Raw genomic sequence first — 72,089 nt, forward strand, 5'->3', positions numbered from 1 at the left:
GCATCCAATTACACATTGGGGGTTGTCCTTGCTCAAAAGATTGATAAGTTGCCTCGGGTGATCTACTACATTTCCAGAACTTTGGATGCTGCTCAAGCAAATTACACTACCACAGAGAAGGAGCTATTAGCGATAGTTTTTGCTCTTGAGAAATTTCGTTCCTATTTACTTAGTACTCGTGTTATTGTTTATACTGACCATGCAGCTCTAAATTACCTGTTGAAGAAGGCTGAGTCAAAGCCTAGATTGATCAGGTGGATGCTTTGGCTCCAAGAGTTTGATTTGAAGATCCGTGATCAAAGTGGTACATAGAAGCTCGTGGCTGACCACCTGAGTAGGTTTGAGCGTGCGTCTGAGGACTCACCCATTCGGTATGATTTTCCGGATGACCACTTGTACATTCTGTATAGTATTTCTGATTCCTTCCCCACTCCTTGGTTTGATAATATTGTGAATTATTTGGTTGCTTCTATTTTTCCTCCCTTAGCATCTAAAGCTCAAAATGATAAAATTAAGAGCGATGCTAAACATTATATTTGGGATGACCCCTATTTGTGGAAGTTGTGCAGTGACCAGGTTATTAGGAGATGCATTCCAGGCCATGAGATTGACTCGGTCCTGTAATTTTGTCATTCTTCAGCACCAGGTGGCCATCTTGGCATACAGAGGACAACTCGCAAGGTGCTTGACTACGGTTTCTATTGGCCCACCATCTTCAAGGACGCGTGGAGAATTTGTAGCACTTGTGAGCCTTTTCAGAGAGCAGGTGGCTCACTTTCATGGAGACAGCAAATGCCTAAACAACCCATGTTATTCTGTGAGGTGTTTGATGCCTGGGGTATAAATTTTATGGGGCCTTTCCCTGTCTCTTTTGGTTTTGTTTATATTCTCCGTGCTGTTGATTATGTTTCAAAATGGGTGAAAGCCAAACCAACCAGAACTAACAATGCTAAGGTTGTTGTGGATTTTGTTAGATATAATCTGTTTTGCAGGTTTGGAGTCCCTAGAGCCATCGTTAGTGATCAAGGCACCCATTTTTGTAACAGATCCATGTATGCCTTGCTCAGAAAGTATGAGGTCGTGCACAAAATTTCCACACCTTACCACCCCTAAACTAATGGGCAGTCAAAGATTTCAAACTGGGAGATAAAAAGGATCTTGGAGAAGATTGTGCAGCCGAACAGAAAGGATTGGATCACCAGGCTGGATGATGCTCTTTGGGAGCATAGGACTGCCTACAAAGCACCCATAGGAATGTCTCCTTATCAGGTTTTCTTTGGCAAGGCATGTCATCTTCCTGTAGAGATAGAGCACAAAGTCTACTGGGTTGTAAAGACCTGCAACTTCTCAGGCGAGAGGAAATGAAGTTGCAACTAAGTGAGCTAGATGAGATCCGTTTGGAAGCCTATGAGAATTCCAAATTCTACAAGGATAACACCAATAAGTTCCATGACAACTTGATAGCTAAGAAGGACTTCGTTGTTGGATAGAAAGTTCTATTGTATAACTCTAGGCTCGAACTCATGAGTGGTAAGTTGAGGTCAAAGTGGATTGGTCCTTTAGTGGTGGCTAATGTTTTTCCTTATGATAAAATTGAGATCAAAAGTGAATCCACAGATAAGAGCTTCAAAGTCAATGGACACCGGCTGAAACCATTCCTCACAAATCCCTCCTTAGTGGATGTAGTGGTGGAGGAGACCTTCTTACTTCACCTTACTTCTCTTCCGCCATGACTTAGGGAGTTTTCTTTTTCTGTCTCCTTCTTTACTTTTATTGTACTTGTCCACATTTATTGATTGTTTTGATTGCTCTTGATCTTATGATTGTGCTACATTGAGGACAATGTGTTGTTTAAGTGTGTGTGGGGGGGGGGGGGGGAGATTGTTCTTTAATTTTATTGGGTTTTCTAGTTTAATTTTGTTAGGTTCTAGGTTAATTTTGTTATTTTGGTTTTATGTTTTGTGTACAACATTGCATGTTTCTCTTTGAATTATAGGTTATATACTGGTAATGAGTAATTGTTTTTGAAATAGGAGTTTCTTGGCATTTTGTGAATTGAAATCCTTGTTTTTCTCTACATGTCAAGTTAGTTTTCAAAGTTCAAATTGAAAGTGATAGATTTACCCTTGGTGAGAATTTGAGCCATCATCATCTATTTTATTCGGTGTGTTTTGCCCCATTGATTGCTTGTACAATAGCCTTCGCTTGACTCTTGTTGATACTTCTTGCTTCATTTGCATGTTGGGAGATGATTTAGGCATTTTGTTCTTATAAGCCTCTAGCCAAATGAGCCTACCTTGAATTAATTCCTTTGATAGCCCCTTTGAGCCTATGTTCCCTTTCTTTGTTTTGAAGCTCATTACAAGCCTTAAGTGAAAAACCATGATCTCACCCTACCCTTAAGGAATTTTGGAGCTTTGGAATTGTTTTGGGAATAAGTGTGTGGGGGGGGGGGGGGTATGTTTCATTGGATGATATATTTTTGTTGGCCATGCTTGATGATGTATTTTGGCCATGCTTCATGTATATACATATATTGCCTAATTGTTGCTTTATTTTTTCAAATGCTTTCAATTGCTACTGTTCACGTTAAAAAAAACAAAACAAAAAAAACGAAAAAAAAAAACAGAAAAAGAATGAAGTTGAATAAATGAGGTCTTGGTTTGAAGACTTGGATTTGTTTGAGGACTTGGTTGATTTTGTTTTGGGTATACTTTTTATGCTTAATTTTTAATTTTGCTTTTGGGGTTTACTAATTTTTCTTAGTTCCCACTTATTCCCCATTGCTCCTCTATTCCTTTGGGTTTTAGCTACTTATCCCATACTTTCCTCTACCTAGTCCTTGGCCCCATTACAACCTTAAAAGACCTTTTGATCCTCATGTGTATGTGTTTGGCGAGTTTGGTTGTCAATTTTAGAGTTTTGCCAAGTCTATGTGGTGTTTGTTTTTCATGGGTGCTTTGAGAGTAAACAGTAGCCTAGACACTTGAGAGATAGAGAGCATATCTTGTGAGGCTTTATCACTTTTCATTCAATTCTTGAGCTGATTGACTATCTTGCCATGTTTGAGATGCTTGGATGATTTTCATGACTGTCTTGATTCTTTAACTCTCTACGTGTTGGATGTTGCCTATTCCTTTCATTCCTTGAGATTCATTGAGAAATATGTAATTGTTTTTGTGTTTGTTTGTTTCTCTTTAATGTCTATGGATTTGTTCCTCGCTTTGCTTTTTAATTTTGCCTAGGAGTGCAAAAGGCTAAGTGTAGGGGGATTTGATGTGTCATTATTTTCTCCTATTTCTTAACCCTTTTTGTCACCATTTTAATTACTAATTAGCCACAGCAATAAAATTCGTCTTCTGCTTCAATATGCAATTTTGTTTTCTTCTTCCAATTGCAATTTCGTTTTCTACTGATTAATGGAAGGCTAAGTCTCCAGCGTTGTTTTCTCTTGAGGATCAAGCACAACTCTCTTTGAGGTTTTGTTATTACTATTGAATTCTAATCAGTTTTTCCTCTTCACCAATTGCTCTGTATTTGTTGCTATTAATCCATGCATGCTTAGTGCTTGATTAATTGTCTCTGTGCTTCATTTACGTTCATGCTTAATGATTAGTTTTGTTCATGATCAATTGGTGTATGTGTTGCTTAATCACATAATGACAAATTTATGTTAATTTTCGCTTAGTAATTTAATTTAGGGTTGGATTTAGTGGTTGAACTGATTAAGGATAAATTCTCGTAACCTAGGATAAGAGACTTGCTTGTGAATCAAGGGGAAATAACATGTTTTAATTCTATTATTTTCTAATTAAAATTTGCTAGCTGTTTAAATTACAAAAACAAATAACCCCCCCCCCCCCAATTCGTTACTGTTTTATTACTATCTGTTATGAACGTTTGGTTGACCATTGTTCGTTGGGAGATGACCTAGGATCACTTCCTAGATACTGCATTTTTAATGTTTATTTGATTCGGGTATGGCCTCGACCAGACATGAATGTGGGGTACCTCATCTCCCACCAGATCTCCCTTATTGCTCAGGATGACACATCCAGACTTGGATTCTCTGCCTTGATTATAGCTTTATGTAAGGCTAGGGGAGTTCAGTCTGACTTAAGATCCTTGGAGAGCCTAAGTCCTACCATTAATTTGGCATACATTAAGAAGAACTGTTGGAATCTTGTTGATCCAATAGTAACTTTCAGAGGACCCAGGAAGGCCAGAGGTAAGAGATCTGAGGCCCCTTCCACTTCAGCATCATCAAAGGCACCAGTACCTTCTTCTTCTACACTTCCTCCCTCTTCCTCCACAGAGATCCTAGTGATTCCTCCAGCACCTTTAGAGATTCCACTTCCAGCTCCAATATCTACAGGTCCAGTAGATTTTATTTTCACTCCTCAAATGCTACACTCCATGCTTCAAAGCATCCATAGGGGGCAGTCCATCATCATGCAGAGCCTTCAGGGCTTGGGCTTGCCCTTCATTATGAACATGGAGGAGTTTGATGCTCAGGTGTCCTGGCCAGGAGACCAGCCTTCTTCCTCTGGAGGGGGTGGGGCCTCCACAGCCCAGGAGCCTGTGACTGAGGAGCCTCCAGCAGCAGCAGCAGCAACAAAGGATGAGGATGAGCTCACTCCTCCTAAGCCTTTTGATTTTGATGTAGGTACACATACGACTCAGGAGGAGGAGGCTACTCCATAGCAGATTCTAGAGCTATCTCCAGCCCCTGCGTATGCACCTGATGATGCCACACCAGTGGTGGAGCCTGAGCAGACTATTCAAGATTCTTTAGCAGCTCCAACACTGGATCTTAATGAAGACCAGCCATAGGAGGAGCAGGACGTTTAAATTTTTTGCATTATGAACACTTTAGTTTAATTTTTTGCACTGGGTAAGGATTGAAATGATCAAAGAAAATAGTATATACACATTGTTTCTGTTTTCTGTGTTAAAAAAAAATTGTAAGTACAAATAAAGTTAATAAGTGTGTATGCTATAATTTCAGGTGTGAAAGCTAAGTGCCTAAGAAAAAGGGCAAGTTTGGGGAAGGAATGAATGAAAAAGTGAAGGTTATTCTATGGATGAATGCTCTCCTAGAACCTAAGCTTTTGAATCCTAGAAAAACCATGAATTGTTGGCAGCCTAACCCCATTACAAGCCTAGAAAGTCCTTCGGATTCACTTTTGTATGATAGGAGATGAAATGCAAAGGTTGAAACTTGTGTTGGTTGTTTAAGATGGAATAAGCCTAAACACTTGAGTTTGAGTGATACAATGACTGTGAGGTTTTGGTTGATGATCCTTCCTTGATTTCTGTCATGCTTACTAGCTTATTTCAGCTGTGACTCTTATACTTGTGCTCTTATCTTTGAAAAACTTCATGCTTGTGAGAAGTAATTGATTTAAGCATTCCATGATATTCAATTCATATGGTTGATATCCTTGATGAATCAAACACCATTTTATTTTGATTGGCCACTGTCTTTGTCACTTGAGGGCAAGTGAATTGTTCTTTCTTTGCTTGAGGACAAGCAAAACTGTAAATTTGGGGGATTTTGTTAGTCGCTTTATACGAATAACTTTTGTATAGAAATCATTTTCCAAAACTTGTATAGTTCCCCAAATTATGGTTATTTTGTAGTGATTTTTGTAAATAAATATTGTTTTATGGATAAAGTTGTCTCTAGAATATGTCCAATAGATTTAATGATGAAATATATGCAATTTCAGGTGAAAAAGAGGCTAAGTCATGAAGTGCCAAAAGTGACAGTTGAGCTTAGCTCAATGTTAGTCAGTGAAAACGACTAACTTTTGTGTATAAAACTTGTATAAATTGTATCAAACTCTCCCAATTTGTGGTTATTTTGTAATGTTATAAGTATTTTTTGTTAAGTATAGGTAATAAATACTTAGTATTTTCATTTTGTGTGTTTAATAATCATTTTCTCTCAATTTCAGGTTAATTAGGAAAGCTTTGGAAAAGGCTATTTTCACCTTCTCGCTAAGCCAATCTACAGGCTTAGCGAGCATCCACTAAGCGCAACACTCCTGGGCTAAGAGTGAGGAAGAATCCAGAAGCAGATGAGTTGTATAGGTTCGATAAGTGCACCGCTTCATCTCTCTAAGCGCACCGCTTTAGTTCATCTGCTAAGCGAGAAAGACGCGCTAAGCCAAAAATCACTAACGTGCACTAAGCGGTCCATACGTGCGCAAAGCGCACGAGCACAAACAAGGCCACCTATTTAAGCCTGAAATCAAATTTTGAGAAGGGAGTTTGGACTGGGATTCATAGCTTTGCATGTCTAGGGTTTCTAGAGAGAGAAAGGTCCAAGTTCCAGAGAGTTTTGAGAGATTTTACTGTGTGAAGATCTGCAAAGACCAGAGCTTGAAGCAAGAGCCGGTTTGAGAGCTTGAGATGAGTTTGTGAGTGATTGTGAGATCCTAGAGGTGAAGGAGACATCCTCACTACTTGTATTTTTGCAATCTTTCATCTTGTTCTTCTCTTTGTTGTTAAGAAGGCACACGATCAAGGTTGGGAACAGGAGTTAAGTCCTTATAATCAATATGAAGAAGAAAGAACTCCTAATCTTGAAAGTGTGTTTGAAGAATTCATGGCATACCATGCTAGCTCAAAAGCTAATCAAAATTCAATGAAAAATCATGAAATTCATTTTGGTAAGAACTACTCAATAGAAAACTTTCAAGGGGGACAAGAGTTACAACCTTACTATCAAAATGAAGCAGAAAGAGGTTCCAATATGGATAAACTATTGATGCAATTCATGGAAACAACTAAATCAACTCAACGAGCACTCCAAAGTGTAGAAATCCAGGTTGGTGAGCTGTCAGAAGCAGTGACTCAATTTATGTCTAGACGAGAAAAATCCTTTGTAGAGGCTGAAGTTCAAGAGAAAGGCCCTGTAAAAAAGCATGTGTCAAGAGAAAAAGATGAGGAACAAGCACAACAACCATGGGAGAAGTACTCAACAGTAGAAAACCAACAAGAAAATATTCTCCAAAGCAATAACCTTCCTCATCAACTGGTTGATAAGAAAGGAAGGCGAGGAGAGCATGAGGAAACCTTAAGTGCCATTCTTTCTTAAATAACTAACACCTTTCTTGAAATGATTTGGAATGTCCTTCCAGATTATATGAAGTTTATGGAATTTCTAGCTAAAAGGCAAAACTTCAAGGAAGATGTGTTCTTTGTGACTTTCATGCCACCTTGAAGGTATTAAGCTATCTGTCAAGCAAATGACGTTAAAGAAGCGCTTCCTGGGAGGCAACCCAATTTTAAATTATGTTATCTTGGTTTTTTTTTATGCATTTAAATCATTTGGAACTTGCTATATAATTTGTAAATAGGAGTATATCAGCCAATCTTTGAATACTTAACATAAGGGTTTCAATTTCAAGGAAAAAGGACTGAAAAATAACTCAAAAAAATATTTTCTGGAAAAGAAAATAGTTTTTTCGCTAAGCGCATGTCTGTTCATGCGCTAAGCTGCGAGTCTCAAGCGCTTAGCACCCAACCCTTGCATCTGAGGTTGATTTGGTCCGCTAAGCTGGTCAAGGTTGAGCTAAGCTAACCTCAATTCGATCTAAATTTAGCTAAGCTTCAGCCTAATCGCTAAGCGACAGCTTATCCATGGCTAAGCGTGACCTATTGTCGCCAAGCGCAAATCCTTACGACCTTAATTGAGGTCCATGACGCTAAGCGCCAGTCATGGCAGCTAAGTGAGATTCATTGCGGCAATGTGAGCACTAAGAAAGTCCATCTCAGCTAAGCGCATGCTCCTCTATACTTAAGATGTATCATTTTAGCTGAGCTGGCCAGAGCTAGGCCTAGTGAGAGTTGCAGCTTTTCTAATCTATAGACCTCACTAAGCAGACTCACCCTCATGCTAAGCCAAGTCTCTGTTAAAAAAAATAATAAAAAAAAGATTTTGAATTTGAAACGTCGGCTAAGCGCATGGGTCTGCTAAGCGAGCCTTATTGAGAAATCAAACATCTCTCTTGCTTGCTTAGCGCAGCGGTCCGCTAAGCGAAGGTATCGAAAAACTGCTTAAGTGAGTGTAACAGTAGTTACACTCACATTAGCCAGATTCCAAAAACTTTGTCTCTGCATTCTCTCCCCCCAAAAATTTGCACATTTTGCGTCTGTGCATTCTTTGTGCATTTTTGACTTTGAAACATCACTCATACACCATCCAAGTAAGTTCCTTGATTCTTTTTCTCTTTTTCGTGAATTAACTTTAGGGTAGAAGACATCAACTGTAGCTTTAGATTTTTAGGGTTTTTATGTTTTGTATAATTAGTTTAAGATTAGGGCTATACATGCTTGTATACTGAATTGAGTATGACGCACACATTGCATGTCTGATATGCCTTTTAGAGGCTTGATAAATGCGAGAAAACGAACTACGCTTTCTGTGTTTTCTGGAAAACGCGATGAACTCGCTAAGCGAGCATGCTGCGCTAAGCGAGTTCATCAATACTCATTGTATGTAAGCGTTATCTGAAGAACTCGCTAAGTGCGCTTACCGCGCTAAGCGAGTTCATCCTTTGAGGATGAACACTCATCCTCTTGCTGTACTACATGTGGCTAAGCGAGGCTGAATCGCTAAGCCCAGGTAACTTAATCAATTTTTTCGTTGATAGCCGAGCGCTGAGCCGAGCTTTCCTGAGCCAAGCACAATTGGTTGCGACATCCGCTGAGCTAAGCGAGCTTCACTCGCTAAGCTCCCAACACTTAGTGAAATTTTTGAAGAGTTGGTGCCGCTAAGCGTAGCCTTCAAGGAGCTTAGCGCAAATCCTTGCGGCACATGTTCAGCTTAGCGGGCGCTTTCCTGCTAAGCCAATTTTGCAGAGTCTAAAAATTCTGAAACTTTTGCTAAGCGGCTCCACATGTCGCTAAGCGATAGTGTTTTTTTTACAAGGCCAGCTAAGCGGACCACATCTCGCTAAGCAGCCAGTGCCTTTTTTCAGTTTATAAAATTTGAATAACTGTGTCCTGATCAAATGTTTGATTCCTTTGTCTGCAGATGTCTTCCAGAAAAAGAAAGAGCATTGGTGCAAGGCCCACAACTCAATATGACACAAGAAGATTCCACTCCTTCGAGGCCTGGACCAGATACACAGACAATGTGCTAGGAAGACATATACTAGTTGAGAGGAAGGTAGAAATATAACATACGGAGTTTGATGAGTTCAAGGTTGAATTGGAGAGGCGTAACTTCCATAAGCGCCTCACCAATTTTGCTGGCAGCAGCATCGACCTTGCCCTAGTGAAGGAATTCTACGCCAACCTCTACAGTCCCGAGGGGCCTTCCCCAAAACAAGTCAAAATCCAAGGCCACTTGATAAAAATTGATGCAGACAGCCTCAACACCTTCCTAGAGACACCTGTGGTACTGGCTGAGGGAGAATCCTTACCCGCTTACTGCAGATACTGCCTGCAGGATGCCCACTGATATTAGAGAGATTGAGGTTGCTTTGTGTATACCTGGCCGAGGGTTTGTTTTAAATGCTGAAGGCCATCCTGGGAAGATCCTCAGGAAAGATCTGACCACTCTTGCTCAGGTTTGGAGTGTTCTCTCATACTCCATCCTGGCTCCGACTTCCCACACCTTGGATTTGACTATAGATAAAGCTAGATTAATCTTTGGCCTAGTCTCTCTGCTGGACATGAATGTAGGAGCTCTCATCTCTGGACAGATCACATCTATGGCCCAATCTAACTCCTCTAGACTTGGGTTCCTTGCTCTTATCACAACTCTATGTAGGTCTAGAGGGATTGCTTTTGACAGCCTAGTCTTCGAACGCTTGAGCCCGGTCATTAACTTAGCCTATATCAGGAAAAACTATTGGAACCTTAATGATCTGATAGTTTCTATTAGAGGGGCTAGGAGAGCGAGGGCAAGGCCAGCTGAGCTTCCTTCCACATCTACAGCTCCTCCTCCAGCACGTACCTCAGCAGCTCCTTCTACCCCTTCTTCTGCAGACTTTCAACATCTTGAAGCCATGGTTTAAAGCATACATTAGGGGCAGATAGTTTTATTACAAAGTTTATAGCTGGTAGCACCTCCAGACTTTATCCCTTTTGTTGAACAGTTTAATGAATGGGTAGCCTGGCCTGGGACTCAGCCTCCCCTTCACAGGGAAGACGAAGGTCTCACTGCTCAAGTACCACAGCAGAGGGAGGATGAGTCATCCGAGACTTCCACTTCATATCCCCTGATCAGAAGGAAGAGGGTAGTTGAAACACAAGAAGTTGCAGCCACGTCTGAGAAATCTCTTGATGCCACTTCTGAGCCTTCAGAACCAATGGCGGATATGGCTTCAATTCAGCAGGCAGCAGACCCCTCCACTCATGAGGATCAAACCACATCAGTCCTATCTCCGAACACCTCTCCTCCAACTACCCCTGTGCTTCGCTTAATAGATGAGGAGGATGGTCAGATACAGGACAATCAGGACAAGTCACAGGAATTTTAATTCCTGATGATACCTTTTGCTTTTTGATTTATTATTATTATAATTTTGATTTTCGTACAATATTTCCTTTATGTCTGCATATACTACTAGTTTTATTTATGGGTAATTAGTTTGCTCATCTTGAAGCATTTTGAACAGTTAGACTTGTTTTTGATGACATGACAGTGAAACACTTTTATCTTTTTGTGGAACATGGTTGTATGCTTTTATTTTGAATTGAGTGCATGACTGTGATGGAGTTTGTGTTTCCTTTCATGAGTTTGAGCAAGTGTGTATGTTAGACAAAGAAAGAACAAGAATGTGAACTTGCAATTAGAATTGTTAGTCAGTAGATAGATTGATTGAGAAAGTAAAGCTTGAACCAAAACCGGTGAGAGTATGACCTTACTCTGTGAGTTAACGACTAGCTGTGAGTGATAATCTTTGCATAAATCTTTGAATTTTAGAATGAAATGTATAAATGAGGACATGATGAAGGCCATGATTGTACATACACAAGCTCTTTTGACCAAACAACTTACCTTGAATGATAATTGCTTCCCTTGCTCCCTTTTTGAGCTGAATGATATTGTAAAAAATTTGAACCCTGAACTTAAATAATTATCTCCTGATACCTTGTTTATATTTTAGGAGAGCATATGGTTAAAGGCAAATTTAATCTAAATTTAAGGGAGGAAATTCAATTAGAATGAAAAGAAAAAGGTTAAGCATCAGCACACACAACAAATAAGTTCTATGTTAAAAAAAAGAAAGAAAAGAATAAATTGTGTTGTACAATAAGGTCAAAAGCAACTTGAAAGGAAAAGATAGTGAGAAAGCTACTTGTATAATACAAGACCATTGGGATAAGTCAAGGATTTGTGTTTCTTATAATCTAAGCCTTTGAATCCTAGAAAAACCAATGAATTTTTGTAGCCAAGCCTCACTACAAACCTGAGAAAGTCCTTCTGATTCTGTTTATACATTTCTAACTTTATGGCATGAGATGAAATTCAAAGATTGGACCTCCTGCTAGTTGTTATTAATGAATAGCTTAAACACTTGTGCATGAGTGAAACTGTAGCCGTGAGACTGTGGTTTAAGCTACTTTCCTTGATATTTGTCTTATGCCTAACTCCATCTATTTGTTCAGGTTATATTTCATTCTTTTCTTTGGATAACTGCATACCTTGTGAAACACAAGTGATGAGGGCATTTTACTCCATTCTCTTATCATGCAATCAGTAACTTTGTAGCATACACCTCTGTACATAGTCATTGCATGTCATTGTCACTTGAGGACAAGTGAGTTGTTCTCTTTTTGCTTGAGGACAAGCAAAACTGTAAATTTGGGGGAGTTGTTAGTCGGTGAAAATGACTAACTTTTGTGTATAAAACTTGTATAAATTGTATCGAACTCTCCCAATTTATGGTTATTTTGTAATGTTATAAGTATTTTCTGTTAAGTATTGGTAATAAATACTTAGTATTTTCATTTTGTGTGTTTAATAATCATTTTCTCTCAATTTCAGGTTAATTAGACAAGCTTTGGAAAAGGTTGCTTTCACCTTCTCGCTAAGCCAATCTGCTGGCTTAGCGAGCATCCACTAAGTGCAACACTCCTGGGCTAAGCGAGAGGAAGAATCTAGAAGATGATGAGTTGTACAGGTTTGCTAAGTGCACCGCTTCATCTCTCTAAGTGCACCGCTTCAGTTCATCCGCTAAGCGAGAAAGGCGCGCTAAGCCAAAAATCACTAATGTGCGCTAAGCGGTCCATACATGCGCAAAGCGCACGAGCACAAACAATGCCATCTATTTAAGCCTAAAATCTAATTTTGAGAAGGGAGTTTGGACTGGCATTCAGAGCTTTGCATGTCTAGGGTTTCTAGAGAGAGAAAGGTCAAAGTTCCAGAGAGTTTTGAGAGATTTTGTTGTGTGAAGATCTGCAAAGACTAGAGCTTGAAGCAAGAGCCGGTTTGAGAGCTTGAGATGAGTTTGTGAGTGATTGTGAGATCCTAGAGGTGAAGGAGACATCCTCACTACTTATATTTTGGCAATCTTCCATCTTGTTCTTCTCTTTGTTGTTAAGAAGGCTTCCTGGTATGGAAAGCTAAATCCTCTATTGGATCTTCCCTATAGATACCTGATGTAAATATATTTCTATCTATTTAATGATGTTTTGTGTGTTCTCTGTGCTATCTGCTTTTCATTCCAGTATGCCTTTACCTTGATCACGTAGATGTATGCTTTGTTAGGGTCATTCAACAGTGGAAACTGATCTGACTCTAAAGTCCTTGATAGTGCAGGGCTGAGTTGTCGTGCTTTCACGAGGAATCGAGATACGATAAGTTAGTTGAGTATATGTCTTAATGCGGTCCTGGTTGAGTTTAGTCTTACAAGAGGAATCTGTGGATGATGCTTGATCAGGATTAGGCTAAACTATCATGAGGAATCGGGGTTTAGTATTTCAAGAGACGCCATAAGAACACATGAGCATTGTTAGATAGAAAATATCTTTTGAGCATCAGGCACCTATTGGGAAGACCAACGTGTTCTCTACTGGTTTTTACACATCATTTCTCTCGCGTGATTTTCTTTCTTTTTGCAGAGATAGTTTATACACTTGTCCATATTCACACTTACTTTTACACAATAGACGCCTATTTGCTGAAATAGCTTACCAAATAACACAAGTTCCCCGAGTGTTCGATACTCGAATCTTACCGTTTTATACTACTTGTGCGATCCGGTGCACTTGCCGGAAGCTGAACACTCAGCAGTTGGGCTAAGCGCACATCCACCGCTAAGCGCAGCTTCAACGTGCTTAATGCGACAGAAGAATCTAGCAAGGCATCAATATCAAGGCCGCGTGCTAAGCGCAACATGTGTTTTCAGCCAGGCTCAGCCCACGACTGACACTAAGCCCGAATCCACTTACCCGCGCTAAGCAGGAGGGTGGCGCTAAGCGCAACGTCGTGAATTTAGAGCCTATTTAAAGTATATTTTGTGCAGAATTAGGGTAGGCAGATGATTGGCACAGATTCCACAGCAGCCACAGTGCCTATTTAGGGAAAAGAGCTCTAGAGGCAGTAAGAAGATCAGCTTTTGCAGAGATACCCAAGTTTTGTAAGCTTATTATTGTTAGGGTTTCTTCTGTAATGGTTGGCTGAACACCCTAGTTGGGGATTTCTAATGAACAGCTGATGTAAATACATAATATCTAATTGATTATGTTTTCTATGTTCAATGCTTCCTTCAATGCTTGATGTTTGTATGCTTTTGGTCTGATCACCCATTTGTGTGCACAGTTAGGTGACTTTAGCATTGGGAAATGTACTGTTGCCTTAGAACTTGATTGAAGCAGGATTAAAACTTAGTTTTAGATGAGGGATTTGCGGGTTAAGTTTTGGTTTTAATTATGCTGTTACAATAATGCAATTTAGTTTAGGCCTAGTCTTACATGAGGGATCTGCGGACGAAGCTTAGGCTAAATTAGGCTAAACTTTCGTAAGCTACTTGAGCTGAATCTAGTCTTACATAAGGGATCTGCATACAAAACTCAGTTTAAGTTAGTCTAAACCTAAGAGGGTTGTCTAAATCGGGCTTAGTCATAAATTCGGGATATGCGGATGAAGCTTGGATTAATTCGTCCTGACGAGGGATCGAAGGTTTAGTAATTTAGGCTACAACATAGAACACAAGAGCACTATCGATTAGAGAAATATATTTCTATGCATCAGCTTGTTTGTAACAGCATAGCGTTGTCACTATTATTTACCTTGCATTTTATAGTTTTTAGCATAAAAGTTTAGTTTAAATTCTATTTGAAATTATCAATCATACATGTTCTCTCAACAATGCTTCATTTCTGAACTTAATTAAGGCAAACATTAGTTCCCTGTGTTCGATACTCGAATTCATCCATTTTAATTTTAAATACTTGACGATCCGGTGCGCTTTTGGGTAATCCGGATTTCCCTTAAATATATTCGAACGAAGAAAAAGTGGAACAAAAAGTAACCGCAGGGGAAGTCCAACAAGGTTCACCATACTAGTGGACTTTGTCATCATGGTTATCAAAGAAGATGTCATTGTCTCTTTAGTTCTAGGAAGACCATTCATGAATACTGCTAATGTCAACATCAGTGTTGCAGAGGACAAATGCACTTTACAAGTGGATGACGAGGATATCACATTTGATGTGCATGAAGCAATGAAGCACCCTAAGGATAAATGATCTTGCTTCAAGGTGGATATGATTGATGAATTATTAGACGAACAAACTCCACAAATCGTAACACCAACACCATTAGAGCTTCCTTTAACCAACATCGTGGAAGATCTTACACTAGAGCATAATGAAGAGTTAATGGAATGCATCCAACACCTAGATTCCTCAAAAGAAGTGTAAGAAAATAAAATAGAAGATTTAAGAACCTTGATTAAATAAAAACCTATCTTGGAATTAAGTCCCTTGCCTCTTCACCTTAAATATGTCTTTTTAGAGGGCAAGGATGGGAAACCAGCCACCATTAGTAGCATATTGCACAAATAGGAAGAAAAAAGACTAGTGGAGGTACTAAAGAAGCACAAGCAAGCCTTAGGATGGCAAATCTCCAACCTCAAAGGAATAGTCCAATCCATCTGCTTCCACAACATAAACCTTGAAAAGGACTTCAAACCAATAACACAACCACACAAAAGACTCAACCTGGTGATGAAAGAGAAAGTCTGAAAAGAAGTATTGAAGCTTCTTGAAGCTAGAATAATATATGTCTTTTTTATAGTTCATGGGTAATCCCCGTGCAAGTAGTCCCCAAAAAGGGTGGAATAACAGTGATAAAGAATGACAAGAATTAAATGAGTCCTACAAGGATCGTGACCGTTTGGAGAATGTGTATCGATTATCACCTTCTCAACTAGGCAACAAGGAAAGACCATTTTCATCTTCCCTTCATAGATCAAATGTTTGAGAGGTTAGTCGGTCAAGCCTTCTATTGCTTTCTGAATGGATACTTGGTGTATAATGAAATTCTTGTTAATCTGGAGGATCAGGAGAAAACAACCTTCACTTGCCCATTTGGAATTTTTGCCTATCGGAGAATGCCCTTTGGACTATGCAATACACCAACCACATTCCAAAGGTGTATTAATGCCATCTTTTCTGACATGGTAGAAAAATGCAGAGGTATTTATGGATGATTTCAATGTATTTGGAGATTCATTCACATCATGTCTCATCAACTTGGAAAGAGTCCTAAAAAGATGCATTGAAAAGAACCTTGTGCTTAATTGGCAAAGATCGCACTTCATGGTAACCAACGGTATACTGCCCAGGCATAAAATTTCAACAAGAGGTATTGAAGTAGATCAAGCCAACATAGAAGTAATTGAAAAGCTCCCACCACCTCGAGACGTGAAGGGAGTAAGAAGCTTTTTGGGGCACACTGGTTTCTATAGAAAGTTCATAAGATTTCTCAAAGATTTCCGAACCCCTCAATAATTTACTTGTCAAAGAGAACTCATTCCACTTCAATGAAGAATTCCTTCAAGCTTTCAACCTCTTGAAAAAGAAGCTAGTAATCACACCAGTTATAGTGGCTCCCAATTGGGGGAAATAATTTCAATTAATGTGTGATGCTAGTGACTATGCGTTAGGAACAGTATTAGGACAAAAGACGAATGGAAGATTTCATGTTATCTACTATGCCAGCAAAGTGCTAAATGGAACCCAAATCAACTACGTAACAATAGAGAAGGAGATGCTAGTAGTAGTTTATGCCCTTGAAAAGTTTCAAGCATATCTTACAGGATCAAAGATCATTGTGCACACCGACCACTCAACTATAAAATATCTACTCACCAAAGCGGATTCCAAGCCAACATTAATTAGATGGGTCCTTCTACTACAAGGGTTTGATCTAGAGATCTGAGACAAAAATGGGTGTGACAACCTAGTAGTCGATCATCTATCGAGATTGGTTAATGAAGAAGTCACCAAGAAATAAAAAGAGATCGAAGAAGAATTCCCAGGCGAGACACTCATGGCAATAAGCTTCAAGGATGTGGACTACCCTTGGTCTGCTGACATAGCAAAGTTTAAGGCCATGGAACAACTACTACAAGGTATGAAATTCCATGAGAGAAAAAGGTTCTTCCAAGAAGCCACTAGGTATGTTTGGGATGACCCTATTCTTTTTTGTATTTGTTTTGACAGTTTGTTAAGGCGATGTGTAACAAAGGAAGAACAAGCTAGCATACTTTGGCATTGCCATAACTCACCATGAGGAGGCCACTTTAACTGAGAAAGAACAACTGCAAAGATCCTTCAAGAAAGATTATATTGGCCTACATTCTTCAAAGATGCTTATAACCATGCACGATCATGCGGCAGCTGTCAACGAACCAGAACATATCTAGATGACATGAAATGCCATTACAGAACATGCAAAAGGTAGAAGTCTTTGATTGTTGGGGAATTTATTTTGTTGGTCCCTTACCATCCTCACGTGGCATCGAATATAACTTGGTAGCAGTAGACTATGTCTTAAAGTAGATGGAAGTATGGAGGTACACAATTTTGTAATGCTCAACTCTCAAAAGTCCTCCAACACTATGATGTTCGACACGAAGTAGCATCACCCTATCATCTGCAAACAAATGTACAAGTTGAAGTTTCAAATAGAGAGATCAAGAGGATACTAGAAAAGACCGTAGCTACTTCATGGAAGGATTGGCTGTAAAGCTTGATGATTGCCTATGGGCATATAGAACAACCTTCAAAACACCCATTGGCCTCTCCCCATTTCGAATGGTGTACGGAAAATCATGACACCTACTAGTGGAGTTAGAAATAAAAGCTCATTGGGCCATGAAGTTCCTAAACTTAGACTCTACAACATCAGGAGAGAAAAGGAAGGTACAACTACAAGAACTTGAAGAAATGCACCTCAATGCATATGAATCATCCAAACTCTACAAAGAAAGAACTAAGAGGTACCATGACTAAAAGATCCTTCATAGAGAATTCAGGCCCAGACAACAAGTATTACTCTACAACTCAAGATTAAAGTTATTTCATAGAAAATTAAAATCGAGATGGAGTGATCCCTTTACTGTCAAAGACGTTAAGCCTTATGGAGATATAGAGATAAAGGACCAATCCAAAGACCGCAACTGGTTGGTTAATGGCCAAAGATTGAAGATCTACCTTGGTGGAGAAGTCCCACAACACACAATAGTCATCAAGCTCAAAGATCCTAAGAGCGACACCAAACATCAAGCTAGTGATGTTAAAGAAACGTTTACTAGAAGGCAATCTAGCTTTCTAACTCTTACATTTTAGATCATATTCATTTAGAATAGTTTTTAGCTTTCAATTAAGAGTTCAATAAATAAATAAAAATAAAAAATTTATCACTCAACAGCATAGCACTAAGTTGCATTTTTGAGTTTTGTTCATCATGTGTAGCCTTCTTAACACCCAACTCGTTTGGAGGACCACGTACTCATTGTCCATAGAGGTAGCGAGGCTACATTGGAAAATAGGAGATGTTGAGGGCTCTTCAGCCCTAAGTGAACCCTTCTCTACCCCTCTCTTTTTCTTTTTGTTAATTTCGCTTTATTAGTTTAGTTGTTTGGTATATGTATGGTAGTTTAGGAATATGTTTATTATTAGGAAGATAAGGAAACACAAGTGAATAAGAAGCATCACCATTTTCTTGCAAACTCACCATAAAATAATACAAATTTTTTCATGTTGAGAAAAACTTTTATTTCACTCACAGTAGAATTTGACCGAATCTCTTGTAGATTGATTGTAATTGTATGCATTGAAATGATCAAGGCCATGTTTTCATGTTTGGCCAAAAGCCAAAAAGCCTACCCTACATTGTTCATCCCTAACCTTGAAATTTATATGTTTATATATCCACTACTACCCTTAACTTAAAGGATAGGAGAGCATAGGTCTAGGGATTGGAAAAAGTTTTAAGTTTAGAGTGGCAATGTACCCCTTAAAGGGAACAAAATAAAGGGTACCAACAAGCTATTATGTGAAAAAAGGTTGAAATTATTATCCTCATTCTCTCTTGTATAGTATTGAAAAAGGAAAAATCTGAAAAATAGAAAAATAAAGAGAAACAATAGAGAAGCAAAGTAAAGAAAAAATCAAAATTGAGGACAAGGCAAAGTATGTATGAAATTGAAAATCTAGGATGCCAAGGATTGGTAGGAAGTGAATGAAATTAAACGAATACACTAATGTTTTCCTTCCTCTAAGTTACTTTGAAATATCTAGAAAAACCAATACTCCTTCTTAACTAATTCTCGTTACAAGCCAATAAAGTCCTTAGTGACCTCTGCTTGCCTTTGATGTATTGATTAACTTGAGATGAAAGTCAAAGTTGAACTGTGGTGTTCTAAGATGTGAATTGAGTGAATCACTTACCCAAGATAAATCATGAGCTTAAGAGCGAAACACTTTATGAGAGGACAAGTTACTATGTGACTAGATTTGTAATGCCACTCTTGTTGCATGTTTTGAACTTTGCAAACGATTTGGTTGAGTCAAAAAGTTGAATGTGGGCACCATAATTAGACGATTGAAGCATATAATCAAATAAATCATTGAATAAAAAGGGGGAATGAAAGAGAAGTGTGTTTGTAACTTATCATTGTGAATCTTTGCTCTTATTATTAGTATAGTTTTGTTTTAAATTTTTAATGGTCAATTTTGTTTTTAGTTTAGTCATGCCTTGGACAAGCAAGGTTCTAAGTTTGGAGTGTTGATAAACATCAAATTTACCGTATTTTCATATGTTATTTAAGACGTTTATTTGATATTGTAGTATACTTTAGGCTACTCGAGCCAGCTCAAACAGAGGAGAAGATGAAATTTTACAGAAGATATCTCACTTAAGCTAAGAGCACCATCCACTAGGAAATAAGCCATGGAAGAAGGAGTTTCCCACCAAGAATGTGCCTTGGATAAGAAGCTTGAAGAGGATACTTAAATGGAGGAAAAGAAAGAGAGAAAGGAGGAGCACAAAATTGAAGGAATAAAAGAGGGAGAGAAGTGGAACTTTGAAGTGTGTCTCATAAGACTTTCATTCATGAAAGTTACAACAAGTGTTACAGACGTTATAGCCTAGGTAGCTTCTTGAGAAACATCCTTGAGAATCTTCCTTGAGAAGCTTTCTTGAGAAACTTCCTTGAGAAATTTCTTTGAGAAGCTTCCTTGATAAGCTAGAGCTTAACTACACACACCCCTCTAATAACTAAGCTCACCTCCTTGAGAAACTTTCTTGAAAAGCTTCCTTGAGAAGATTCCTAGAGAAGCTAGAGCTTAGCTACACACACCTCTCTAATAACTAAGCTCACCTCCTTGAAATGAGAAGCTAGAGCTTAGCTTTTTGTATCAAGTGACCACAGAATAATTAAGAAGAGGGGGTTGAATTAATTATTCCTAAACCTTTACTAATTAAAAAATTACTCTTCTAAGGCTTTTACTAAGTTGTTAAGAAAATAAGGAGTAGAAGATAAACTTAACCGAAAGTAAAAGCAGAAATTAAATGCACAGCGGAAATTAAAAGAGTAGGGAAGAAGGAAACAAACACACAAAAGTTTTTATACTGTTTTGGAAACAACTCGTGCCTACATCCAGTCCCCAAGCGACCTGCAGTCCTTGAGATTTCTTTCAACCTTGTAAAAATCCTTTTACAAGCAAAGATCCACAAGGGATGTACCCTCCCTTGTTCTCTTTGAACCTAGTGGATGTACCCTCCACTAGAACTAATCCACAAGAGATGTACCCTCTCTTATTCTCAGTCAAACCCAAGTAGATGTACCCTCTACTTGTACCACAAAGGATGTACCCTTCAATGTGTTAAGACAAAGATCTCAGACGGTTAAACCTTTGATACTTTGTGAATGGGGATACAAAAGAATTCTCAGGCGGTTAGTCCTTTGAAGTCTTTTGTATAAGGAAAAGGGAAGAATCAAAAGAATTCTCAGACTGTGTCGTTTTGAATTCTTTGACAAGGGAGAAGGGAGACACAAAAGAATTCAGGTGGTTAGTTCTTTGTTCTTTTGGAAAAGGGAGAAGAGAGACACAAAAAGAATTCAGGCGGTTAGTCCTTGACGAATTCTTTTTGGCAAAGGGAGAAGAGATGAAAAGAATGAATAGCACAAGTTTTCAATGTTTAGAAAACCAGAAAACTTTGGAAAGCTTTTGGCACAAAAGGAAGAAGAAGAAGTTCAAAGAGATTCAAGGCTTGTAAAGGATTGTATTGGATTCGTTGCTTAAAATGCAAAAAAAAGTCTTGCTTTTATAGACTCTTCATGTCTGGTCAAGAGAACCATTTAGAAGAGTTATGACTTTTAGAAAAAAAACTTAAAACCAATTTGAAAAAGTCAAAAACCATTTGAAGAGTTACATCTTTTGATTTATTCAGAAACAATCACTGGTAATCGATTACCAAATCAGTGTAATCGATTACACAAATTTTTTATGTGACAGGATGTCACTCTTCACATTTGAATTTGAATTTCAACGTTCAAAGGCGCTGGTAATCGATTACCAAAACATTGTAATCGATTACAGCTTTTTGAAATCAATTGGAACGTTGTAAATTCATTTGAAAACTTTTTCAAAAACATTTTGCTACTGGTAATCGATTACAACAATCTGGTAATCGATTACCAGAGTAAAAACTCTTTGGTAAACATGTTTTGAGAAAAATCCATGTGCTACTCAGTTTTTGAAAAAACCTTTTCATACTTATCTTGACTAAGTCTTCTCTTGATTCTTGAATCTTGAGTCTTGAATCTTGATGTTGATTCTTGGAAGCTTGAACCTTGAATCTTGATTCTTGATTCTTGATTCTTGATTCTTGAAATTAACTTTCCTCTTGAACCTTGAAGTGTTCTTGATTCAATCTTGAACATCTTAAACATCTTGAACTCTTTCTTTGATTGACCTTTGAGCTTTTTGTCATCACCTTTGTTATCATCAAAACATCTTTGAATCAATCTTGATTCATCATGAAACTTTTCTTGTACAAGCTACACACCCCCTACAATAGCTAAGCTCACCCCCAAGCCAAAATACATGAAAATACAAAAGTCCCTACTACAAAGACTACTCAAATGCCCTGAAATACAAGGCTAAAATCCTATATTACTAGAATGGCCAAAATACAAGCCCAAAAAGAAGAAAAAACCTATTCTAATATTTACAAAGAATAGTGGACCCAACCTTGGCCCATGGGCTCAAAAAATCTACCCTTAGGTTCATGAGATCCCTAGGGCCTTCTTTAGCATCTCTAGCCTAATCCTCTTGGAGTCTTCTATCCAATACCCTTGGGGGGTAGGATTGCATCATCCCCTCCACCTTGAAAAGGATTTGACCTCAAATCCCGAGGTTCTTTATACTCTGGGCTTCTTCCCTTGACACCTGTAAAAAGAATAAAAACATATGTATTAGTGATGTTGGGTATGTTAGAGTAGGGTAAGGTTTGAAAACCCCTTTCATGGAGATCTTCCCATGAGGGAACATGTTTCCTCACCAACTCAATGAGTGGTGCTACAAGTATAGAAAAATATGGGACAAACCTTTTGTAAAAGTTTGTTAAGTCATGGCAACCCCAGATTTCCCTTATACTTGGTGGAGTGGGCCAATCAGGAATGGCCTTTATTTTCTTAGGGTCTATGGGAACCCTTTGATCACCATTTAAAAAATTAAGGAAAGTAATGCAATAAAATCTACCTTTTTCTGTATTTTCATGTTGATTATTCCTACAAAAAAAAATACGACAAACCTACCTAATGAGTCCCTATGTACATGAATCCTGAAGATGTTGGGTGCATGACTGATTTTACAAAAGAGGGTCTCAACACTCAACAGATTCACCATATCACTTATTTTAGGGATTTAGTGCCTATTAATACCTATTTTGGGCACCAACAAAGAACAAGGATTTAAGCTCTTACAAACTAAACCCTAATCCAATAACTCCTTTACTTGAGGAATAACCTCAAGCCCAAGAGGTGTGGCAGTGCTAACAAGTGTCTTTTTACAAAGGAGAAGATGTGGAGGTTGTTTAAGAGGGGAAGCTTCTTTAATATTTTTCTTTATTTCAAAATGACTTTCCTTCCTAGCTAACCTCTTGGAGGAGACACTTACCTCCTTACACTCTTCCTTAACCATTAAAGTGTAGAAGCAAAGCTTCATGATGAATCAAGAGTGATTCAAAGATGTTTTGATGATAACAAAAGATGATGACAAAAAGCTCAAAGGTCAATCAAAGAATGAGTTCAAGATATTCAAGATAGAATCAAGAACACTTCAAGATTCAAGAGATCAAGAATCAAGAATCAAGATTCAAGAGATCAAGATTCAAGACTCAAGATTCAAGAATCAAGAGAAGGCTTAATCAAGATAAGTATCAAAAGGTTTTCTCAAAAATTGAGTAGCACATGGATTTTTCTCAAAACATATTTACCAAAGATTTTTTACTCTCTGGTAATCGATTACCAGATTATTGTAATTGATTACCAGTAGCAAAATGGATTTGAAAAAGTTTTCAAATGAATTTACAACGTTCCAATTGATTTCAAAAAGCTGTAATCGATTACAATGTTTTGGTAATCGATTACTAGTGCCTTTGAACGTTGAAATTCAAATTCAAATGTGAAGAGTCACATCCTTTCACATAAAAGCTTTGTGTAATCGATTACACTAATTTGGTAATCGATTACCAGTGATTGTTTCTGAATAAATAAAAAAATGTAACTCTTCAAATGGTTTTTTGACTTTTTCAAATTGGTTTTAAGTTTTTCTAAAAAGTTATAACTCTTCTTAATGGTCCTCTTGGCCAGACATGAAGAGTCTATAAAAGCAAGGCTTTGATTTGCTTTTCAATAAAGCAGTTTTTCAATCAATCTTATACAATCCTTTACAAGCCTTGAATCTTATTGAACTTCTTATTCTTCTTTGTGCCAAAAGCTTTCCAAAGTTTTCTGGTTTTCTAAACCTTGAAAACTTGTGCTATTCATTCTTTTCATCTCTTCTCCCTTTGCCAAAAAGAATTCTCCAAGGACTAACCGCCTGAATTCTTTTTGTGTCTCTCTTCTCCCTTTTCCAAAAGAACGAAGGACTAATCGCTTGAATTCTTTTGGGTCTTCCTTCTCCCTTGTCAAAGAATTCAAAACGACACAGTCTGAGAATTCTTTTGATTCTTCCCATTCTCTTATACAAAAGTGTTCAAAGGACTAACCGCCTGAGAATTCTTTTGTATCCCCATTCACAAAGTATCAAAGGTTTAACCGCCTGAGATCTTTGTCTTAACACATTGGAGGGTACATCCTTTGTGGTACAAGTAGAGGGTACATCTACTTGGGTTGTTGACTGAGAACAAGAGAGGGTACATCTCTTGTGGATCAGTTCTAGTGGAGGGTACATCCACTAGGTTCAAAGAGAACAAGGGAGGGTACATCCCTTGTCGATATTTGCTTGTAAAAGGATTTTTACAAGGTTGAAAGAAATCTCAAGAACCAGTGGTTGCATGGGGACTGGATGTAGGCACGGGTTGTTGCCGAACCAGTATAAAATTCTTGTGTTTGTCTTCTTCTTCCCTACTCTTTTACTTTCCAATGTGCATTTTAATTTCTGCTTTTACTTTTGATTAAGTTTCTCTTCTACTCCTTATTCTCTTAACAACATAAGTAAAAGCCTTAGAAGAGTAAACTTTTAATTAGTAAAGGTTTAGGAATAATTAATTCAACCCCCCCTTCTTAATTATTATGAGGCCACTTGATCCAACATAAAGGTTGCCCTTCTTCTTAGGGGTAGATTTCTTCACTAGATTCTTCCCCTTTTGCTTCTTCACTTTCACTAGAGGTAGGTGAAGTAGTAGCCTCATCTTGGCTACTATGAATGTCTTGACCCCTCATAATCATGGTTTTCTTGGTGGGGAATTGAGAAGTAATGTGTCCTCTTCCAAGACATTTAAAGCACTTTATGGAGCTAGTCTTCTCTTGCATACTAGCCTTAAGGGGTTGTTTTTCTATTGTCTTCCCCTTATCATCTTTGGGCTTAGAAGGTGTCACCCCTAAGATGCCTTGACCTTGGTCTTTCTTTGGATAAGAGTGAGAGCCATAAGATTTTGAAGTAGACTTCCTTTTAAGTTGTTGCTCTATCCTTATTTCCCAATCTAAGTTAGCCTCTAAATTGTCCTTCCTGTGGAAGTATAGGAGGTTAATGTTAGCCTCTTGAGGCTTTCTTTCCTTTTCTCTCCTATGGGAGTGAGGTCTAAGATGTGACCTATGCCTTCCTTTATAATAGTCACGAAGTTCTTCACTTAGGCTCTTACAAGAGTTATGACTACTATAGGAGGCATGTTTTTCTCTTTTCATTTCTTTCATTATTTTTCTTCTTTCTTCCTCTCTTATTTTCTTTCTTTCATCTTGACATATTTCTTCCACTCTTTTTTTTCCTTTTTCTTTTCTCTCTTGTTTTTCTTTCCACAACTTAAGGGATCCAAAATCATCTAATATCTTATACAAAGGGTCCTTAGGACTAGAACCCTCACCATTAACACTAGATGAAGAATGAAGACTCATATTGGTTCCTAAGTTGTGGTTCTTTCTTGTTGGGGGTTTGAAAACAAAAGGTAAAATAAACTATGGTTGAAACTAGCCAAAATAAACACTAAAGGAGGTGTGAAAGATAAGGTAAAAACTAATTGGTAAAAGGCAAGTTGTCTAGGTGGTTTGACAATGGAAGGTAAAGGAAATAAGCTATGAAAGTAAGCAACAAATGTAAACTAGGTGAATCCTAAGAGTATTTGGATGACCACATATAAGGTTCCCATCAAAACACTCACAATTCTAAGGGAAAATTGCCTAAAATTATTACACACAAATGGAAGTAGGGTGACCTATTGGAGGCTCCCAACTTACTTCCAATGAAAGGCCTTTTTGTTACAAAATTTGAAAGCAATGAAAGTAAGTAAATTTTCAATTACAAAATTACAAAAAGGTCCTCAATTTTGGTGGTTGTTCTCTCTTTGGTGATTCACTCAATTTGGAGTGCTTCTTAGTCCAATAGCTCTTAAGGTGGTTGGACCCTTGCTTCTTGACTCAAATTCTTCAAGGGATGGCACAAATCCTCCTTTCCAATTCCATATATGGCAACTCACCAACAAGGAAACAAAGAGACAAGCAATAACCAAAGACAAAAAAAAATGAAAGCTAAACCAATGGAGTTTTAACAAGACAATTTTTCAAGGATTATTCAACAATTAAAACAATGAAAAGGACATAGAAGCAAGCTAGGACTCAAAGAGAAACTTAGAATGGCTCTAGAGTAGAGTAAAAAAACTAAAAAAAAAAAGAATCAACAATGTAGAAGCAAGCTTCATGATGATGAATCAAGTATGATTCAAGTAGTTTTGATGATGACAAAAAGCCCAAAAGAACGATGTCAAGATTGAGTCAACAAGTTCAAGATCAAGATTAATTTCAAGATTAAAGAAAAGGCATCAAGAAGAATCAAGATTCAAGAGAAGGTGAAATCAAGATTCAAGAGAAGAAACCAAGAAGCAACAAGTCAAGACTTCACAAGGGAAGTATTGAAAAAGATTTTTCAAAAACCAAACATAGCACAGTTTTGTTTTACAAGAAGAGTTTTCTCAAATTTTTCTAAGTTACCTGAGTATTTACTCTCTGGTAATCGATTACCAGTTTTCTGCAATCAATTACCAATGATAGAATTTGATTTCAAAAAGTTTTAACTGAATTCGCAACATTCCAAATGATTTTTAAATGGTGTGATCGATTACAATATATTGGTAATCGATTACCAGTGTATCTGAACATTGAAATTCAAATTCAATTGTGAAGAGTCACATCTTTTTATATAATGCTTTATGTAATCAATTACATGGTTATGGTAATCGATTACCGGTGATAAGTTTTGAATAAAAAGTCAAGAGATGTAACTCTTCCAATGGTTTTCTCAAGATTTTCTCAAGGTTATAACTCTTCCAATGGTTTTCTTGACCAGACATGAAGAGTCTATAAAAGCAAGACCTTGACTTGCATTTTAACAACTTTTGAGAACTCTTGAAACCTTTACAACTCATCTTTCTTCTTCTTCCTTTGCCAAAAAGCTTTCTAAGTTTTTTGTTTTCCAAACCTGGCTCTTCTGCAAGTGAAAATTCTGCAGAAAACAAAAGTGTGCTATATCTTTTCATTCCCTTCTTTCTTTGCCAAAAAGAATTCAACAAGGACTAATCACCTTAATTCTTTTTTGTGTCTCTCTTTTCCCTTTCCAAAAGAACAAGGGACTAACCGCCTGAATTCTTTTGTGTCTCCCTTCTCCCTTTCCAAGAGAATTCAAAGGACTCAGTATGAGAATTCTTTTGATTCTTCCCTTTCCCTTAAACAAAAGATTTCAAAGGACTAACCGCCTGAGATATATTTTGTTTCCCCTTACAAAGATTCAAAGGACTAACCGCCTGAGAATTCTTTGTCTTAACACATTGGAGGGTACATCCATTGTGGTACAAGTAAAGGGTACATCTACTTGGGTTGTTGTAACTGAGAACAAGAGAGGGTACATCTCTTGTGGATCAGTTCAAGTGGAGGATACATCCACTTGGTTGTTCAACGAGAACAAGGGAGGGTACATCCCTTGTGGATCTTTGCTTGTAAAGGTTTTTACAAGGTTGAAAGAAATCTCAAGAACCAGTGGTTGCATGGGGACTGGATGTAGGCACGGGTTGTTACCGAACCAGTATAAAATTCTTGTGTTTGTCTTCTTCTTCCCTACACTCTTTAATTTCCTTTGTGCACTTTTAATTATCGCTTTTACTTTTGGTTAAGTTTCAATTATTGTTCTTTACTTTCTTAACTTTGTAGTAAAAGCCTAATTGAATCTAGTAACATTAAGAAGGATAAGTTTTAATTAGTCAAGGTACATTAATAATTAATTCAACCCCCCTTCTTAATTATTCTGAGGCCACTTGATCCAACAAACAAACCTCTAGCTTTGGCACTTTTTTTCACACTAATTTTCAATTAAAATTTCGGAACTAAGATTGGTATAAAATAGGCACCTATTATAGAATAAATTTTGTGCCAAAACAACAAGCACACTTCCCTTTAACCTTTTTTTTTTCTGGATACTGATTTTTCTGCCAACTTATGTTTGTTTTTTCTTTTTTTTCCTTTTATCCAAATCACTTGGTTCTTTTTTTCTAACTTTTTTCCAGATGTCTAGAAAATTTAGTAAAACTTTTAGCTCGAAATTCACAGTGACCAATTCTCATTAATTTTTAAAAGTTCGTATGTCCAAGCTGCCAGCACCAGCGATTTCAGACTTCAATGTTTTTTTTAGCATGGAATATTGATTGCCTGGTTTTATTTTTGAGGTTTTATTATACTTTAATGTTTTTGTAATAATTTTATGGTTTAGGTTTCAGCCACAAAAAATAGCAAGACAAAACTCAAAGATACCTAAAATCAACACAACTCATGGTTCAAGAACATGAACAAGAAATTTGAACCATAGAAAATCAAATCTAGCTTCTATAGCAAGATTAATCGGTGGAAATTCTAAAGAATCATGTTAACAACATTTAGCACAATACATGTGAGGAGATACATGGAGAAAAATGAAGAAACAACAATGGAGGAGAAGGTAAAGTTGAAAATTAATGAAGGTTTAAGGAGCATCTATTTGAAGGTCTTGTGCTCTGATACCACTGGATGGAACCTTTCTTGTGGAGCTTCTATGGAGGCTGGATCTTTGAGCTTCAATGAGGTCCTTCAATGGTGATTTTCCACCATGGAGATGTAGCAGAAGGCAAAGGAGAAGAGAAGAGGGGAGACACGATCCACTAGGAAATAAGCTTGAAGAGTTTCACACACATGCTTCTATTTATAGTCTAGGTAGCTTCCTTGAGAAACTTCCTTGAGAAGCTTCCTTGAGAAGCTTTCTTGAGAAACTTCCTTGAGAAGCTTGTTTGAGAAGCTTCCTTGAGAAGCCAGAGCTTAACTACACACACCCCTCTAATAACTAAGCTCACCTCCTTGAGAAGCTTCCTTGAGAAACTTTCTTGAGAAGCTTCCTTGAGAAGATTCCTAGAGAAGCTAGAGCTTAGCTACACACATCTCTCTAATAACTAAGCTCACCTCCTTGAGATGAGAAGCTAGAGCTTAGCTACACACCCCCTATAATAGCTAAGCTCACCCCCATGCCAAAATCCATGAAAATACAAAAAAAAAAGTCCCTACTACAAAGACTACTCAAAATGCCCTGAAATACAAGGCTAAAACCCTATATTACTAGAATGGCCAAAATACAAGCCCAAAAGAATAAAAAACCTATTTTAATATTTACAAAGAAGAGTGGACCCCACCTTTGCCCATGGGCTCAAAAAATCTACCCTTAGGTTCATTAGAACCCCAAAGCCTTCTTTAGCAGCTCTAGCCCAATCCTCTTGGAGTCTTCTATCCAATACCCTTGGGGGGTAGGATTACATCACACTTGTTAGCACTGCCACACCTCTTGGGCTTGAGATTATTCCTCAAGTAAAGGAGTTGTTGGATGAGGGTTTGGTGCGTAAGAGCTTAAATCCTTATGCTTTGTTGGTGCCCAAAATAGGTATTATGAGGCACCAAATCCCTATGATAGGTGGTATGATGAATGTGTTGAGTGATGCAACCGTCTTTTGTAAAATCACCCATGCGTCCAACATCTTCATGATTCACATACATAGGGACTCATTAGGTAGGTTTGTTCTTATTTTTTGTTTCAATACAAACCTAGGTGCTCCTTTGGGACACCTTAGGTTTGTCATACTTTTTGGTAGGAGTAATCAATATGAAAATATATAAAAAAGGTATGTTTTATTGCATTACTTTCCTTAGTTTTTTAAATAGTGATCAAGGGGTTCCCACGGACCCTAAGAGAATAATGGTCATTCCAGAGTGGCCTACTCCACCAAGTATAAGGGGAATTTGGGGCTTCTATGATTTAACAAACTTTTACAAAAGGTTTGTCCCATATTTTTCTATACTTGTAGCACCACTCATTGAGTTGGTGACGAACCATGTTCCCTCATGGGAAGATGGTCAAGAAAGGGGTTTTCAGACCAAACCTTACCTTAATATAACATACCTAACACCACTAACATATATGTTTTTATTCTTTTTATAGGTGTCGAGGAAAGAAGCCCAGAGTTTCAATAACCTCTGGATTTAATGTCAAATCCTTTTCAAGAGGGAGGGGATGATGCAATCCTACCCCCTAAGGGCATTGGATAGAAGACTCCAAGAAGATTGGGCCAGAGCTGCTGAAGAAGGCCCTAGGATTCTCATAAGCCTTAGAGTAGATTTTTGTCCTATGGGCTAACTATGAGTCCACTTATCTTTGTACATATTAGATTAGGGTTTCATTATTTTTAGGCCTTGTATTTAGGGCTCCATAGTGTAAGGAGAATACCCTAGTAATGTAGGATTTTTCATCCCTTGTATTTTAGGGCACCTAGAATAGTTTTTGTATTAGGGGTATTTTTATAATTTCACATGCATTAAGTGCACTATTTGATGTGTGTGTGTGTTGGGAGAGGAATTTAATTGAATTGGGAGAAGGTGTCGCCTCTAAGATGCCTTGACCTTGGTATTTATTTGGATAAGAGTGAGGGCCATAAGATTTTGAAGTAGACTTCCTTTTAAGTTGTTGCTCTACCCTTATTTCTCAATCTAAGTAAGCCTCTACATTGTCCTTCCCATGGAAATATGGAATGTTAATGTTAGCCTCTTGAGGCTTTCTTTCCTTTTCTCTCCTATGGGAGTGAGTTCTAAGATGTGACCTATGCCTTCCTTCATAGTAGTCACGAAGTTCTTCACTTAGGCTCTTGCAAGGCATGTTTTTCTTTTCTTAATTCTTTTAGTATTTTCCTTCTTTCTTCTTCCCTTATTTGTTCCCTCTCATCTTGATTTATTTCTACCCTCTCTTTTACTTTTACTTTTCTTTCTATTTTTTCTTTCCATAACTTGAGGGAACTCAACTCATCTAAGATTCTAGATAAAGGGTCCTTATGACTAGTACCCTCACCATTAACACTAGATGAATGATGACTCATGTTGGTTCCTAAGTTGTGGTTCTTTCTTATTGGGGGTTTGTAAAAAAAGTAAAAGCTAAGGTTCCAAAAGAACTCAAGATAAGCGTGATAAGAAAGAAGAAAGTACTATGCAATAACAAGATAAACTAGGTGTGACTAGTAAAAAAAATAAACTATTAAAGTAAGCAAGAGATTAAAGTGCAAGAAATGTAAACTAGGCGGATCCTAAGAGTGTTTGGATGACCACATTTAAGGTTTGCAACAAAACATTCACTATCCTAAGAGAAAAATTGCCTAAAATTATTACACACAAATGGAAGTTTGGTAACCTATTGGAGGCTCCCAACACACTTCCAATGAAAGGCCTTTTGTTACAATATTTGAAAGCAATGAAGGTAAGTAAATTGCTGATGTGCCATTATTTTCTCCAATTTCTTAACCCTTTTTGCACCATTTTAATTATTGATTAGTCTTAATTGTCAAATTAATAAGGCAGTTTTATTATTTCGGCCCATTCAGCTAATTTGATGTTTTTAATCTAATTTCAGGAATTAATGAAGCATTGGGCTTGAATCCAGAATTGGGCTTGAGCTTGAAGAGGGCAGACTATTTTATTCTACAAAATTAGATCTTATCTTATCTAGATTTGATTCTATTTTATTTATGGGCTTGGATTTAAAACGTATTTGTAAGCTTTGGGGCTGGAAAAACTATATAACAGCACCAAGGTTCTAGTTGAGACTCTCTCTCTCTCTCTCTTTCTCTCTTCTCTCTCTCCTGTTTTCGTTTTTAGTTTTAGGCTTTTCTTAGACATTTTTTTCGTTTTGACTTTTCATTTTAGCAATAAAATTTCGTTCTTCAATCTATAATTTCGTTCTCTATTGATTAATGGAAGGCTAAGTCTCCAGCGTTGCTTTCTCTTGAGGATCAAGCACAGTTCTCTTTAAGGTTCTATTATTACTGTTAAATTCTGTTCAGTTTTTCCTCTTCACTAATTACTCTGAATTTGTTGCTATTAATTCATGCATGCTTAGTGCTTAATTAATTGTCTCTGTGCTTAATCACGTTCATGCTTAATGATCGTTTATGATTAATTGGTGTATGTGTTGCTTAATCACATAATGAATGCCTTATCTTAAATTTCGCTTAGTAATTTAATTTAGGGTTGGATTAAGTGGTTGAACTGATAAAGGATAAACTCTCGTAGCCTAGGATAAAAGACTTGCTTGTGAATCAAGGGGAAGCAACGTGTTTTAATTATGATATTTTATAATTCAATTTTACTCGTTGTTTAATTTACAAAAACAAACAACCCCCCCTCCCCCCCAATTCATTACTATTTCCTACTATCTGTTATGAACATTTGGTTTATCATTGCTCATTGGGAAACGACCTAGGATCACTTCCTAGTTACTGTATTTTAATGTTTATTTGATTCAGGTACGACCTCGATCAAATTTGGCACCGTTGCCGGGGAGCAGTGTCCAAAGGTTCATAATAACTAGTGTTGTGTTAATGTTTAATTCTTTTGTGTTGTGTTAGTGTTGTGTCAGTATTGTTTAGTACCTTGTTATTTTGTTTAGTGTGTGTTCTGTTTTAGTTTTGTTGTTCAGCGCTTCCCTTGTTTTAGTTTTGGTGTTTTGCTATGAATAGTGTTTTGCGACAGATTTAGCGACCACTTTTGCTGAATAGAACACTTGCTGGAAAATAGGGTAGTAGTGGAAATCCCTTAGAGACGGATTTTAGAGACCACCCTTGCTGAATTAATTGGGATTTTTTGTTTTGGTAGCTATAGTTGCTATTTTTGGCTGAATTTTTTTGTGGTCACTTCTTTTGATCCATATTTTGTGGGAAAAATAGCTGGAGCCCTTAGTTTGGTCAGATTTGAAAGTTACAAAAAAATTAGCAAATTTGATTTTTGTCAAAACTTCGAATGGCCATAACTTTGGCTCCGGGTATCAGAATGACTATTATTATATATGTATTCGGGGTAGAAAAAAGTTTCCCATGCTGTGGCAGCTTGCCTTAGGCCGGATGAGGTATCCTTCTATCAAAAATTGAGATTCTATCAAATTTTTTTTATTTTCCAAGTATTATTCTCTTATTTTTCTTAACTTATCATTTTTAGCTTCTATAGTTAGAATTTGAATTTTCATTTGAAATTTTTTGTGCTATCTTCTCATCATTTTATAAAGTTGTTCACAAAATTTCAAGTCATTTGGATATCATTTAATGGTAGTTGTAGTTCAAACCTACACTGTTACTTGCATAAGAAGGCAACTAGTAGTGCATGTTGAATATAGTGTATGACTAGAGGCAATCCATCTAACTTACAACCCTTTGATCCTGAGATAGATAGGACATTTCATAGATTAGTTAGACATCATTTAGTACCTTTTGAGCATCCTGAGCATTCTGTTATTGGTGATTTTGAGCATTATAGTTTTGAACATTCTGATTTTGAACATTCTGAGAACATGGCACAACCTCCACCTCGTGAGAGGACTCTAAGGGAAATGGCTACACCTGATTTCACCTATGAAAGATTGTGCGTCCAGTAACCTAATGAGGATGTCCCATATGTTCTTAAAACTGGACTAATCCATTTGCTTCCAAAGTTTCATGGCCTAGCAGGTGAAGACCCACACAAGCATCTGAAAGAATTCCATATTGTCTGCTCCACCATGAAACCCCCAGATGTCCAAGAGGATCACATATTTCTGAAGGCTTTCCCTCATTCATTAGAGGGAGTGGCAAAGGACTGGCTATATTACCTTGCTCCAAGGTCCATCACGAGCTGGGATGACCTCAAGAGAGTATTCTTCGAAAAAAATTTCCCTGCTTCCAGGACCACGACCATCAGAAAAGATATTTCAGGTATTAGACAACTCAGTGGAGAGAGCCTATATGAATACTGGGAGAGATTTAAAAAATTATGTGCCAGTTGCCCTCACCACCAGATTTCAGAGCAGCTTCTCCTCCAATATTTTTATGAAGGACTCAGTAACATGGAGAGAAACATGATAGATGCTGCCAGTGGTGGAGCCCTTGGAGACATGACCCCTACTGAAGCCAGAAATTTAATTGAGAAGATGGCTTCAAAATCCAAACAATTTAGTGCCAGAAGTGATGTTATTGTCATTAAAGGAGTGCATGAAGTAGCCACGAATTCATCTTCATCAACCGAGACTAAGAAGCTTGAAGGTAAACTAGATGCCTTGGTTAACCTGGTCACCCACCTGGCCATGAATCAAAAATCTGCACCTGTCACCAGACTCTGCGGTTTATGCTCCTCTGCCGACCACCACACATACCTTTGTCCTTTTGTGCAACAATCTGAAGCAATTGAACAGCCTGAAGCTTATGCTGCAAACATCTACAACAGACCTCCTCAACCTCAGCAGCAAAATCAGCCACAACAGAATAATTATGACCTCTCCAGCAATAGGTACAATCCTGGGTGGAGGAATCATCCCAACCTTAGATGGTCGAATCCTTCACAACAGCAGCAGCAACAATAACAACCTTATTTTCAAAATGTTGTTGGCCCAAGCAGACATTACGTTCCTCCACTAATCCAGCAACAACAACAGCAACAGCCCCAGAAACAACAAACAATTGAGGCTCCTCCGCAACCTTCCCTTGAAGAACTTGTGAGGCAAATGACTATGACAAACATGCAGTTTCAACAAGAGACCAGAGCTTCCATTCAGAGCTTAACTAATCAGATGGGACAATTGGCTACACAGTTAAATCAACAGCTGTCCCAAAATTCTAACAGATTACCTTCTCAATCTGTCCAAATTCCCAAAAATGTGAGTGCCATTACATTGAGGTCAGGAAAACAGTGTCAAGGACCTCAACCAGTAGCATCTTCCTCATCCGCAAATGAACCTGCCCAACCTCACTCTATTCCAAAAAAAGGTGATGACAAAAATTTAAAGAGTAAGTTACCTAACAATTTCTATGCAGGTGAATCTAAAGAGAAGCAGCATATCCCTCTTCCATTCCCTCCAAGGGCAATTTCCAACAAAAAAATGGAAGAGGCAGAGAAGGAGATCTTGGAAACATTTAGAAAAGTAGAGGTAAACATACCTCTGTTGGATGCAATAAAGCAAATTCCAAGATATGCTAAATTCTTGAAGGAGTTGTGCACTAATAAATGGAAGCTTAAAGGAAGTGAAAGAATTAGTATGGGCAGAAATGTCTTCGCATTGATTGGTAAATCTATTCCCCAAATCCCTGAAAAATGTAAAGATCCAGGTACATTCAGCATACCTTGTATTATGGGGAACAATAAGTTTGGCAATGCCGTGCTAGATTTAGGAGCTTCTGTTAGTGTTATGCCTCTGTCTATTTTTTATTCTCTATCTCTAGGTCCTTTGCAGTCAACTGATGTGGTAATTCATTTAGCTAATAGAAGTGTTGCCTATCCTGCTAGTTTCCTAGAGGATGTCTTAGTTAGAGTTGGTGAACTGATTTTCCCTGTTGATTTTTATATTTTGAATATGAAGGAGGGATTTTCTAAAGGATTAATTCCGATCATTCTAGGCAGACCTTTTATGAAAACTACTAGAACTAAGATAGATGTATATGCAGGCACACTATCTATGGAGTTTGGTGATATAACTGTTCATTTTAATATTCTTGATGCTATGAAACACCTATCTGAAGATCTTTCTGTATTTCGTGTTTAAATAATTGACCATATTGTTGATGAATACATGACTGATCTTCATTCTAATCTGCATGTTTGTCACTCTTCATGCATTGAATCTGAATTTGTACTTGATCATATGTCTGAATTTGATGCTGAGAGTGAATCTGAATTAGATATTGATTACATGTCTGGTGATGTTTTACCTCTTGAGATTGATTTTATAGAGTCAGATAGAACTAACCATGTTTCAGGAAGTACACATACCTCTGACTTTCTTTATGAGGTACAGGCTGAGAAACCATCTCTTTCTACCACTATCCAGCCGCCCACACCAGAATTGAAGCCTCTGCCATCAAATTTAAAATATGCTTACTTGGATGATAGCAAAAGTTTTCCAATAATTATATCTGCCTCCCTTGCTGATGAGCAAGAGGAGAAGTTGTTATATGTTCTCAAAGAGCATAAGAAGGCTATAGGCTGGACCCTGGCGGACATTCCTGGTATTAGCCCATCCACATGTATGCATCGAATAAATTTAGAAGATGAGGCTAAACTAGTAAGAAAGCCACAGAGAAGACTCAACCCGATGATTCTTGATGTAGTGAAGAAGGAGGTAACCAAGCTTTTGCAAGCTGGGATCATTTATCCTATCTCCGACAACCAATGGGTGAGTCCTGTCCAGGTAGTTCCAAAGAAAATCGGCCTCACCGTGATTAAAAACGAGAAGGAGGAGCTGATTCCTACTCAGGTGCAGAACAATTGGAGAGTCTGCATCGACTATAGGAGGCTGAACCAGGTTACCAAAAAGGACCATTTTCCACTGCCATTCATTGACCAGATGCTTGAACGCCTGGAAGGTAAATCTCACTACTGTTTCCTTGATGGTTTTTCTGGCTATATGCAAACCACTATTGCTCCTGAGGATCAGTAAAAAACCACATTCACCTGCCCCTTCGGCACTTTTGCCTATAGGAGGATGCCTTCCGGCCTGTGCAATGCCCCTGGTACCTTCCAGCGGTGCATGATTAGTATTTTTAGTGATTTTTTAGAAAATTTCATAGAGGTTTTTATGGATGATTTCACTGTATATGGATCCTCTTTTGATGTTTGTTTGGATAGTCTGGAAAAAGTTTTGAATAGATGCACTAAAACTAACCATGTTCTAAATTTTGAAAAATGTCATTTTATGGTTGAGCAAGGTATATTTTTAGGCCACATTATTTCCAAAAAGAGCATTGAAGTAGATCCTGCAAAAATTTCTGTTATTTCATAATTGTCTTACCCCTCTTGCGTGCGAGAGGTGCGATCTTTTCTTGGTCATGCAGGATTCTACAGGCGCTTTATAAGAGATTTTAGCAAGGTAGCCCTCCACTATCCAACTTGTTGCAAAAGGAGGTGGAGTTTGACTTTAATGATAAATGCAAAGAGGCCTTTCATTGCCTCAAAAGAGCACTGACTACCACCCCTATCATTCAAGCACCTGATTGGACAGCCCCATTTGAGCTAATGTGTGATGCATCCAATTACACATTGGGGGTTGTCCTTGCTCAAAAGGTCTCCTTACTTCAACTTACTTCTTTTCCACCATGACTTAGGGAGTTTTTCTTTTCGTATCTCCTTCTTTACTTTTATTACATTTGTCCGATTCTATTTGATGGTTTAATTGCTTTTAATCTTTTAATTGTGCTACATTGAGGACAATGTGTTGTTTAAGTATGGGGGGGGGGAGTGTTCTTTCGTTTTGGTTTTGCTAGTTTTGTTAATTTTGTTAGTTGTGTTAAATTTGTTAGTTTTGTTGGGTTTCTAGTTTAATATTTTAGGTCAATTCTGTTTGCATGTACAACTTTGCATATTTTTCTTTGAATTATAGGATATGTTCAAGAAATGGGTAATTGTTCTGAAAATAAAAGTCTCTTGACATTTTGTGATTTGAAATCCTTGTTTTTCCTCTACATGTCATGATAGTTTTGAAAGCTCAATTTGAAAGTGATAAGTTTACCTTTGTGAGAATTTGAGCCATCCATCATCATAATCTTTTGGTGTATTTTGCCCTATTGATTGCTTGCACAATAGCCTTGGCTTGATTCTTGTTGATGCTTCCTAATTCACATGTATATTTGGAAATGATTTAGGCAATTTTGTTCTTATAAGCCTCTAGCCAAATGGACCTACCCTGAATTAATTCCTTTGATAGCCCCTTTGAGCCTATGTTCCCCTTTCTTTGTTTTGAGCTCATTACAAGCCTTAAGTGAAAAACCATGATATCATTTTACCCTTAAGGAATTTTGGAGCTTTGGAATTGTTTTGGGAATAAGTGTGGGGGGGTATGTTTCAATGGAAGATAAGATTTTTGGCCATGCTTAATGTTTTATTTTGGCCATGCTTGATGTATATATATATTGCCTAGTTCTTGCTTTAATCTTCAAATTCATACTATTTAAAAAAATGAAAAAAAAAAAATTCAGTTGCTGCAAATTCTACAAATGCGTACTATTAAAAAAAAAAGTGAAGTTGAATAAATGAGGTCTTGTTATGAGGACTTGATTTGGGAGCCTTGGTTGATTTTGTTGATATTAGAGGGTTTGGGTTTACTACTTGTGCTTAATTTCCACTTATTCCCCATTGCTCCCCTATTCCTTTGGGATTTAGCTACTTATTCCATATTTTTTTCCTACCTTGTCCTTGGCCCCATTACAACCTTTAAAGACCTTTTGATCCTCATGTGCATGTGTTTGTCAAGTTGTTTGTCAATTTTAGAATTTTGCCAAGTCTATGTGGTGTTTGTTTTCATGGGTGCTTCGAGAGTAAACAGTAGCCTAGACACTTGAGAGATAGAGTGTATATCTTGTGAGGCTTTATCACTCTTCATTATTGAGTTGATTAACTATTTTTCCATGATTGGGTTGCTTGGATGATTTTCACGAATGTCTTGACTCTTTGGATCTCTTCAATTGCCAATTACAAAGTTACAAAAAAAAATCGTCAATGTTTGTGGCTGCTCTATCCATGTGTTTCACTAAATTTGGAGTGTTTCTTAGTCCAATAGCTCTTAAGGTGGTTGACCCTTTGCTTCTTGACTCAAATTCTTCAAGGGATGGCACCAATCCTCCATTCCAATTCCCTATACGGCAACTCACAAACAAGGAAACAAAGAGACAAGCAATATCTAAAGACCAAAAAATAAAATGAAGCTAAAACTAACAGCTAAAAAAGCAAAGTATTCAAGCCATGGTGGAGTTAAGAACACAGTGTGCCAAAACTAACAGCAACCAGAATTTCAACCTAGAAATCAAGAGTAGTGTTTATGTTGCTTAAGGCTTGGATAGTTACAATTTGTGTTTGATTATGCTCAATTGTCTTGAATAATATAATTCAAGAGAGCTTAAGACTTATTTTGATTCACAAATCCAGGCACAACTCAGCACCACAACTCAATTTCTTCATAAGCGTCATATAGGAAACTTAGAACATGCATGAATCAGAGTCAAAATTCAAATGATAGGCTAAGAATTGCAAGAATACAGGAACAAATGTATCTAAAATTCAATCAACAAAAAAAAATTAAACACAAAATTAGAACATAATCTGACTATTATTATGACTAAACATGACTCTAAGACAACATGAATGAAGTGATTTACACTTAGATTTTTGTGTTTTCTTTTCTAATCAATATTTTTCAAGAAAACTGAGATCTAAAGGTTAAAAACAAGAAGATTATTACTAAAAAATGATAGTACCTAAAATCAACACAAAAATATGATTCAAGAGTAGATCAATAAAATCTGAACCATAGAAATGCAACAACAAGTGTAGATCTAAGATTTAATCGGTTTATTTTTTTTTTAATCTACTCCAAACAGCACCAAACCACAAGACAATGGAGGAGTATCATGGAGAAGAAGATGAAGAACAAGGACTTAAAGTGAATTGACCGAACAAAAAGATAGAGGAGGCAAAAGAACATCACCTAGATGAAGATGCTCTGATACCACATGATGTAACTCCATGTAGAGCCTGTAGACCTTGGATCTTCTTTATCAATGGATTCACTTACTTGTTGAAGATAAATGACAGCAAAATGGAGAAGGAGGAAAGGTGATTGGAGATGCCACTTCAGGGAGAAGATGAATCAAGAACAAGTTCACCATCATAGGAGGTCATGAATAAGAGCTTGAAGGTAGGTGAAGAGGAGTGGAGGGAGAGGGAGAGAGGGGGCATGAATTTTATGCCTCAAATGAGGTCTGAATTTTGAAGTCTAATTTCTCAAATGATCAAATTTGAAAAAATGCACACACAAGGCCTCTATTTATAGCCTAAGTGTCACACAAAATTGGAGGGAAATTTGAATTTCTATTCAAATTTCACTTGAATTTGAATTTGAATTGGTAGAGCCAAATTTGGAGCCAAAATTTCACTAATTATGATTAGTAAATTTTAGTTATGATTCAGCCCACTAATCCAAGATCAAGTCCAAGTTTCTCCACTAAGTGTGCTTAGGTGTCATGAGGCATGTAAAGCATGAAGGACATCCACAAAGAATGACTATATGATGTGGCAATGGGGTGTAGCAAGCAAATGCTCACCTCCCCCTTAAGATGGTCCAAAATTTAATTGGATTGGGCTTCTCCCAATTAAATTAAATTTATCTCCCAACACACACACACACATCAAATAGTGCACTTAATGCATGTGAAATTACAAAACTACCCCTAATAGAAAAACTAGTCTAGGTGCCCTAAAATACAAGGACTAAAAAATCCTACATTACTAGGGTACCCTCCCTACACTATGGAGCCCTAAATACAAGACCCAAAAATAATGAAACCTTTATCTAATATGTACAAAGATAAGTGGGCTCATACTGAGCCCATGGTTAGTATTTATGCACTACACACATGCGTCCAATATATGAACAGTGAACTTGGATGCAAGTTTAGTGAAACGTAACATTTTGAGTGTACTTGTGTTAAGTCCCCTGAAGTGGGTCGAATCCTGTTTGAAAAAGTCAATATCTTTTCAACTTCCCCCCATGATCTCTTTCACTCTCTTCACCCTAAAAACTTAATTGTCACCATCACTTATCATTACATCCTTTAACAATTAAACCTTCTACAACATATTCGCATTCTTTGCACCCTAACCTCTCTTCCTTTCACAAACCTAGAAATTTTCCTAACCCTAACAATGGCCAAGAAACAACCCTCCCTCTGCATCATCTGAGGAAGGTTCCCCTACTTTGCACTAGTAACCATTCCCTTTGAAGAAGTAACGATGAAAGACAACGAATCAAGAGTTCATGTTGAACACTTCTTCAATATTGACTCTTTCGAAAATAGTAGCTATCTCATCTTAGCCCATCTTCTATTGTGTGGCATTCACCATTTCTTTAAAGATCCTAAAATAGTAGTGTCTGAACTAATCAGAGAGTTCTGGAGGACTGCCAAAGTTTATTGAATTAAAGATATTGGAAGATATTTTGTTGGAAGAGTGCTTGGCATCCAAGTGAAGCTATTAGTCAAAACCATTGCTCAAGTCATTGGCTACGAGAGTCATGAGACCAAGTTCATGAACAGCTGGGGAGATGAACAACTCTTTGTGAGGACCTAATTGGGCTAAGACCCGAAGGCAATATGGAACATTGTTGAGTAAGGCCAAAATCTTCCAGCAGATAGTCAACAAGGCCATCATTCACATTCAAGGATCAAAGGATTTCTTGTCTAACGCTCACAAGTTCATTTTGTATAACCTTATGGAGGGCACTCCTTTTGACTTGCCCTAGATTCTCTTCAACTACTTTGCTACTGAAGTGATGAAGGATGAGAGCATCAAGAAGGATATATATTGTAGTGTCATCCTCACTAAGGCATTCGAAATCCATGTCATTATAAGAAAATTCTTGTATGAGAAACTTATAGATGTGCAAGACAAAATCTACCTGGATGGGGGTGTTTCTACAAAAATAGAAAACATTCAACCTAGAGAACATATCCAAGATGAGACTGGTAGATAATGGTTCTTTCCAACAAGTTCCCTAAGTGGATGATTCCATACTTGCTAAACTTCAAAAAAAGTTTGGACTCATCATTGGACAGGATAATCAGTTGGATGAAATTTAGGAAAAGGCTACTTAAAAAGACAAAGTAGACGTGGAAAGAAGAAGTTACTCAAGCTGAGCAGAGGACAAAGACACAAATGGATACACTTTTGTCCAAAGTTGCACCTACTCAACAACGTCCACCTCCTATTCTCGTTACACTTAGTGAAACCAACACGACAGGCTCATCCTCCTCCAACTCAACCTCATACAAGAAAACAAGAAAATAATGGAGCCCAGCGACCCAAGCGTCTAGAGGGTGAGCAATCCTCCATTCAAGATGATGCTACCGATGACCCTCCTCCAGTTGATATTCAACTAGTTCTCCAACAGACTTCAAATGTTCAATAGTTTGAACGAAGCCTTTGAAGAACTGAGACTATTTATCTTAGAAAGAATAAGCAAACCGATTGCACTGTTGATATGGATGATTAAGTTCAATATAAAGCACATCCATCTCCCATCCTCCTTGATCGCTTTCAACATCAAGACTTGGTTATCATAGACCTAAATATTTATGTTGAATACATTGAACAGTTGTGTTTTCTGGTTGCTTTTCTTTTTTAGAATGCTTATAACATTCAAAGAAGAATAGAAGAGGACTTCCAACCTACAATAGATTGGATGCAGTTCCCTTTGAATATTGAAGAAGAGGAAGTTACGTGTCCTCTACCCAAGCACTAAGATTCTCATGCTGCATCCACTACTTTTGAGTAGGATCCACCAACAGGGATCGAAGTTCTTCCTCTGCCAAAGTGGAAGTGACTTCACCCCAAGGTATCTAAGCCTTCATCCTCTACAACACAATGCAAGAATGCTAACAGGATTCCTTTTGGGGCTTGCATAGAAAAGGTCAGTTATGTTAAGGACATCATTGGATGGTTTTGCAAGATTGATGCACAAAAAATTGATCCATCATCTGATGATTTCTTTCCTTTATTTCTCCATCCAAAGCACATCCAACTATTCACTCCCATGTCTAAGTTTATTCCCTTATACTATGGCCATCAAGCTCTCCTTCTAGCTAAGGATGATGTATACAATGTTGGGATGATAATGATGCAATGTGGGCTAATTGATCAATGGTCATGATATCCTCTAGGTCTAAATATCCGGCACACAACCTCCATCAAGTTCATGCCTAATTGAATAGCTCCGTGGTTTCAACCCTTGGACTTATGAAAGAAGAAAGGCAAAGTTCCTCCTCACAGCAAGCTCATGCCTCATCAAAGCCCAAAAGACAATGTTGCCTTGCATCCAATTCCTTATGATTGCAGTAGGTACTTTACAAGAGATGTTGCTATAAAGACTATTACATTAAAGCCAGGCATTGAGTTTGATCTAAATGATGTCATGCTCTTTTACTTTAAAGAGATGTATGAAAACTCTCGCCATGCGCCCACCTCGGACTATGAAATGGAAGATAACTCCAATCATATATGCATGGTGTAGATTTTAAGTCCAACCAAGATACATCACTTCAATGATTGGCATATGTGTTTTCCAAGGAAAGAAGGAGATGATGAGCTTTATCAATGTATAACCCATGATACTCCTCCTTTTCGCTCTTGTTTTCTCTTGGACTTGCACAAATATTCTAAAGCTACAATGAGAAGAGCCATTGTCACTGCTCGGGAAAGGTTTCCCATGCTTAAGGAGTGTCCATACTCTCTTAATCAGAATTCATGGGTTCCTGGTCAAGGAATGGTAGTTTAGCTTCAACAAAAACAAGACAAACTAAACCACCAACTGATGGACTTGCAAAAAGAGGCTGAAACCAAACAATAGTAGGAGAAGCTTGAATCCAGAGAGTTGTTCAACAATCTTCATGTACATCTTGGACCTCAAGTCGATGTTGTTGAACCTCTAATGACTAAAGTTACTTTAGAACCTCCATAAATTGTTGAAGATGCCTTAGCAATTGTCATCACTTCTAGTACTCCTTGCAAGATAACTCCCTTAACCACCTTTGCTCCAACTAGTGTGTCTGAAGAGAGAATTCAAGAACGGTTGCGCCTTTGACTAGCCAACCTAGAAGAGACCATGGAAAGAAGGTTCCTTGCTAAACGCATGGGACCAATATGCTGCTCAAGAACACTTTGAATTCATCACTCAAATCCTTCAAATCCTTCAATGATAATGAAGCAACAAAGGCTACCTCCATTCCTCCAACCACCTTCACAACCACCAACCACTATTGTGCAACCTCATCATGAGGTTCTTGCACCTATGGTTCTTGCATCAAAGGCTACAATAACTATTGGTCTTATGCATGCGCCTTTGCCCTTACCACCAAAGCCACTGTTAGTCGTCTTATATGACTAACTTTTGTATAGAAAACATTTTCCAAAACTTGTATAGTTCCCCAATTTATGGTTATTTTTTAGTGATTTTGTAAATAGATCTTGTTTTATTGTTAAAGTTGTCTCTAGAATATTTCCATTGAATTTAATGATGAAATATGTGCAATTTCAGGTGAAAAAGAGGCTAAGTCATGAAATGTCAAAAGTGACAGTTAGGCTTAGCTCATTAGTGGGCTAAGCGCGCATCCACTGCTAAGCGCAACTTCAGCATGCTTAGTGCGACAGAAGAATTTGGCAGAGCATTAATATCAAGGTCGCGCGCTAAGTGCGAGATCAATGCGCTAAGTGCAGCAGTTGTCTTCTGCCAGGCTCAGCGCATGACTAGCGCTATGCTCAAATCCACTTATGCGCACTAAGCGCGATGGTGGCGCTAAGTGCAACGTCGCGAATTCAGAGCCTATTTAAAGCTTGTCTTGTGCAGAATTAGGGTAGAGAATAGCCTGACACAGATTTTTCCAACATTCCAGAGCACACCATAGTGCCAATTTTGGGAAAAGGGCTCTAGAGGCAGCAAGAGGAGCAATTTTTGTAGAGATACCTAGGTTTTGTAATCTCATTATTGTTAGGGTTTCTTCTATAATGGTTGGTTAAACACTCTTGTTGGGGATTTCTAAAGAACAACTGATGTAATTATTTTAATATCTAATTGATTGTGTTTCTTGTGTTCAATGCTTCTTTCAGTGCTTAAATTATGTATGCTCTTGGTCTGATCACCCATTTGTGTGCATAGTTAGGTGACTTTAGCATTGGGAAATGTATTGTTGCCTTAGAACTTGAATGAAGCAGAATTGAAACTTAGTCTTACAAGAGGGATCTGCAGATTAAGTTTTGGTTTTAATTATCCTATCACAATAATGTTGTTTGGTCTAAGTCTAGTCCAACAAGAGGGATCTGAGGACAAAGCTTAGGCTAAATTAGTCTAAACTTTCATAAGCTATTTAAGCTAAGTCTAGTCCAACAAGAGGGATATGAGGATGAAGCTCAGTTTAAGATAGTCTAAACCTAGGAGGGCTTTCTAAATTTTGCCTAGTCCAACAAGAGGGATCTGAGGACGAAGCTTGGATTGATTCAGTCTAACTAGGGATCGAGGTTTAGTAATTTAGGCTATAGCATAGAACAAAAAAACATGATTGATTAGAGAAACATCTTTATATGCATCAGCTGGCTTGTTAGAAAGACCCAACATATTTACCTACTGCTGTCAATCTTACTTACTTGCATTTTTATTGTTTTTAGCCTAGACTTAGTTTAATTATGTTCTAAATCATCAATTATCAATGTTTCTTTCAACAATGCCTTATTTTTGAATTTAACCCTGTCTAAGACTAGTTCCCTGAGTTCAATACTCGGATTCATTCGTTTTAATTTTAAATACTTGACGATCTGGTGCGCTTTTCGGCAAATCAAATTTCCCTTGAACATATTTGTATAAAGAAAAAGTGGACCAAAAAGTAACCTATAGAAGGCGTAATTCAGAGAGTATCAGAAATTTTTTGCAGGATTTAGAAGTAGAAGTAACTCCAGAAGAAGAACCTCGATCTTTTGAGGCATCTTCTAGTTTTCCTATTGCAGGGCATTCTCATATATAACTTGTTGAAGAGCCAAGAAGAGTAACCCTAGAGGATTATTCAAGTTCTATTGTGCCACAATTTTTCACTAGTATTGCACAGCCAGAAGTTCAAGCTCAGACAATTACAGATCCTCCTTCTTTGATACAGCTAATTCAAAATAATCTAATTCATGGTTTACCCAATGAAGACCCTTATACTCACTTGGCCACCTATATAGAGATATGCAATACAATTAGGTTGGCGGGTGTGCTTGCGGATGCAATCAGGTTGAGTCTATACTCATTTTCTTTATCTGGAAAAGCTAAGAGATGGCTTCATTCTTTTAAAGGAAATAGTCTGAAGTCATGGGATGAAGTAGTAGAAAAGTTCTTGAAGAAGTACTTCCCTGAATCAAAGACCGCAGAAGGCAAAGCTGCCATTTCTTCCTTCCACCAGTTTCTAGATGAATCATTGAGTGAGGCACTTGAAAGATTTAGAGGTTTATTGCGGAAGACTCCCACTCACGGTTTTTCAGAACCAATATAGCTCAACATATTCATAGATGGGTTGAGACCAGAATCTAAGCAGCTCTTGGATGCTTCAGCTGGGGGTAAGATCAAAATGAAAACCCCTGAAGAAGCAATGGACTTAATTGAAAGCATGGCTACTAGTGACATAGCCATTTTGAGAGACCAAGCCCACATTCCTACCAAGAAGAGTTTATTGGAGCTAACCTCACAGGATGCTCTATTGGCACAAAACAAGTTGCTATCCAAGCAACTCGAGATACTAACAGAAACACTCAGTAAGTTGCCAACTTAGCTTCATTCTGCATAAACTACACATTCTTCTATTTTGCAGGTTGCATGATGTACAATTTGTGGCGAAGCTCATGAATCTGGATGTTGTATCCCTAATGAAGAGCAAATTGCACATGAAGTCAATTATATGGGGAATCAACCCAGAGGCAATCTCAATACAAGTGGATTTTCAGGATTTCAGAACAACCAGCAGTATCTACGGCAGAGACAGTGGTAAAATCACCCTGGTAACCAATTCAAGAGAGACCAGGCAAGTTCATCTACAAGGCCACTACAACAGATGCCAAGTCTCTATGACCGAACCATAAAGCTGGAAGAGACTCTAGCTCAATTCATGCAAGTATCAATGTCTAACCAAAAGAGCACTGAGTCTGCAATTAAGAATCTGGAAGTCCAGGTGGGCTAGCTTGCAAAGCAATTAGCTGAAAGATCATAAAATAGCTTTACATAGAGAAAAATCCTAAAAAAGAATGCAAAGCCGTGATGACTAGGAGCAAAATGGCGATTCAAGCGGAGGAAAGTAAAGCTGATCAGAAGGTGGAGGGATTTAAACAACAGCTGGCTAATGAACTGGCGTTGGAACCGGTTGATGATTTAGTTGAACTTGAAGAAATTGTGGAGGAAGTAGAAGGTGTTGAAGAAGGAGAGACACCAATAAGAGACTGTGAAGAGAAAATAAAGAAGGAGGAAGAAAAAGAAAAAGAAAAGAAAAAGAAAAAGAAATAAAAGAAAAAGAAGAAAAATAAAAAAGTTGAAAAATGAAAAACAAAAAGAGAAGGTTGTTGAGTTTGAAAAGAAGAAGGGAAAGAGTGAGGCTAACATAGAAAAGAAGAAAGAGGCTACTCCTATTGAATGCAAGGAGGTACCTCATCCATTGGTACCCTCCCGGAAAGATAAAGGGCGACATTTGGCCAGATTTCTTGATATCTTCAAGAATCTGGAAATTACTTTGCCATTTGGAGAAACACTCCAGCAAATGCCCCTCTATGCCAAATTTTTGAAGGATGTGTTAACCAAGAAGAACCGGTACATCCATAATGACAGAATTGTTGTGGAAGGTAACTGTAGTGTTGCGATTCAACGCATTCTTCCACCCAAGCATAAAGATCTTGGAGTTGTCTCGATACCATGTTCTATTAGTGAGGTTGTTGTAGGCAAAGCTCTCATAGACTTGGGAGCTAGTATCAATTTAATGCCTCTTTCCATGTGTCGGAGACTTGGAGAGATAAAGATAATGCCTACACGCATGACCCTCCAGTTAGTTGACCGCTCCATTACAAGTCCATATGGAGTCATTGAAGATGTTTTGGTGAAGGTTAAACACCTTATATTTCCAGCTGATTTCATTGTCATAGATATAGAAGATGATGCCGACATTCCTCTCATTATTGACTGCCCATTCAAGTCTATTGCAAGCTACATAGTAGACATGGGGAAGAAGATGTTGCATATAGGCATAGAAGATCAGAAGATCAGCTTTGATTTGTTCCATGAGGACAAAGATTCATGATGTAAGCTCCATTGGAGCTTGTAGGCCTAGGATCTTCTTTATCAATGGATTCCTTTGCTTCTTGGAGGATGAATGGTAGCGGAATGGAGAAGGAAGAGACATAGGAGACGCCACTTCAAGGAGAAGATGAGTCTAGAAGAAGCTCACAACCATAGGACAACTTATGGCACCAAATTCTTCAAGATATGGCACCAATCCTCCTTTCCAATTCCCTATATGGCAACTCACAAGCAAGGAAACAAAGAGACATGCAATAACCAAAGAAAAAAAATGAAATGAAAGCTAAACCAATAGAGTTTTAACAAGACAAATTTCAAGGATGATTCAACAATTAAAGCAATGAAAAGCACACAAAAGCAAGCTAGGACTCAAAGAGAAACCTATAATGGCTCTAGAGTAGAGTAGAAAAACTATTAAAAAAAAGACTCAAGAAACCTCTAGTTTGGGCACTTGTATTCACAGTAATTTTCAATTGAAATTTCAGAACTAGGATTGGTATAAAATAGGCACCAATTATAGAACAAATTTTGAGCCAAAACAACAAGCACAATTTCCTTTCACTTTTTTTTTTCCTGGACACTGATTTTTCTGCCAACTTGTGTGATTTTTATTATTTTGTAATTTTATCCAAATTGCTTGGTTCTTTTTTTATAATTTTTTTCCATATGTCTAGAAAATTCAGTAAAAATTTCAGCTCAAAACACGTAGTTATCAATTCCCAGTAATTTATACAAGTTCGTATGTTCAAGCTGCCAGCACCAGTTATTTCAACCTAGAAATCAAGAGTAGTGTTTATGTTGCTTAAGGCTTGGATAGTTACAATTTGTGTTTTCTTATGCTCAATCATCTTGAATAAAACAATTCAAGAGAGCTTAAGACTTATTTGATTCACAAATCCAGCCACAACTCAGCACCACAACTCAACTTCATCATAGGCATCATGTAGGAAACTTAGAAAAAAAAAAAAAGAGTTCAACAACAAGACTACTTCTAGGAATTCATTTAGAACATGTTATGAACTAAATAACATGCATGAATTAGACTCAAAATTCAAAAGATAGGCTAAGAATGACAAGAATACATGAACAAATGTATCTAGAATTCAATCAACAAAATAAAAATTCAACACAAACTTAGAACATAATGTGACAATTACTATGACTAAACATGACTCTAAGACAACATGGATTAAGTGATTTACACTTAGATTTTTGTGTTTTTTTTCTAATCAATATTTTGGAAGAAAATTTAGATCTAAGGTTTAGAAGAAGAATATTGTGAATGAAAAATGATAGAACCTAAAATCAACACAAAAACATAATTCAAGAGTAGATCTACAAAATTTGAACCATAGAAATGCAAGAAAAAGTGTAGATCGAAGATTTAATCGGTTTATTTTTTTGAATCAACTCTAAATAGCACCAAACCACAAGACAATGGAGGATATACATGGAGAATAAGATGAAGAACAAGGAATTAAAGAGAATTCACCGAACAAAAAGATAGAGGAAGTAAAAGAACATCACCTAGATGATGATGCTCTTGATACCACATGATGTAAGCTCCATTGGAGCTTGTAGGCCTAGGATCTTCTTCATCAATGGATCCCTCTGCTTCTTGGAATATGAATGGCAGCGGAATGGAGAAGGAAGAGAGAGAGGAGACGCCACTTCAAGGAGAAGATGAGTCTAGAAGAAGCTCACCACCATATGAGGCCATGGAGAAGAGCTTGGAGGAAGAAGGAGATGAATGAAGGGAGAGGGAGAGAAGAGCACGAAATTTTGTGCTCTAAAAGAGCTCTGAAATCTGAAGTTTAATATTCAAATGATCAAAGTTTTAAAAAATGCACACACATGACCTCTATTTATAGCCTAAGTGTCACAGAAAATTGGAAGGAAATTTGAATTTCAATTCAAATTTTACTTGAATTTGAAATTGAATTTGTGGAGCCAAAATTTTACTAATTATGATTAGTGAATTTTAGTTATGGTTCAGCCCACTAATCCAAGATCAATTCCAAGATTCTCCACTAAGTGTGCTTAGGTCTCATGAGGCATGTAAAGCATGAAGGACATGCGCAAAGTGTGACTATATGATGTGGCAATGGGGTGTAGTATGCAAATGCTCACCTCCCCCTCTAAAATTTAATTGGATTGGGCTTCTACCAATTCAATTAAATTTATTTCCAACCACACACATAAAATATTCACTTAGTGCATGTGAAATTACAAAACTACCCCTAATACAAAAACTAGTCTAGGTGCCCTAAAATACAAGGGCTGGAAAATCCTATATTTCTAGGGTACCCTACCTACATTATGGAGCCCTAAATACAAGACCCAAAATTAATGAAACCTTAATCTAATATGTACAAAGATAAGTGGGCTCATACTTAGACCATGGGCCCGAAATCTACCCTAAGGCTCATGAGAACCCTAGGGCCTTCTCTTGCATCTCAGGCCCAATCTACTTGAAGTCTTCTATCCAATGCCCTTGCGGGGTAGGATTGTATCAATTCACCTAGCCAAAATGTTTGTTTTAAAGTGCATGTGATGGAGGAAAAGAGACCTGAGAAGAAGGTCCTTGAAGTAGTAACTCTCTTGGATCCTGGATAATAGGACGATGTGTCAAGCTAGTGACGTTAAAAGAGCGCTTACTGGGAGGCAACCCAGCTTTTCTTTCCCTTTCCTATTTTTCATTCTTATCTCTTGCATGTAGTTAGGATATCTTGCTTGTGATTGTGATTATTTTCAGCTTGTTTAGTAATGAACAAGGGGTTTTACGCTTGTGTGAAGAGATAGACAGAAAAAGACTTAGAAAATTTTTACAATTGTCTATCCGCTAAGCGCAGACCTTGCACTAAGCACTCAATCTTCACACGCTAAGCACAGAGACCCCTGATTGGTTGGCTGAATAGTTCAGCTAAGCGCACATCACTGCGCTAAGCCCAATATCTTCATAGTAATTGAACCTTAATCAGTGGGCTTAGCGTGGATGATGCGCTAAGTGTCACTTCTTCTCTAGAAAAATTTCTTTGTAGCAGCGCTAAGGGTGCTATCCTGCGCTAAGCCAAAGATTAATTTTGTAACTTGAGTTTTTAACCTAGGTTAGCGGGCCAGGAAGCGCTAAGCACAAATCTCTTATGGGTTTTGAATTCTTGGAAGTGCGCTTGTTGCACTAATCCTGAACTACTCTCTATAAGTTGATGCTTGATGGTATGCTAAGCCTCACATCTCAGGCTAAATGCATATTGCAGAAAAAAAATTTGTGTTATAGAAAGCGCTAAGCGCAGCCTGCCGCGCTAAGCCCCAGATGCTTACGGGACTTTACAACTTAGAGTTGGGCTTAGCGCGAGGCTAGGCTAAGCGCTTGGGTTTTAAACTCAAATGTCATGTTGGCACGCTAAGCTCAGAGGCCCTTTGGGTGTTACCTTTGCACCCAAACCTCTACACCTTCCTAACCTTAAGCACTTGTGTACTTTCTACTGCGTGTGTATTGCTTGCCTGCATCTTCATTGCTTCATTTCAAGAACAATCCAAGTAAGTTAGCACATTTCTATTTTTTTATTTTTCATTCTTCAAACCTTAGGATAAATGATTTCTTGTTTTCATAGTTGTATGATGTTAGGTTAAGGTTATTAGTTTTCGGGTTAGTCAATGTAGGATTTTAGGTAATTTAGAAGCCCATTAGGGGCAATGTGGCTGAAAGGGGTGAATACCCCTGTGGTTTTGTCTGGAAATCGCGATGAACGCACTAAGCGCGCCTATGCGCTTAGCCTGTTCATTGCAACTGTCAAAATTTTGGATTTCCAGATGAACGCGCTAAGCGGACCATGTTGCGCTAAGCGTGTTCATCCCTACTAATGAACGTAAGTGATGAGCCCGCTAAGCGTGTGATCGAGGCCGTACTCGAATCAAATAAACATGAAAATGCAGTAACTAGGAAGTGATCCTAGGTCGTTTCCCAACGAGCAGTGACAAACCAAATGTTCATAATATACTTGCAGTAACAGTAACGTTGGGGGGGGGGGGGTTGGTTGTTTGGAAATTAAAGAGCAGAACAAGTAAACTGGAATACGAAACTACTAATATTAAAAACGGGTTGTTTCCTCTGATTCAGAAGCCATTCTCTTATCCTGGGTTATGGAGAATTCGTCCCTAACAGTCAACCACTTAATCCAACCCTATTTCAATTTACTAAGCGAAAATCAACTTAGGGTTTTCAATACGTGATTAGGCACCACATACACCAGTTAGCCCTTCGTCCATTAAGCATGAACACAAGTTAGGCTCAGAGGCAATTAATCGAACACAAAGCGTGCACTGATTGATGTTCACGAAATTGGAATAACTGGTGAAGGGAAAACTGCCAGGAAACCACATTACAAGTGAAACCTCAAAGAGAGTTGGGCTTCGTCCTCAAAAGGAAACAACACCAGAAAATCTAGCCTTCCATGGATTCAAACAGAAAACGCAAATGAAACATGAAGCAGAAACGTAAATGAACAGAAACGTAAATGAGACAGAAACGTAAATGAAAGTAGAAGAAGAAGCAAGAATGAACTCGTAATTAGAAGCAGAAAACGGAAATTTGCATTAAGAACGAAAACCGTAACAAGGGAACAGAAAAATGTGAAAACCTAAAACCAAAGCTCTGAATAATGAAAATAGCATAACATAATGCCTTGCACGAATCCCAAGGCTGCTATTTAAAAAGAGTCACTCAAAGTCACTGGGCCCTATTACAATACTCTGGCCCAAAACGAAATAAACACTGAACAACATAAAATAAAATTGCGAAATTTCCTAATTAGAAATTAACTAAAATCCGGATTAAGCCCAATGTTTCATTAATTCCTGAAATTAGATTAAAAACATCAAATTAGCTAAATGAGCCCAAATAATAAAATTGCCTGATTAATTGACAATTAAGACCAATCAGTAATTAAAATGGTGCAAAAAGGGTTTAGAAAATAGAAGAAAATGATGGCACATTAGCGTGTCTGTGCGCTAAGTGGCGCAAGTGTTTAAACATTAAGATTTTGAGAATTTTTGTTCAGCGTTAAGCATGACCTATATGGCTAAGCGCCACTTTGCTTATGTAAGCTTTCCTTCGAATAAGGCTAAGCATGTCTGTGCGCTGATGTGTCATCATTTTCTCCTATTTCTTAACCCTTTTTGTCACTATTTTAATTACTGATTAGCCTTAACTGTCAATTTAATTATGCAGTTTTATCAATTGGACCTACAGGACTAATTTTGTGTTTTTAATTTAATTTCAGGAGAATTATAAGCAATTGGGCTTGAATCCGGAATTGGGCTTGGACTTGAAGAGAGCAGACAATTTTATTCTACCAAATCTTATCTTATCTAGATTTGATCTCATCTAGATATTATTTTATCTAGATTTTATCTTATCATATCTAGATTTGATCTCATCTAGATATTATTTCATCTAGATCTTATCTTATCTTATCTAGATTTTATTTTATTTATAGGCTTCTCTCTCTCCTTTCGTTTTTAGTTTCGTTTTGTTGAAAAGGAATAAATTTAAGTTTTGCGATTCCAGTTTTTACTATTCACATAGCAATAAAATTTCATTTGCTACTTCAATCTGCAAATTCGTTCTTTACTGATTAATGGAAGGCTAAGTCTTCAGCGTTGTTTTCTCTTGAGGATCAAGCACAACTCTCTTTGAGGTTCTATTATTACTATTAAATTTTGATCAATTTCTCCTCTTCACCAATTATTCTGTATTCGTTGCTATTGATCCATGCATGCTTAGTGCTTGATTAATTGTCTCTGTGCTTAATTTACGTTCATGCATAATGATCGTTCATGATTAATTGGTGTATGTGTTGCTCAATCACATAATGAATGCCGTATGTTAAATTTTGCTTAGAAATTTAATTTAGGGTTGGATTAAGTGGTTGAATTGATAAAGGATAATTTCTCGTAACCTAGGATAAGAGACTTGCTTGTGAATCAAGGGGAAACAACGTGTTTTAATTTTGATATTTTTTTAATTAAAATTTGCTCGCTGTTTAATTTACAAAAACAAACAACCCCCCCCCCCCAATTCGTTACTGTTTTCTTACTATCTGATATGAACATTAAGGTTGACCATTGCTCGTTGGGAGACGACCTAGGATCACTTCCTAGATACTGCCTTTTTAATGTTTATTTGATTCGGGTACGGCCTCGATCAAATTTGGTGCCGTTACCGGGGAACAGTGGTCCAAAGGTTCATAATAGCTAGTGATTCGTGCTTTATGTTTAGTTGTTTTACGTTTAATTCTTTTGTTTAGTGTATTCGTGTTGTGTTAGTATATTGTGTTAGTGTGTTGTTCTGTTTTATTTGATGTTCTGTTTTGCAATTTAGTAGTACCCCTTGTTCAGCGCTTCTCTTGTTTCAGTTTTATGTTTTGCTGTGAATGGTGCTTAGCGACGGAATTAGAGACTAATTTTGTGTTACTGTTCACACAGCATTACATTAGCGACGGCTGTTGACAATTTAATTGGCGATTTTTGTTTTGATAGTTAGGTTTGTTATTTTTGGCTGAATTTTTGTGTGGTAGGTTCTTTTGACTCATATTTTGTGTGAAAAATACCAGGAACACTTGTTGTGGCTGGATATGAGAGATTCAAAAAAAAATTTGAGAACTTGTGTTTAGCAAAACTTCAAACGGCCATAACTTTTGCTCTATTTTTCAAAATCGCCTGTTTACTAGTTTTTTTTTATTTTTCAAGTTTTATTGTTCTATTTTTCTAAACTTTCCTTAGGCAGTTTTCCATAGTTAGACTTTGAATTTTTGTCTGAAAATTTTTGTGCTATCTTTTCATGATTTTAGGGTGTTCCTCACAAAATTTCAGCTCATTTTGATATCGTTTGAGTATAGCTGTAGTTTTACCCCCTTGTTAGGTGCTTATTGAGAAACACAGTATTTGCTGCATATAGTGCATGACTAGGGGCAATCCAGGTGATTTACAACCCTTTGATCCTGAAATAGATAGAACCTTTCATAGATTAGTTAGGCATAATGTGCATCCTGGTTATTCTGTGCATTGTGAGCATTCTATTGAGGGTGATTCTGAATATTCTGATTTTGAGCATTCCGCTACTAATTTTCATACCGAGAACATGGCTCAACCTCTACCTCGTGAGAGGACTCTTAGGGAGATGGTTGCACCTGATTTCACTTATGAAAGCTTGTGTATTCAATACCCTGATGAGGGTGTTCCATATGTTCTCAAGACTAGACTAATACATTTGTTGCCCAAGTTTCATGGTCTTGCAGGTGAAGATCCTCATAAGCATCTTAAGAAGTTCCATATTGTTTGTTGCACCATGAAGCCCCCGAATGTCCAAGAAGATCATATCTTTCTAAAGGCTTTTCCTCATTCTCTGGAGGGAGTGGCAAAAGATTGGCTATACTACCTTGCTCCCAGGCCTATTTTCAGCTGGGATGACCTTAAGAAGGTGTTCTTGGAGAAATTCTTCCCTACATCTAGGACCACTGCCATCAGAAAAGACATCTCAGGCATCAGGAAACTTAGTGGAGAAACCTTGTATGAGTACTAGGAAAGATTCAAGAAATTGTGTGCAAGCTGCCCTCACCACTAGATTTCTGAGCAACTTCTTCTTCAATATTTCTATGAGGGACTTAGCAACATAGAGAGGAGTATGATTGATGCTGCCAGTGGTGGATCTCTTGGTGATATGACCCCTGCTAAGGCTAGGAATTTGATTGAGAAGATGGCTTCCAACTCCCAACAATTCAGTGCAAGAAATGATGCTATTGTTCTTAGAGGAGTCCATGAGGTGGCCACGGATTCATCTTCATCTACTGAAAATAAAAAGCTTGAAGGAAAACTTGATGCCTTGGTCAACCTAGTAACTCAGCTTGCCATGAATCAGAAATCTACACCTGTTGCAAGAGTCTGTGGTCTATGTTCTTCTGCAGATCACCATACAAATCTTTGTCCTTCTTTGCAGCAATCTGGAGTCAATGAGCAACCTGAAGCTTATGTTGCAAACATTTATAATAGACCCCCTCAGCAGCAAAACCAACAATAGCAAAATAATTATGATCTTTCAAGCAACAGATACAATCCAGGTTGGAGGAATCATCCACATTTGAGATGGACAAGTCCTCCACAACAACAACAGCCTGCCCCTCCTTTCCAAAATGTTGCTGGTCCAAGCAAGCCATATGTTCCTCCTCCATTACAGTAGCAGCAGTAGCAACAACAACAAAGACAACAAGCAACTAAGGCCCCTCCTCAACCTTCCTTAGAAGAGTTAGTGAGGCAAATGACCATCCAGAATATGCAATTTCAGCAAGAGACAAGAGCTTCTATTCAGAGTCTGACAAATCAGATGGGGCAGATGGCTACTCAGATGAACCAAGCTCAGTCCCAGAATTCTGACAAATTGCCTTCACAAACTGTGCAGAATCCGAAAAATGTGAGTGCCATCACCTTGAGGTCTGGCAACCAAATTCAAGTGCCTCCACCAGTAGCAGCACCTGCACCTGAACCTGTCAAGCTTCATTCTACACCTGAAAAAGAGGATGAGAAAGTTGCACAAAAGAGAAACCTTCCTAACAAAAAATTTCATGCAGGTGGACCCTCCTCTTGTGATTCTGACTTACCGCAGCCTCATATCCCTCTTCCATTCCCACCTAGAGCAATTCCAAACAAAAAGATGGAAGAAGTGGAAAAGGAGATCAAATTTGATCGAGGCCGTACCCAAATCAAATAAACATTAAAAATGCAGTATCTAGGAAGTGATCCTAGGTCGTCTCCCAACGAGCAATGGTCAACCAAACGTTCATAACAGATAGTAAGAAAACAGTAACAAATTGGGGGGGGGGGGGGGTTGTTTGCTTTTGTTAATTAAACAGCGAGCAAATTTTAATTAAAAAAATATCAGAATTAAAACACATTGTTTTCCCTTGATTCACAAGCAAGTCTCTTATCCTAAGTTATGAGAAATTATCCTTTATCAGTTCAACCACTTAATCCAACCCTAAATTAAATTACTAAGCGAAATTTAACATAAGGCATTCATTATGTGATTAAGCAACACATACACCAATTAATCATGAACGATCATTAAGCATGAACGTAAATTAAGCGTAGAGACAATTAATCAAGCACTAAGCATGCATTGATCAATAGCAACGAATACAGAATAATTAGTGAAGAGGAGAAACTGATCAGAATTTAATAGTAATAATAGAACCTCAAAGAGAGTTGTGCTTGATCCTCAAGAGAAAACAACGTTGGAGACTTAGCCTTCCATTAATCAGTAAAGAATGAAATTGCAGATTGAAGCAGCAAATGAAATTTTATTGCTACGTGAATAGTAAAAACTGGAATCGCAAAACTTAAATTTATTCCTTCTCAACAAAACGAAACTAAAAACGAAAAGAGAGAGAGAGAAGCCTAAAACTAAAAACGAAAAGAGAGAGAGAGAGAGAGAGAGAGAGAGAGAGAAAAGCTTATAAATAAAATAAAATCTAGATAAGATAAGATCTAGATGAACATTTTTCCTATTTAAGTCGACCCAGTGTTTCCAAAATATGTTCTTTTATCAATTTGTGCATTCATCCGAGTCCGTTTTGGGTGTTCGGGAAAATTTTCACAGCATTCACTCTTCAGGTGTATACACATTTTTTAAAAACTGGTTATGATCAGTGAAATTTTTTCAAAGAAAAGCTGGAAGTCATCTCTTTTCAAAAGCATGTTGGTTTTTCAGTTAGACAACTTATTTTTCTTTTTTCTCTTTTTTTTCTTTTTATCATTTGTTTATTTCTTTTTCTTGTTTGTTTTTGTTTTTTCCTTTTTTTTCATGAGGTATTTTGCTACCTAAACATATGTATATTTTTGTGTTGTATTTTTGCTATATAGATGCATGTCCAAGGTATCTTGCTACCTAAACATACATATATATGCTTTGTGAGATATTTTTGCTATATACATGCATATCCAAGGTATCTTGCTACCTAAACATACATACATACATACATACATATATATATATATATGTATATATATATATATATATATATATATATATTGTGAGGTATCTTTTTGCTACATACATGCATATCCAGGGTATCTTGCTACCTAAACACACACATATATATTTTGAGGTATTTTTGCTATATACATGCATATCTAAGGTATCTTGCTACCTAAACATACATATATATATTTTGTGAGGTATGACTACCTTCCGAGCTTGTGCTCGTTTTATTTAAATTCCTAGGATCATGAGCAACTAGGTGTGTCCTACTATGACTTGAGAAACAAAAGGTGATCAAATAACAAGCAGAAATTTAAAAGGTACTAGGTTGCCTCCTAGCAGCGCTTCTTTAACGTCTTGAGCTGGACGCTTGATGACTTGTCGGCCACGAACCTAGTACTTTGCTTATCTTTGGCTTTGGACTTGGTCGCCTGCTGGTCGACCATGGGTCGTAGGCAACGCACTAACTTTTTTGTGGATGAGCTGAGGGGCTTTGGAGGTGGCAACGGTGCGTCTGTTGCCCGCTGCCAGCCATCCCCAGGTTACTGTGGTGTCTTGCCCTACGCCTGCCTGGGGGCGCAGTACTTCTTGATGAAAGCCCGGTTAATGGGGGGCCTAATGACCTTGTTGGGGGCGACGGGCACTCTGTGGAACTGACATAGGCCCGTAATCAGAGTTGGAAACCCCAAGACCCTGTTGGACTTTTTCGGGTCCACTGGGTGTCTTACAGGCGCGATCCCTGCAAACAATAGATGACTTCAGAAATCAATTGAGCGATGTGCATACTTACCTATGTCATGATGGCGTGACCTTGCTGGGGGGAACGACCACCCTGTAGGGCTAACAGAGGCCCGTAACCAGAGCTGAAAACTCCAAGACCCTGTTGGACTTCTTCGGGTCCACTGGGTGTCTTGCGAGCACGATCCCTGCAAACAATAGATGACATCTGAAATCAGTTGAGCGATGTGTATACTTACCTATGGCATGATGGCGTGACCTTGCTGGGGGGAACGACCACCCTGTAGGGCTAACAGAGGCCCGTAACTAGAGCTGGAAACCCCAAGACCCTGTTGGACTTCTTCGGGTCCACTGGGTGTCTTGCGGGCGCGATCCCTGCAAACAATAGATGACATCAGAAATTAGTTGAGCGATGTGCATACTTACCTATGTCATGATGGCGTGACCTTGTCGGGGGGAACGGGCACCCTGTAGGACTAACAGAGGCCTGTAACCAGAGCTGGAAACCCCAGGGCCCTGTTGGACTTCTCCGGGTCCACTGGGTGTCTTTGTGGGTGCGATTCCTGCAAACAATAGATGGTATCAGAAATCAGTTGAACCATATGCATACTTACCTATGTCAGAACGACACAGACCAACTGATACTTCCACGGGGGGAGATCGGCATTGCGTTCGTTGGGCAGAATGTTGCTAAGTAGCAACGTCATCTATATCTGTCCGAGAGTGGTCATTGGCGCGGATGATCCGCACTCGCCTCTTTGTAGCAGCACGGGTGAAATCTTGCCCCGGTATGCATAGTAGCTGCACGATAGCCTCCTCCTCTGGTTGTACTTGCATAGTTGGCCCTCTTCCAGGATCAGGGGGTGGCCCAGGAACTAATAAAAGGAAACTACTGGCCCCTTAACCGGAAGTGCAAGTCTCAGTTAAGCATTTAAGGGCAAAGGACCTTGAATTCTCTTAAGGTGTGGATGTGGAGTCCACTGAAGGCGAGAGTGTGTAGCCCTCTGATGTGGAGGACGTGTAGTCCTCTAAAGTGGAGGACGTGTAGTCCTCTAAAGTGGAGGACGTGTAGTCCTCTGAAGGTGAGGGCGTGAAGCCCTCTGAAGGTGAGGACGTGTAGTCCTTTGAAGGTGAGGACATATAGTCCTCTGACGGAGAGGACGTGTAGTTCTCTGAAGGCGAGGGCGTGAAGCCCTCTGAAGGTGAGGACGTGTAGTCCTCTGAAGGTGAGGACGTATAGTCCTCTGACGGCGAGGACGTGTAGTCCTCTGAAGGCGAGGTCGTGCATCCCTCTTAAGGCGAGGGCGTGTAGCCCTCTGAAGGCGAGGGGATATAGCCCTTTAAAGGCGAGGATGTGCAGTCCTCTGATGGCGAGGACGTGCAGTCCTCTGAATTTGAGGATGTCTAGTCCTACGAAGGCGAAGGCGTGTAGCCCTCTGAAGGTGAGGGCGTGTACCCAAGGGTCCACCCTTATGCGAAAGCAAGAGATTGACTCATCGAGAGGGCCAATCATCCCAAATTCAAAAGATTGGACATTAGATGTAGGAAATCTATGCAGTTAACATGATTTTTAGGGATGCAGATGCATGCAACCTTTGTCGTGAAATTTGGTTAATGCGGACCTCATACGAAAAAATGTAATGTAATGGAAAGTTGTACAATGTTCATGACATTCTTTCCCTATTTTGTGATTTTGATTTTGATTTAATTTTTTTTTTGGAAAACACAGATTGACTGTCCTTTTGAAAGAGGTGATAATTCATGCAACCTTATCCTATCTTTTGCAAATCTCTCCGGGAACTCCCTCAGAGTGTATGTTCTGTTTGATTTAGTCACTTGACCATTTTGGAGTGACGGCGATGGAGCCGTTTGACGTTTAATCAATCCATTGAAATGCCAGGGTTTGTCCCCCCCCCCCCCTTTTTTTGTTTAAAAACATCGACGGGTGAGAACTTTTGATCTGCCCCTAGGTTCGCTTGAGGTTCATGCACAGTGCCCCTCATTGCCCCAGTGTAAGGCTTTGAGGTACCAATCGTTGTCTTGTTTTCACAACCTCATAGTGAGGAAGAATGAAAGAAGCAGTTGATTCGAGAAATAGTTGAAGGATTTTTTCAGTTGATGGATTAAGTCAAATGACTCCTATGTAGAAGCAAGATGTTTTGATGTTTTGATGATGCCAAAGGATCAAGTGCTTCTAAGTTTTATTCAAGACAAGAATCCAAGAATCCACGAAAATCAAGATATATGATCAAGTTGATCTCTAGAATCTTAGGAAGAAGTTTCCAAATTGAAAAAGCAAAAGGTTTGGCCAAAGAATTCTATCTAAATCATTTTAAATTGAGATTTACTCTCTGGTAATCGATTACCAACAGCTGAAAAATGTTTATAACAGTCACTAGAAATTTGAATTCAAAATTTATAATGTGTAATTGATTACACATGGATGGTAATTGATTACCAGCAGTTTATTGAGCGTTTTAATTCAAATTTTAAAGCCTGTAATCGATTACCAGAGGAGATTTTCATAAAATAATTTCCAAGAGTCACATCTATTCAAATGGTTTATGAATGGCCATCAAGGGTCTATTTATATGTGACTCGGAAACACGAATTTAAAGAGAGTTTTCATTGCCCAAAAAGTTTTATCCTCTCAGAAGATTAAGAGAGTTTTTCTGAACTGAAATGTCTTATCTTCTCAAATAGATTCCTTGGTCAACCACTTTTATATTCAATAAGGAATTTTGATTGATCTTTATTGTACAATCTCTCTTTTAAGAGAGATTTCTTCTTCTCTTCTTCTTATTTCTGAATAGGGATTAAGAGACCGTGGTCTCTTGTTGTAGAGGATTCTTGAACACAAGGGAAGGGTTGTCCCTGTGTGGTTCAGACTTTGTAGAAGGAGTTTTACAAAGAGAGTGGAAAATCTCAAGTGGATCGCTTGAGGACTGGACGTAGGCACAGGAAGGGGCCGAACCAATATAAATCAAGTTTGCATTCCTCTCTTCCCTTAAACTTCTTTTATTTATTGCTATTTATCTTTTGCTTTAAAGAAGTTTATTTTGAATTGTCTTTTGAGTAATTCATGTTAAGGATGCATTGTTAATCCAAAAAGAGAGAGTGAAAGTTTAATTGGGGAATAGTCTTTGTATCTTAATTCAACCCCCTCCTCTTAAGATAACTGAGGCCATTTGTCCCACATCCTATTCTTGATAACTCACTTCTCTCTAAAAAGACAAACTTTCCGGAATGATAAAATGAGGTCACATGAACATCTTGAAAACACAGTCAATCAAATGCTTTTTTTTTCTTTTTCTTTTTGAACATTTTTTTTATTTTGAAACTTATTTGTTTTGAAATTTACTCGTTGTTTTACGGCACCCCCACCAACGTGCAAGATGAGTAATTTCTGATTGAACGGTCTTGGAAGTTAGCACTCAGGAGCGCATGTCGCTCGAGCAAACAACCCAATGGCTTGCACCCAAATTCCAGTGGAAGCAAAAATGTAATTACGAGAGGATGAGGGACAAAGATGTCAAATTTATCCATTTATTTAGCGTTGTAACTGTGGCATAAACTTGAAAATCCTGATGAGTCATTAGAGACATCTAACAACAGCTTTCAAAATTGCCCCATGTGTGGTGTCGCTTGCCAATGTTTGGATTTACACGCGATTCTCCTCAAATTTCAGCCAGCCTGCATCAATTGGACCTTGCACCTTACGCTTTGAGGTCATACAGTGCTCAATGGAATGCCTCGGGGCTTCTCCATGACAAGCACACGTTGCGTTCGAGTCGTATCCTCGAAAAAATGGAGGTTGAGGAAACCTAGCAGGGGTTATGGCTACCATTGCATTATCGAGTGGATATGGGAGCAAGTCAACATGGGACACCGGAATTGGGGTGAATTCTACAGGGTTTTTTTCGCTGCAAAACTCATTTCTTGGTTAGTGTTTTGGTTTGTGCTAAAGGTGGTGTTTAGCATTGGTCGTGTGGTAGGTGGGTTTTGTGGTTTGATTTAGGGATGGCCTTTGTGGATAACTGGGTGGTGGGTAAGGAGATGGGTTGTTATTGGCTGAGTAATGACATTGTTGGGTTGGTGGGAAACTTGGCCATATAGGAATGGCAGCCACAGCATGGGTTTCTCCCTCATTCTCATCCTCTTCATTTGCCCCAGTTTTTTTTTTTGCATGTATCAAAGCATGATGATCAAATTTGCCTCTTTTTAGACCCACTTTGATCATTTCGCCAGCGAAGACCAAATCCGCAAAACTTGAAGGCGTGTAACCCACCATTTTCCATAATAGAACACTAGTAATATGTCTACTATCATTGTTATTATTTCTTTCTTCGCCATTGAGGGAAACACTTGGGCTGCCAGATCCCTCCACCTTTGGGCATATTCTTTGAAAGATTTGTGCCCCCTTTTTGCACATGTTCTATAGTTGCATCCTGTTCGAAGCCATTATACTGACCCTGCCTAACGAAGGCAACCATTAGTTCCTTCCAAGAATGGACTCGGGGAGGTTCCAAGCTAGTGTACCAGATAACAGCTACCCCAGTAAGACTTTCTTGTAAGGAATGTATCAGCAATTTCTCATCTTTTGCGTATGCCCCCATCTTCCGACAATACGTCTTCTTCATCAATGGATTCCTTTGCTTCTTGGAAGATGAATGGTAGCGGAATGAAGAAAGGAAGAGAGAGAGGAAACGCCACTTCAAGGAGAAGATGAGTCTAGAAGAAGCTCACCACCATAGGAGGCCATGGATAAGAGCTTGGAGGAAGAAGGAGATGAATGAAGGGAGAGGAAGAGAAGAGCACGAAATTTTGTGCTCTAAATGAGCTTTGAAATGTGAAGTTTAATATTCAAATGATCAAAGTTAAAAAAAATGCACACACATGACCTCTATTTATAGCCTAAGTGTCACACAAAATTGGAGGAAAATTTGAATTTCAATTCAAATTTCACTTGAATTTGAAATTGAATTTGTGGAGCCAAACTTAGGAGCCAAAATTTCACTAATTATGATTAGTGAATTTTAGTTATGGTTCAGCCCACTAATCCAAGATCAATTCCAAGATTCTCCACTAAGTGTGCTTAGGTCTCATGAGGCATGTAAAGCATGAAGGACATGCGCAAAGTGTGACTATATGATGTGGCAATGGGGTGTAGTATGCAAATGCTCACCTCCCCCTCTAAAATTTAATTGGATTGGGCTTCTACCAATTCAATTAAATTTATTTCCAACCACACACATAAAATATTCACTTAGTGCATGTGAAATTACAAAACTACCCCTAATACAAAAACTAGTCTAGGTGCCCTAAAATACAAGGGCTGGAAAATCCTATATTTCTAGGGTACCCTACCTACATTATGGAGCCCTAAATACAAGGCCCAAAATTAATGAAACCTTAATCTAATATGTACAAAGATAAGTGGGCTCATACTTAGCCCATGGGCCCGAAATCTACCCTAAGGCTCATGAGAACCTTAGGGCCTTCTCTTGCATGTTTGGCCCAATCTTCTTGGAGTCTTCTATCCAATGCCCTTGGGGGGTAGGATTGCATCATTCCCTCCCCCTTGAAAAGGATTTGACCTCAAATCCAGAGGTTCTTGAAGCTCATGGATTCTTTCCTCAACACCTAGAAAAAGAATAAAAACATATGTATTAGTGATGTTGGGTATGTTAGAGTACGATAAGCACTGAAAACCCCTTTCTTGGCCATCTTCCCATGAGAGAATATAGTTCCTCACCAACTCAATGAGTGGTGCTACAAGTATAGAAAAATATGGGACAAACCTTTTGTAAAAGTTCGTTAAGATATTTAAGCCCCAAATTTCCCTTATACTTGGTGGAGTAGGCCACTCAGGAATGACCTTTATTCTCTTAGGGTCCATGGGAAGCCCTTGATCACTATTTAAAAAGTTAAGGAAAGTAATGGAATAAAACATACCTTTTTATTTATTTTCATGTTGATTATTCCTACAAAAATTTACGACAAACCTAAGGTGTCCCACATGAGCACCTAGGTTTGCATTGAAACAAAAAATAAGAACAAACCTACCTAATGAGTTCCTATGTACACAAATCATGAAGATGTTGGGTGCATGAGTGATTTTACAAAAGAGTGTTGCACCACTCAACACATTCATCATACCACCTATGATAGGGATTTGGTGCCTAATAATACCTATTTTAGGCACCAACAAAGCACAAGGATTTAAGCTCTTGCGAACCAAACCCTCATCCAACAGCTCCTTTACTTGAGGAATAAACTCAAGCCCAAGAGGTGTGGCAATGCTAACTAGTGTCTTTTTACAAATGAGAAAATGTGGAGGTTGTCCAAGAGGAGAAGTTTCTTTAATGTTTGTCTTTATTGTAAAATGACTTTCCTTCTTAGCTAACCTCTTGGAGGAGACACTTACCTCCTTACACTCCTCCTTAACCATTAATGGTAAATTCCTTAACACTTTCCTTCTTAGTTGTCCTTCTTTTTGGGGGTAGATTTCTTCACTAGATTCTTCCCCTTTTGCTTCTTCACGTTCACTAGAGGAAGGTGAAATAGTAGCCTCATCTTGGCTACTATGAATTTTTTGGCCCCTCATAATCATGTTTTTCTTGGTGGGGCATTGAGAAGTAATGTGTCCTCTTCCAAGACATTTAAAGCAATTTATAGAGCTAGTCTTCTCTTGCATACTAGCCTTAGGGGGTTGCTTTTCTATTGTCTTCCCCTTATCATCTTTGGGCTTAGATGGTGCAGCCCCTAAGATGCCTATACCTTGGTCTTTCTTTGGATAAGAGTGAGAGCCATAAGATTTTAAAGTAGACTTTCCTTTAAGTTTTTGGTCTACCCTTATTTCCCAATCTAAGTTAGCCTCTACATTGTCCTTCCCATGGAAGTATGGGAGGTTAATGTTAGCCTCTTGAGGCTTTCTTTCATTTTCTCTCCTATGGGAGTGAGGTCTAAGATGTGACCTATGCCTTCCTTCATAATAGTCACAAAGTTCTTCACTTAGGCTCTTGCAAGAGTTATGACTACTATAGGAGGCATGGTTTTCTCTTTTCATTTCTTTCATTATTTTACTTCTTTCTTCTTCTCTTATTTTCTTTCTTTCATCTTGACTTATTTCTTCCACTCCTTTTTTACCTTTTTCTTTTCTCTCTTCTTTTTCTTTCCACAACTTAAGGGATCTCAACTCATCTAATATATTATACAAGGAGTCCTTAGGAGTAGAACCTTCACCATTAACACTAGATGAAAAATGAAGACTCATGTTGGTTCCTAAGTTATGGTTCTTTCTTGTTGGGGGTTTGAAAACAAAAGGTAAAAGAAACTATGGTTGAAACTAGCCAAAATAAACACTAAAAGAGGTGTGAAAGATAAGGTCAAAACTAATTGGTAAAAGGCAACCTATCTAGGCGGTTTGACAATGGAGGGTAAAGGAAATAAGCTATGAAAGTAAGCAAGAAATTAAAGTGCAAGAAATGCAAACTAGGCGGATCCTAAGAGTGTTCGGATGACCTCATTTAAGGTTCCCAACAAAACACTCACTATCCTAAGGGAAAATTGCCTAAAATTATTACACAAAATGGAAGTAGGGTGACCTAGCGGAGGCTCCCAACTTACTTCCAATGAAAGGCCTTTTTGTTACAAAATTTGAAAGCAAAGCAAATTGCCAATTACAAAATTACAAAGAAAAAAAGTCCTCAATTGTGGTGGCTATTCTCTCTTTAGTGTTTCACTCAATTTGGAGTGCTTCATATTCCAATAGCTCTTAAGGTGGTTGGCCCCTTGCTTCTTGACTCAAATTCTTCAAGATATGGCACCAATCCTCCTTCCCAATTCCCTATACGGCAACTCACAAGCAAGGAAACAAAGAGACAAGCAATAACCAAAGACAACAAAAAATGAAATGAAAGCTAAACCAATAGAGTTTAAACAAGACAAATTTTCAAGGATTATTCAACAATTAAATCAATGAAAAGCACAAAAAAGCAAGTTAGGACTCAAAGAGAAACCTAGAATGGCTCTAGAGTAGAGTAGAAAAACTCTAAAAAAAAGACTCAAGAAACCTCTAGCTTTGGCACTTGTTTTCACAATAATTTTCAATTGAAATTTCAGAACTAGGATTGGTATAAAATAGGCACCAACTATAGAACAAAGTTTGAGCCAAAACAACAAGCACACTTTCCTTTCACCTTTTTTTCTTGGACACTGATTTTTCTTCCAACTTGTGTGATTTTTCTTATTTTTTCCTTTAATCCAAATCGCTTGGTTCTTTTTTTATAATTTTGGTCCAGATGTCTGGAAAATTCAGTAAAAATTTCAGCTCAAAAATTGTAGTGACCAATTCCCAGTAATTTATACAATTTCGTATGTTCAAGCTGCCAGCACCAGCGATTTCAACCTAGAAATCAAGAGTAGTGTTTATGTTGCTTAAGGCTTGGATAGTTACAATTTGTGTTTGCTTATGCTCAATTATCTTGCATAACACAATTCAAGAGAGCTTAAGACTTATTTGATTCACAAATTCTGCCACAACTCAGCACCACAACTCAACTTTATCATAGGCATCATGAAGGAAACTTAGAAAACAAAAAAGAGTTCAACAACAAGACTACTTCTAGGAATTGATTTAGAACATGTTATGAATTAAATAACATGCATGAATTAGACTCAAAATTCAAAAGATAGGCTAAGAATGACAAGAATACATGAACAAATGTATCTAGAATTCAGCCTCCTATATTCAATGCAGACTCTCCAGCTGTTCTGCTCTCTTGTGGGGATAAGCTCATCCCACTCATTTTTATTATTGTGAGGCCTATCTTCTTAGGAACCACTTAGACTGGACTCACCCACTGGCTGTCAGAAATGGGGTAAATGATTCCGGCTTGTAAGAGCTTGGTCACTTCCTTTTTTACCACGTCTAGAATGATGGGGTTGAGTCGCCGCTGTGGTTGCCTCACTGGCTTAACTCCATCCTCTAAAAGTATTCTATGCATGTAGGTAGAGGGGATAATACCAGGAATGTCTGCTAAAGTCCATTCAATGGCTTTCTTGTGCATCTTGAGCACTAGCAGCAACTTGTCCTCTTGCTCAGCAGCAAGGGAAGCAGAGATGATTATTGGAAATTTTTCGTTGTCTTCTAAATAAGCATACTTGAGGTTTTCTGGTAGGGGCTTCAACTCTGGTGTGGGTGATGGCTGAACAGTGGGAGGAACCAGGGTAGGAGAAAAGGAAGGTTCTTTAGCCTGCATCTCATAAAGCAAATCAGAAGCATGTGTATTTCCTGCAACAGGGTTAGTGCATTCTGATTCTACAAAATCAACATCAAAAGATACAACACCCAACAAATTAGAACTAGGCTCAAATTAAACATTACTGTCAACATAAAGATCAGATTCAGGATCCAATTCAACCTCAGATTCAATGCATGAAAGATGACGATTATGTAGATCAGACTCAAATGGATGTTTGTTACCATGCATAGAAAGAACATCAAACATATATTCATCAACAAGTTGATCAAGTATCTCAGCACGGAAAACAGAATGATCTTCAGATGGATGTTTCATGGCATCAAGAATGTTAAAATGAACAACAATATCACCAAATTCCATAGACAATGTGCCTGCATAAACATCTATTTTGGTTCGGGCTGTTTTCATAAATGGCCTGCCTAAAATAATTGGGACTGAACCATGGGAGAATCCCTCTTCCATATCAAGAACATAAAAATCAATAGGGAAAATAAGTTCACCAACCCTCACCAGTACATCCTCTATGAAACCTGCAGGGTAAGCAACACTTCTATTTGCCAAATGAATTACCACATCTGTGGATTGCAAAGATCCAAGAGATAAAGAATTGAAAATAGACAAAGGCATAACACTCATCGATGCTCCTAAGTCTAGCATGGCATTCTTAAAATTGTTGTTCCCAATAATGCAAGGTACACAGAAAGTACCTGGGTCTTTACATTTCTGAGGAATGTGAAGAACAGATTTACTTATCAATGCGGACATGTTTCTGCCCATGCTAATTCTTTCATTTCCCTTAAGCTTCCTCTTGGGGGTGCATAGCTCTTTTAAAAACTTGGCATATCTTGGAATCTGTTTGAGGGCATCCAGCAGAGGTATATTCACTTCTACCTTCCTGAAAGTCTCTAAGATCTCCTTATCTACCTCTTTCATCTTTTTGTTAGGAATTGCTATAGGTGGAAATGGAATAGGAATAGGAGGTTGTCGTACATCAGAATTGCTGGAAGAAGGTCCTGCATGGTCAGGAGGCTGTCTCTTTTGTGCATCTATCTCCTTCTCTCTTTCAAGTGTAGGTTCTGCTACTGGGATAGGCACTTCAGTTTGCTTACCAGACCTCAAAGTGATGGCACTTATGTTTCTCGGATTCTGCATAGCTTGAGAAGACAGCTTGTCAGAGTTTTGGGACTGAGCTTGGTTCAACTGAGTGGCCATCTGCCCCATTTGATTTGTCAAACTCTGAATGGAGGCTCTTGTCTCTTGCTGAAACTGCATATTCTGTATTGTCATTTGCCTCACTAACTCCTCTAAGGAAGGTTGAGAAGGGGCCTCAGTTGATTGTTGTCTTTGTTGCTGTTGCTGCTGTTGTTGCATAGGAGGAGGAACATATGGCCTGCTTGGACCAACAACGTTTTGGAAGGAATGAGCAGGCTGCTGTTGTTGTTGTTGAGGGATATGAGATTAGGGTGATTCCTCCATCCAGGATTGTATCTGTTGCTGGAGAGGTCATAATTGTTCTGTTGTGGTTCATTTTGCTGCTGAGGTTGAGGAGGTCTATTGTAAATGTTTGTAGCATAAGCTTCAAGCTGCTCAATTGCTCTAGATTGCTGCATAGAAGGGCAAAGGTCCGTATGGTGGTCGGCAGAGGAGCATAAAGCACAGAATCTTGTGACAGGTACAGATTTCTAATTCAAGGCCAGCTTGGTTACCAGGTTAACCAAGGCATCTAGTTTACCCTTAAGCTTCTTAGTTTCAACTGATGAAGATCAATTTGTGGCTACTTCATGCACTCCTCTAATGACAATAGCATCATTTCTGGCACTAAATTGTTGGGAGTTGGAAGCCATCTTCTCAATTAAATTCCTGGCTTCAGCAGGGGTCATGTCTCCAAGGGCTCCACCACTAGCAGCATCAATCATACTTCTCTCCATGTTACTAAGTCCTTCATAAAAATATTGGAGAAGAAGTTGCTCAGAAATCTGATGGTGAGGGCATCTGGCGCATAATTTTTTGAATCTTTCCTAGTATTCATATAGGCTTTCTCCACTGAGTTGCCTGATGCCTGAAATATCCTTCCTGATGGCAGTGGTCCTAGAAGCAGGGAAAAATTTCTCTAAGAACACCCTATTTAGGTCATCCCAGCAGGTAATGGACCTTCGAGCAAGATAGTATAGCAAATCTTTTGCCACTCCCTCCAAAGAATGAGGGACGGCCTTCAGAAAGATGTGATCTTCTTGGACATCTAGAGGTTTCATGGTGGAGCAGACAATATGGAATTCTTTCAGATGTTTATGAGGTTCTTCACCTGCAAGACCATGAAACTTGGGCAATAAGGGGATCAGTCCAGTTTTAAGAACATATGGGACATCCTCATCAGGGTATTGAATGCACAAGCTTTCATAAGTGAAATCAGGTGCAGCCATTTCCCTTAGAGTCCTCTCACAGGGTGGAGGTTGAGCCATATTTTCAGAATGCTCAAAATCAGAATGTTCAAAATCAGGATGTTCAAAATTACCAATAACAGAATGCTCAGACTCACCAGTAACAGAATGCTCAGGATGCTCAAAAGGCACAAAATGTTCAGGGTAATCAAGATGCACACTCTGCCTAACTAATCTATGAAATGTTCTATCTATTTCATGATCAAAGGGTTGTAAGTCACCTGGATTGCCTCTAGTCATGCACTATATGCAACAGTTCATGTGTTTCTGAAACAAGGCAAAAGAGGTGGGTTAAAACTACAGCTATACTCAAATGATATCTAAATGAGCTGAAATTTTGTAAGCAACACCCTAAAATCATGAAAAGATATCACAAAAATTTTCAGACAAAAATTCAAAGTCTAACTATGGAAACTGCCTAAGGAAAGTTTAGAAAAATAGAACAATAAAACTTGAAAAAAAAAACTAGTAAACAGGCGATTTTGGCTAGTTAGAGTCCTCAACCGAGCTCTGCTAGGTCACCACAGTATGGGAGATTTTTTTCTACCCCCAATACATATATAATAATAGTCATTCTGATACCCGGAGCAAAAGTTATGGCCGTTTGAAGTTTTGCTAAACACAAGTTCTCAAAGTTTTTTGAATCTCTCAAATCCAGCCACACCAAGTGTTCCTGGTATTTTTCACACAAAATATGACTCAAAATAACCTACCACACAAAAATTCAGTCAAAAATAACAACCCTAACTATCAAAACAAAAATCGCCAATTAAATTGTCAACAGCCGTCGCTAATTCAGTCGCTAATGTAATGTTGTGTGAACAGTAAGACAGAATCAGTCTCTAATTTCGTCTCTAAGCACTATTCACAGCAAAACATAAAACTGAAACAGGGGAGGCCCTGAACAAGGGTACTACTAAATTGCAAAATAGAACATCAAATAAAACATAACAACACACTAACACAACACACTAATATAACACTAACAAAACATGAAAACACTAAACAAAAGAATTAAACGAAAAACAACTAAACATAAAGCACGAATCACTAGCTATTATGGACCTTTGGACCACTGCTCCCCGGCAACGGCGCCAAATTTGATCGAGGTCGTACCCGAATCAAATAAACATTAAATTGCAGTAACTAGGAAGTGATCCTAGGTCGTCTCCCAATGAGCAATGACTAACCAAATGTTCATAATATGCTTTGCTATAACAATAACAATTGGGGGTGTCTGTTTTGTGAATTAAAGAACAAGCAGACTGGAATAGAAAATTAACAGTATTAAAAACGTGTTGTTTCCTCTTGATTCAGAAGTCATTCTCTTATCCTAGGTTTTTTTGAGGATTTCACCCCTAGCAGTTAACTACTTAATCCAACCCTAATTTAATTTACTAAGCGAAAATCAACTTAGGGTTGTCAATATGTGATTAAGCAACACATACACCAATTAACCCCTTGTTCATTAAGCACGAACGTAACTTAAGCACAGAGGCTATTAATCGAACACGAAGCGTGCATAGATTAATAGTAATGAATGAGGGTTAATTGGTGAAGGGAAAACCAATAGGAGATCAACATTAAAAACAGAACCTCAAAGAGAGTTATGCTTCATCCTCAGAGGGAAACAACACTAGAAATTTAGTCTTCCATAAGTTAAGCAAAATCTGAAAACGTAAATGAAGCTAAAGGCAGAAAGCGTAAATGAAGCTAAAGGCAGAAAACGTAAATGAAGCTAAAGGTAGAAAATGAAAATGAAACTAGAAGCAGAAAACGAAAATGAAACTAGAAGCAGAAGAAGGAACAGAAATGAAATTGCAATTGAAAGCGGAAAAATGGAACATGAATTCACGTGAACAGTAATACAAAGCTAAAAACGTAAAACCCTAAAACTCTCTGCACTCAGCTTGGGTATTCTCTACTGAAGAATGGAATCATCTTGAATCCCAGGGTTGTGCTATTTTTAAAGGTCACTCAAAGTCACAGGACTTGATTACATTA

At 38.1% G+C, this 72,089-nt stretch overlaps 1 protein-coding gene and 2 non-coding genes across 3 annotated transcripts; 2 read left to right on the forward strand and 1 right to left on the reverse strand.

The window, feature by feature from the left end:
* Nucleotides 1-33,465: 33,465 nt before the first annotated feature.
* On the reverse strand, nucleotides 33,466-33,572 carry LOC113000852 (small nucleolar RNA R71). Its single transcript, XR_003266173.1, has one exon. It is a non-coding gene; the product is annotated as a small nucleolar RNA R71 (small nucleolar RNA).
* Nucleotides 33,573-46,599: 13,027 nt separating this feature from the next.
* Nucleotides 46,600-47,611, forward strand: LOC102666024 (uncharacterized). Its single transcript, XM_006606669.1, has 2 exons — nucleotides 46,600-46,732; nucleotides 46,875-47,611. The coding sequence occupies exons 1-2, from the start codon at nucleotides 46,600-46,602 to the stop codon at nucleotides 47,609-47,611; spliced, it is 870 nt and encodes a 289-aa protein (XP_006606732.1).
* A 22,010-nt stretch (nucleotides 47,612-69,621) lies between these two features.
* Nucleotides 69,622-69,728, forward strand: LOC113000815 (small nucleolar RNA R71). The gene has a single exon (XR_003266136.1). It is a non-coding gene; the product is annotated as a small nucleolar RNA R71 (small nucleolar RNA).
* The last annotated feature ends 2,361 nt before the right edge of the window (nucleotides 69,729-72,089 follow it).

Source organism: Glycine max, chromosome 20, assembly GCF_000004515.6.
Source record: "Glycine max cultivar Williams 82 chromosome 20, Glycine_max_v4.0, whole genome shotgun sequence".
Taxonomy (NCBI): Eukaryota; Viridiplantae; Streptophyta; class Magnoliopsida; order Fabales; family Fabaceae; genus Glycine; species Glycine max.

What these genes read in the sequence shown, in the direction of transcription:
- LOC102666024 (XM_006606669.1), top strand. Translation starts at nt 46,600, where the DNA reads ATGGCGATTCAAGCGGAGGAAAGTAAAGCTGATCAGAAGGTGGAGGGA. An exon ending in AATTGTGGAGGAAGTAGAAG is followed by an intron (nt 46,733 to 46,874) that starts GTGTTGAAGAAG and finishes AAAAACAAAAAG; the next exon opens with AGAAGGTTGTTGAGTTTGAA.